Genomic DNA, 60,948 nt, shown 5'->3' with positions numbered 1-60,948 from the left:
ATCCACCAATCCCACACAGTGTAAAGTCAAGCTGCTTTGAGCGGCCATATTGGCTGCTGTGCCCTGGTTACAGTCTCACAGGAGATACCGCTGGAAAGCTACTCATTCTAATTCTTACTAGATACAACCATGGAGGATTCAAATATGACGCATGCATTTCAGCGTGTCACATTAACTATCGCGGGCCGCCAGAAACATTTCCGAGGGCCGCCATTGGCCCGCGGGCCGCACTTTCAGAACCCCTGCATTAGACATATCATTTTTGTTTTCATGTGATAATTGTCAATCAATTTGAATTGTGTTATGACTTGGGAGCTGCTCAGTTTCTAATACAATATTTCCCATTAACTCACAGACCTTCCCATTGTTCCCAATCAACACACTTGGTCTTAATTTGATGATTCAGTGAAGAATGAAGATTTCAATCTGTGTCCAAATGAAATCATTGATTATTTAAAATCACCAATTGATAAACAGAGAGAACAAAAACTGCTTTTTATTGTACTTTGACAAATCTTTCATAAACATGTTATCAAAATGACAAATTCTATGATTTGATTATTCAAACTGTCTTTTTAATTCACCAACAAATAATCTGACTAGCAAGTGTAATAATGATGCGTTTCATCTTTAAATCTGGACTCACACGTGCCTACTTACATTATACTGACTCAGTCACTGAGTGTCATGGTAATAAAGCCAATAATCCAGATGGAGTAAACAGGCTTTCTTCTAGTATTTCATTCATGACATGAAAACACTTACTTCAGAACATCCTGTGGCCGTGATGACTTCCACATTGGCGTGCTGTTTCTGAGAGGGGGAAGAAGAGGAGGAAGAAGAGGAGGAAGAGGAGGACGGATGTTTCTGTGAAGCACCGCTGCATCCAGCTCCAGCAGTTTCAATGTTTCCTTTGACGTTTTCACTTCATCTGGGGAGGATGGTGCCGAGGACAAATGATGTGTCCTTAAGTGGCTGTGAGACGGACTTCAGACACACGCAAGCACACACACATACACACACGTCAAATCCTCAGGATGAATCTCTTTCCTCTGCAGTTAGTGCTGTCGGTAACACAGGCCTCTCCAGTCCAGTGGTAACGTTGCCCGCTTGGTAACTTAACCCCACACAACATTTACCGTTGAAATGATAAACGGACTGTGCTTTTCCAGTCTTCACAACCACTGAAAGCCGTTTGACATATACAGGTCATTTATGCAGAAGCTGCCATATGATGCCATCAGCTCAGACTAACATTCACACACACTACACAGCACGCCTATCTGGAGCAGTTTTGGGTTAGGAATCTTTCCCAAGGACACATCGACATGTTGTCTGCAGGAGTCAGGGATCCAACGATAGGTGGAGACCGCTCAACCTCCTTAGCCGCTCCCGAAACACGCCAACACTCCAAGACTCTTGTCAACACAACATTTACAAATGCAATTAATTTGTATAGAGACTCATCAATGAACTTCTGTTATGCAGATACTAAGAGGACACTTTTTCTTCCGTCAAATCTACTGCCATCCCACTGAATAACTCAGCCTCAAAGGGTACCATTACAAAGATGATTCACTGAAACTTGCCAGAATGTTACATTAAATGTTTTGCTAAAATCTTATATGAACTATTTTTATTTTCAGAACTTTGATTTAACTTTATTTAAGATAATATTACAGGTCAAAGCAGCTCTTTCCCTGCGAAACCATGAGGATATTGACAGTTATTGCTTCCTTCTGTCTTTATATCTTGTATAATGTGGATGTTGCAGAGCGCTGTGGCCAGGTAAGTGAAGTTATAGTATAAAGACAAGAACAACATGTTTCTGTGGAAATATTTATTTGGCTGCAGCTAAAGCTGAAACGATGACTGTTCTTATGTAAGTGTGAAACAAAGTTAGCTTTTCAGACGAGGGGTGCAAATTGAAAGACAATGGTTTGAACTGGTGCTCCCAAAACAGAATCAAATCAAATCAATGTTTGTGCTCGTGAGCAATCACTGATGCAGATATTACTTTTGTTATTCATGTAGCTGCCATTAACCCTCTCACATCACCGTTTGTCTTCCAACAACTTATCCTTAAGCTAACCGATACCAGGAACATATTTAGTGCTTAACCAATTAGAAAACATGGATAAATGTATACTGTATACTGTAGTTGCATTAGAGTGGTTGAGTCTGTTGCCAGAAACCATGATATTCTGTAGTGATTTGGTCCTAACGCTGCTTGATGACCACCAGGTTCTTCAGCATGTCGAAGGAGTTCCCATCGGGCTCCACTGACACCACGCCCTGCTCCTTGTTGTGCACCTGCAGGAAGCCGTTGTGGTCCAGGCCGACCACCTCCGCCTCCACCCCGTCCTCGCTCCAGAGCCGCACCCGGGTCCCGCTGAAGGCGAGCACAGAGGGACAGTCAGTGCTCTGCTCAGGGTGTTTCATGAGGAAAACACATCTCTGCAACTCAAGTGCTATTCATTATCCTCTGAGAGTGAGAGTGAGATAAGGCTGGGACTCCCTCCATAGCTTTCTGCACACTTTCCACATTTGATCATAGCATGGAATGCATTGCAAGGATATCTCAACAGGCCAAATGTCTATGAAGGATTTCTTTGTCGGATTTGTTTGCATTTAAAGTAAAATACAATATACAATCTATGTGGTTCTTTTTGATTCATGCTGTAACTGTTTTAATACAATAAAGAATATTAGAAGAGCAATCATTTAGTTTTTAGTTTGAAATGAAATGTATGAATCAATTAAGATGAATGCATTTTCTATGCCAGATTAAATGACTACACCAAAGTCTAAGTGAGAAAGTGTGATGCATATCATTTCATTACAAATGGTTGGGGGTTATGGGGTTTATGCAGGATGTCCCATAGGAACCAGTCATGATTCTTCCTAACCATTGGTGGTGTGCAGTATTTTAACATAATCCTATATCGGCTCAGCTTGCTCAGAACCATGGCTGAGCTGGAAACAAAAGAATACATGGGGCTAGTCCACAACTTTCCCTGAACACGGCAGTAATGAAACGTTAAATCACAGTCTGCAGCACTCACCTATGCAGCCATCTCTTGTAGTAGGTGGGCAGGACGGCGTCGGGGCCCCCCTGTTGGAAGCTGCAGATGAGGGCCTCCAGGAAGCTGACGCTGCGGGCGATGATCTGAGCGCAGCAGAGCGGGGGCAGGCTGCAGCCCTGCTGGGTGTTGTGCTGCTGGATCAAGTCGTTGATGCACACTGTGGGGTTACTGTTGGTCACGTTGAACCCACAGCCTGCAGGGAACATCAGGTCAACACATATTATTATGGAATTCTGTACTCACAAGAGGCCTGTTGCCAAATACCATATTTTCACTAATGGTGACTATTTGTTCCAACTCTTGGTTGTATAGAAGAAGTAGGTTTCAGGTGATGGAACACTGAATGTGATACGGAGCTGGTGAGTTTGTTGAATCATTAGCAGGAAGGGTTGAAGCCTGTGACACAAGATTTTCATCGGCATAACTACACTGTAGCTATGTTCGTATGACTAAATAAAGAACCTTGAACCTTGATGTAGATAAGACAGCAGCAAAAAGAAGATTTGTGATGCAGCTTTTGTTAATTATGCCGCAAAGCTATGGAACAAAATACCTATAGACATGAGGGAGGCCTGCTCGATGAAGCTCATAACTCCTGCTCTCTGCTGCACTCCGATGCATTTCAACCTGTCACCTGATTTTGTGTTGTATTTGCACTATCTTCCTTTTAATGCACAATTTTATCGTCATACCTTTAATCTAAATGTATTTCTTACATGCTATTTTAAGTTTGTTTTTATGTTTTCTACTGCTAACTGTATTCTATGTTCTGTGAGTATGTTAAGCGATGTCTACTGTGAAGCACTTTGATCTGCAAATAAAGATTATTATAAGAGTGAAAAAGAGAAATGTCAGTTAAAGCCTGCTGACTCAGTCATTAGCTGTGATTAAGTGTTGTTACCTATGAGCAGATGAAACGTTGATCCTATTACTGTGGAAGTCACCAGAACCCCCCCGAGCTTCATCAGGTTACCGTAGTAGATGTCATTGGGCCACTTCACCCTCAGGTCTAAATCCTGATGAAGGATAAAACATATTCCAACACCATCAATCATCAACATAACACATTTTCCTGGAACACAAATGCACTGATCTTAAAAGTACTACCACTTACTTTTACTACTCTGTAATACAGTGCAATAGCTTTCTACAACAGACAACTTCTTTGATGTCTGAGATGTATTCAGATGTACAGTATTTGGTTCAAATCACAGAGATGTGCAGTCACATAATATGTTACTGTTGATGGAGCTGCGGTAGTGAAATGTGGATGTTATACCTGGTATCCAGGAAGTGAGCGAACAGCCTCCACCACCGCCAGAGCCACCAGATGCTGCAGGAAGGGGATCCTCTGCCCCAGCCTGGAGCTCAGCTCCACCTGCAGGGACAGGGTGAACATGGCGCACCCCGGGGGGCTGAGCCAGGCGTTCCCCCCCCGACCTGCAGCAGCAAACACAGGACAGAGACACTAAGGTACCAAACACCAACACACAATTCTGACAAATAACAGGAATGAATCCAAATGAAGTGAATCTGCTTCACCTTAAAACCATTGAGGTGAATGTTGTGTGAGCATGTTTTCAGCGTGCAGCAGCACTGACCTCTGCCCTGGATCTGTCGACCAGCTATCGCTATCAAACCCACGTCCTTTGGTAAGTGCAGAGTCAGACTGAAGGGAGACAAGAAGGAACAACACAGACACGTTCAAATCTTCTTCAAAATGACTTAAATGGACTCCTACTTTAGCCTTGCTTTTACTGTAGCTCTATTAACAACATTCAAATATTGACAGTTAATAACCTCCACCAAAGAGGTTATGTTTCTGGTTTGGCTTTGTTGGTTTATATTTTGTCAAATCAAATCAGAGGTATTATATTACCCCTGTTTGCATGGAACAAAGCAAACATCCATACATTGTTCACACAAATCTGTGTATTATATGCACAATGGACAACAAAGTTAACCTTTAAAGCAAGGGGTTTGGGAGTATGACATTGTTTACAATGGATTACTTCTTCTGTGGTGCACATCCGGCTGGTGGCGACTACCTAGGTCGCAACCAGGAAATGAGTATGTCATGGTTCACTGCTACACCAAAAAAAAGATTTGATCTGATGATATACGTGGTAACCATTGGGACCTCCCAGAGTATAGCTTTCGACAAAGAGAGATCCAGTTGATTTTTTTATGATTCCAGACCTTTCCTTTTTGCAGTTTCTCAATTTGGATTCTATATTTTAAAGGATTTATCAAGACTTAAACTACTACGACACCACTGACCCCTCCAATGGTTAATGGTAGCTTTCCTAATGCTGCAGTCTTTTACGTTGACCACCTTTTGTTTTAACAGCAATGCCTTTTGGCTAATAGTTTTGCTTCCGGATACAGTACACAGGAAGACATACACTTACCGGTAAAACACTAATCCTGTGTGACACTGTCCTCACTATCAGCTATGCCTCCACCCATGAGCTCGGTGCAGTGTACCTTCTGACACACTCACACACAGCTATATAAAATGTCCGGTTTCTCAAAATGGTATAAACATGTTGCTGGAATGGTTATTCTATTACTCCATTAGTTGATGAATAGGTTATTAGTAGCTTTATTTGATCATTTTTGAAAGGTGCAAAAAAGCTTGTTTGAGAATATTTACAATGTGCATGGAAGCATTTTAAAGACCAGTCTAAGCATTAAGACATCTGCAGATGAATAGATAATAAAATAAGAATAAGTTGCAGCCATAAAAGGTTTAGCACTTTTTTCAAACCACAGAAAGAAAGATTTAATATTTTTCCACCACCAACATTTGGAAACCACAAAGCTGTCTGAACTTGTCAGTTTCTTAATAACTATCACGTGAGTTACAGTTTAAAGTGACGTTTTATTGCCATGACCACCTTGCAATCTTATCAATCAGCATTCCATTAACGCTCATTGGAGAGTTGGGGGCAGTTAATACCAGAAACCGAAGAGAACATGTTTGCACATTCTCTCATCTCCAAATGCAATTAAAGCTGATCCAGTGACCCAGTGCAGCCGCCCTCTGTTGGCCACTGAACAAAGATGGTGGAGCCGCTAAAGCAAGCGAGCAGGGCCTTTCTGCTATTGTCATGCAAAGTGGTTCACTGGTGAATCAGCTTAAGCACACAGGGAGCCCCAACCCAGATAGAGCTTTGTAACGGACTTCTCTAAGAAGTGTTTATCAAAGGGATAGATGGATCGCTCAATCTAGACTCTGAGCTCGGGAATTCTGGTGTGACAGACTTGTTACTGCGGACTAAATTAGCCATGAGCCTTCGTAAGCCTTTGTCCAGATGATAAGTACTGCTGATTATGAAAAGCATGACAGGACAGATCTTATAACAACAGTCCGGTGCCTTGTGTACTTTTCTTGTTGAAGACATTGAAAGAGATGGGAGTCAAAAATAGGCTTCAGCCATCTGAACACAAATAAAGTAAATATCTACCAAAGTTGCAGCCTTTTTATTTCAAAGATGTTACTATCCTTTTTGCAGCTCAATAGGGAAACACTAAGTAACGCAAAGACACATTTTCATACTAAAGATCTTCAGCTCATGGAACCTATTAGCCCTACTATGGTAGAAAGCAGAGTTATTAGTGGTTCCAAGAGTCTCCAAAAGTCCAACAGGAGCCAGAGCCTTCAGCGATCAAGCTCTTCTGTGGAACCAACTTCTACTTTGTCTTCTGGAGGCAGATATCCTCTTCACAGTTAAGAGCAGGCTTAAGAGCAGCCCTAGCTTTTCTAGACTGTCCTGTAGAATAGACCTTCAACTTACATCTTCAATCCTTCACCTCTCTTCTCCTACTTCTTTCTGTTCGTACTAATGTCCCATAAATGCATGTGGCTAACTCAGAATTATCTGGGTCATTATCCTAGGGGTCTTTGAGTATCCCCTTGGGCCGTATTAAAGGTTACTTCTAGATCATGAGTGGTGGCTGTGCCTGTTGCCGTGGTCCGGCCTGACTACCATGTTATCATTGTTTTGGCATCACCTGGAAGATTGTTGACAACATCCTGGATCCTTCATTTTCATATACATTCACATAAGGATATTTGTCATTTGGATTGGTTGTAAATATGATGTATTTGTTTTGAAATACGACAGCTATGGTAACACTGTCCATCCCAGGAGAAGGATCCCTCCTCCGTTACTCTCCCAGAGATTTCTTCTAGTTATTCCCCCTTGATTGTGGGGTTTCTTTGGTGTGAGCAAGGGTCTCCAGACGGTGTGTATTACAGTATGGTGCAAAGCCTCCTGAGACAAATGTGTATTTTTTTTATAATAGGCTCTATAAAAAACATTTGATTGGTTGATTTCAAAGATAGCCTCTTTTGTATTGTATTAACTCAGCCTGCTGAAGCACACCGGAAAGGGATCTTTTAACAGCCAATGGGAACAGAAGGAATGACTAGAAGCACAATCTGTTTCTATGATCATGAGCACCTGACTATTGTTTCCAATCAGCCTTGATACATGTGAACCTATCCTTTAAGTTCACCTGTGGAGTGTTCTTTTGTAACAACACTGTTTGCAAATCCTTTAATCTATGCAAATTAGGGCTGTCAAGTTAACGCGTTAATAACGCAAAAAAAAATTAACGCCACTAATTATTTTAACGCGATTAACGCATGTGTATTTTTTGTCCTCGGCCGCCCCGTAGTTTCATAGCGCATCGAGTTTAAAATACCATCTACAAGCTGATGCTGACAGCCCCGCTCCTGCCGCCCGCTTGTGGCAGACCACACTTCCACGCTCACCGGCAGGCACCGACTGGCCATCTGGAGGACCGGGAGGGTGTGTGTATGTGTGGCCCGAGCGAGCGAGAGAGAGACCTTACGTGCATTGTTGTTGTTAGCATCTGGTGCTAGCTAGCTGCGCTAACGGATATGGAGCTGTTTAAATGAAAACAGAGGAGCGACATTTCGCCACAACTGCGCCGAGCACTTGACTTTATGCAGGAAGCCAGACAGTGGGACGTTGTACGAAAAGTCAGCACACTCAGAACGGATAGTGCGCAACATGATTGCAGAGTCCAGGCAGCTCCCGTTCGAGCATATGCCTTGAGTTGCACATAGCTCCATCCATCCATCCATCCACCCACCCACACACACACACACACACCCACACACACACACACACACACACACACAGGTTATTGTGTATAATATTCATGAGAATATTTATCATTGTTCAAATGATAATAAACATTAGCATAAAGCATATTTGTCCACTCATATGTTGATAAGAGTATTACAAACTTGAAAAATATTCCTCTAAGATACATTTAGAACAGATCAAAAATGTGCGATTAATTTGCGATTAATCGCGATTAACTATGGACAATCATGCGATTAATCGCGATTAAATATTTTAATCGACTGACAGCCCTAATGCAAATATGTCAGCCAGCCGTGCATTGCTGCTAGCAAAGGAAAACATATGGGGGGAAGTTAAAAAAAAAGCCCACAGCTTGAGGAATTTGTTAGCTTTACTGAAGCTGATTACAGTGGACGTTTTGTATAGCGCTTCTGCAGCCAAGTAACTGCCAACATGTGCTCACTAATGAAAGAAAAAAAGATTTTAAAAACAAAACCCCGGGTCTCTGCTGTCAAAAACACATCTTTAGTCTCAGATGGAGGAAGTCGTTGTGAGAAAAGCCTACTACATATGCAAGACAACAGGGGAAATGTATTTGAATGAATTATGTTGGGGTAGAAATCTTTTTATCATAATATCAAATATTTCAATATGATTTGATAAACACACACTATAGGCGAACTAGTAGTTTCCTGTGAGATCTTAATGTAGGGCAGATCAGCTGGAGCATGACCCTGCTGAGGGTGAGGCTGTTAGGAGGGGCTCAGTCCCTGCTGAGGGTGTAACGGGGGGATGCTGCTGTTTGGCAGGACCACCGAGAAACAGCCTGATCCGTGACTGACAGCTCTCTGCCATCAATCAACCCCTGTGGAGACCAAGACCAGGGGCCCAGCTGGCTCTCCGGAGCCCTCAAGCTTCAGAGAGGAGCTTTAAATAGGAATAGCTGGACCTAACAAGACCAGTGAGTCCACCTCTGAACGCCTCTTCTACTGGCTGACACAGAACGGAGCTGGGGCTACAAGTGAAAATGTACTCCATCCAATAGAATGGAAAAACCTAGATGTCATTTATTCCATGTATATGGAGGAGAAAAAAGGGACAACCCCAAAAGTATAACCCAAAATATAAATTGTAACAATGGTCTGCATTTATAAAGTGCTTTTCCAGTCTTTGCGACCCCTCAAAGTGCCTTCCGATTGGAGGACTATACTGCCTGAGAAGCTGCCCCATCCATCACTAATAAGTAAAGCAATAATCACACATCTTGTGTCTTAATACTGTAATGATAACACACTAATGGCAGGTTTATAATAAGGAAGGAGGAGTGTGGTTATGTCTTAATGTGTTCCTGTGTACTTTAGTGATCTCTATGTTGGCCAGCTCAAGGCTGCAACACTGGGAGATATCTGCTTTCCTCTAAAGAATTAAAATCCACTGAATGTAACAGAGAAGACCACAAGCTTTTAAAAAAAACTAAATGTATTATAAAAATATATATAATGTTTTATAAAAATATATATAAGAAAATAAATCAAAATAATGAAAAAAGTGAAATCACGATATTGCATATGTAGCGGGAATCATTAATAATAAACCTTTCAGATGATGTAGTGCTAGACTTATTGTACAATGGAGAGATCACTAGAGCAAGCAACTGTTGAAAATAGTCAATTAAAACAGCAAATAAGTGGGGTATACAAAAGATGGAAACACTCAATACATGATGGCTTGAAGGGAACGATTGCCCATTTGGTGACACCCCATCAGTAGGCGAGACACTGGTGGAACGTTTAAGCCGTTAGGACATTGTAGGTGGCTTTTAAAAAATGATGTGTGTTTGAATTCCTACAAAATCACTCCCAAAACACAAATGAGACTCAAAATCCAGAGGGAAAATGTAAGATATTTTCTTATCCAATTTAAAGACCGATAACAAGAAAGCCACAAATGTGGATTTATCGACTGTTGAAAATAGTCCCCAACAAATGCACCCTTTCCACTTTTTTGAGGAGCATGTGGTACAGTACCGGTTTAGAACATTGCTTTACCTTTAGAAATTAAACTATATTTATGTTTTTGTTCTTTTTTAAGATTTAAAAAGTGGACTATAACCTGAGTGCAAAAGAAAGAGCAGGACAGACTGCGAGGAAGACGAACACTTTGCTGGTCTTTTTATGTTAAACAACAGATGTATAAATGCAGTTGGAAAAAAAAACGATGTTAGCAAAGAAAGAAAGGGAATACATAAGCAACCATGGAACAGGGACCTGTTTGCACCCTATAGGAGAAGACGATCAAACGCCACACAGACAGAGAAATCGGGACCTCTGTGGTGTTACTCTCACTACTAAAATCTATTTAATCTCCTCAGATCACTCTGGGACCATTGTCATCTACTCATTCCAACAAGACCAGAACAAAGGCGTACAAAGTAGCATATTTGACGGATAGAGAGAGGAGGCATTGTCCCAAGAGGAAGAGCTTGGGCATCTAAATCCCCGCTCAGGACTCTTTGTTTTAGAGGGCAGCTAAGCCACAGGGGTCACAGTCCAAGGTACAGCAGGTCAGGAGGATAAACGCCCACCAGCAGAGTCATCTGAGAGAGGTGGAGGAGGACCTGAGATCACAAGCTACAGGCATGTCAGCGTCTTTCTCACACACACAAACAAGACTAATGACACCGACACAAAGAGAAAATAGGGGGCTCTGCAAATCATCTGTTAGGTGGGTCTTCTCCAACAAACCTAGTAAAGATATTTCCCAGCAGCACCTGTTTCTTCGAGAGGGATATTTACAGACAGATTCCAGTCCAGTAAAGGTTAAATCAAACAGATTCTACTACAACGTTTTCAGCAAATCTAACTAATTAAATGGTTGGATTTTATGTGGTGGGTTAAGATATAATTTTTCTGAAAGCCATTTATCTCCGGAACCATTCCCCCCCAAAAAACCTCTCACTTGGCAGATTAAAATATCTCAGATTAAAAGATTATTTCTGCCATCGATGCTCATTTTTGAAACAGGATTTGCCGTGCATAAGCGTGTTTGCATTGATCATTCAGCTGCATCAAAGGGATGATCAATAAGAGAGGACAAACTAATCTGTAAATGTGATTAATTGAGCTAATCCTGTTTACTGAGGGACAGCAGAAATTATCATTTCCAAATAGCACTATTGGAAGTGATCAATGAGAGAGGGCTGCTCCATTACCACAGGGCAGCTGAGGCACCGACGGATGACCTTGCTCTGCTGACGGCCTGTCTGGGCTCGGCCGGCCTGGTCAGGCAGAGGTTCTGGGCAGCAAAACACAATCATCCATTAGACTAAATATACAACTTAAAATGTTTTTGGCCAAAGCAAATCTTCCTTATGTCGTATTCCTGCAGCTTACATCCCAGCCTTTTATAGATGCCATAGTGGTTATAGCGACAGCAGGAAACAAACAAAGTCGCTGAGAGGCTGAGGCCGGGCCTGTTTGATATTGTGTGACACGCTACAAAAAAGTACTGGCTGAGATCAAAACTCTGTTGCAAAATAATGTGGTTTAATGAAAACTGGGATGATCAACTTATTCTCCTTGGACATGTACATCGTTATATTAATCAGAGCAATAATTTCAATTTGCGGTCAACGGCCCTGTGTCACCCTCTCTTCCACACACACCTCACGCAGGTGAACAGGATTATGATGAGTGCCGCCCATATCCATGTGACCCAAGCCAACCAATCAATTGTGCTCAAACAAATATCTTATATTAAAACAAAACGCAATACTAAACATGTTTCATGGCTCCTACACATCAGCCTCTAATTATTAGGATAGTATCGGATAGTATACATAATAATTACTAACATTATTCAAATGGGAGACATGTGACAATTATAGCTTGGTAATCAAGTCCATACAGTTGCAGTTCATGTATGTGTAGTTCTCCTTCTTCTTTTCTGTGTACGAGTCACAAGTCAGTTAGGCCAAAAGGTACCACCACCTAGGCTCAGTCAAAGATAATCCTTAGGGTCATTTAAGTCTGTCAGTCGAAAAGAGTCAATACTGTGGAAAAAATGTCACTGATGTCGGATGTTCTTCCGTCTCTTCCTGCCGTTTCTGCATCTTCTCCACGATATTCTCGCTTTGATCGCCCCACTCCTTTAACGAGGAGCGCAGCATGTCCTCGTCGTCTTTGATGTTGAGTCCTTCGGCCTTGTAGAGCACGTTGGTCCACTTCATCTTGTTCTCCATTTCTTTGTTTGCAGCGGGGGCCTTTCTGAGCAGCCGTTGAAGGAGAGGGCTTTTGTTGGGATTTGGGATGAGGCTTCTTCTCATCTTTAAAACTTTTCTTTTTACACTTCTTCTTCGACTCTTGCTGAGAAAACACTTTCTTCGCAAACTTCTTAAACTTGAGATCCTCTCTTGACATTCCAGCTTGTTCCTCCAATCTGCATTCAGGGAAGTCTGCACTGAACTGCTATTGCCAAGGTTCATCTAAATTCACAACTGAGATTCTGTTCACAGATACTTTGTCCAAATCCATTGCATTCCCACTCACTCCTTTAAGTGGTCCATTCACTGTCCAGCCTAGGATTGTCCTGCTTGCATAGGGTCCGTCATCCACACTGCGTATGACTTCCAATGGTTCCTAGGCCTTAGGAACATTGGTTCCTATCAACAGTCCAATCCCTGCATTTATTTCAGGCAAATTAACATTTTTCAGATGAGGCCATCTCTGTAGGTCCGCTTGTCTAGGAATGTTCCCACTGCTGGCAGGCATGCACTCTTGGGTGTAGCTTTGTGGCAGTTCAAATAAATTGTCATTTTTTAAGCCAGCCACCTCTAGTCCGAACACAATATGGCTATTTACGACCCTTTCTTGGCCCATGGTTCGTAAACAAATCTGCGCCTTCTTTCCAGTTAGGCCGAGCTCGTGCATCAAATCCTCTGTACAAAACACTGCTGTACTTCCTGGGTCCAAGAAAGCATAGGTGGTGACGATCTTGCTGCCCTTCGTTGACTTGCACTGGAACTATGGGAAGTTTACAATTGTCATCACCAGCCCCTGTAAGGCCACTTGAAACCAGTGCGCTGTCCACTGATAGCTCTGATGTATTCTTGGCTTGAGCAGGATTGTGTCTAGCTTCATTGGAAGGGATGTGAAGTATGGTTGGATGTTTGAAGCCACATTTTGAACAGGAAATTCGCTTATTGCAATTTCGGCTAATGTGCCCCACGCACAAACAGCCGAAACAGACACCTTTTTCCATCAAGAAGCCTATCTTCTCTTTGTGTGTTCCTTTTTCAAGCTGATGGCACGAGTCCAAGGTGTGACCTCCTCCGCAGCACAGACATGTCCTCCATCTTGTCAGAATGTGTTCCTTCCATTCAGTTTTCTGTCTGGGTTTCTTTTTCTACAAGGGCTCCAGTGGTGGCAAAGCTAGTTCCTACAAAATGTGAGCAAGGCTGTGATCTGTTTAAAGCAGTATTTGTTGTTATGAAGGGAGCATCTTGAATGTTTCCAAATACTGGGTCGGTTAAGATTTTAAACTTGTCTCTCAATGAAGTGTGTAATGTCAAAGAATGTTGCTCTGCGGCTGTTCCTCTCCTGCAGCTCACAGGCTAAAGTTCTCCACTTGTCTCTGAAATGGTAAGGTAACTTTCTTATTATGATCATCATATTCGCAGCCATGTCAATCTCATGCAAATACTGCACTTCTTCCATTGCGTTTGCACACGCTCGAAGGAAGAAGCTGTAGTCTTGCAGAGCCTTAACATCCTCGGTTCTTATAGGAGGCCATGAAAGAGCCTTTTGCAAATATGCAGATGCCACTTTCTGCTCATTTCCAAACTGCTCCTGATTAGAGCTTTAGCCTTGATGTATCCCCTCTCTGGATCCATGTGCTGGCAACTTCCAACAAGTCCTTTGGGATGACCCTGATTGTACTGCTCCAGAAAGTAGAGTTGGTCACTGTAGCTGTTTGTGTTTTTCTCAACACCATTCTCAAAAGCCTTCATAAATGTGTGATATTTTAACGGGTCGCTATCAAAAACTGGAATTTCTCTCTTTGGCAAGGATGAAAGGCATTGCTGTTGTATTAACAGTGTGGTTATTTCATTTTGTTTTCTCATAATGCCCAGTATGTTGTGTTGATCTTCACTTGCGTTCAAGCTATTTCCATAATTAATTTGTGTTTTCAAAGTGGATTTCTTAAGGGGTACTGGCTCTGAGGAATGGAACCCAGGTGAAATGTTCTCATTAGGCCGGGTTGTTGGCTCCAATAATCCCCTGATCCCATCTGCGCCGCGCTGCGACCTCCTCCTGCGTCATAACCCACCAGGCGCGTTTCAAAACGTTGCGGAAGCGGAGCGTCGTGTGTGCAGCCTCGCAGTTGTTGGATGAACGTTCCACTTCCTGCCTGCGCTGCGCCGCGTCAAAAATAGGATTCATCCTATATTTTAGAGATTCCTTGCAGTGAGGAGCTTCTGGGACGCTTCGAGCCGCGGCGCAGCGGGTCTGGTGGAATAGCACCCATTGACTAGAGTGGCCGCGATCGCTAAAAACGCCGCAACGCAGCGCAACGCAGCACAACGCAGCTCAACGCAGCGCAACGCAGCGCAGCGCAACGCAGCGCAACGCAACGCAACGCAGACGCTCCTGGTGGGATTAGGGGGTAAGTCATTGCTAGTCTCCCTTTGGTTCAGCAACATTTGTGGAGTCTTTATATTGTCCTTGGCAGTGTAGAGGTTTCTTTGTTCAATGTAAGAGTTCATTCCATCCGAATGCTTTGTTTTTGAACTTTTCCCACTTACAGTAGGATGCTCCCTGTTTGTAACACATCTAATTTAGCCATGTGTGCTGCAATATCCTCTTCCATCTGCAGTTGCTCCTTTCTCCTCCTTATTCGTTCCTCCTCCATCTGAAGTTCATGTTTGTCCTTTAATAGTTTTTTTCTTGCCAATAAAACTGCCAAGTCATCCTCTGTTTTAAGGCATGCAGACGAAGCAGTAGAAGTTGCAGACTTTTTCCCATAGTCCATTTCAACACTTTCCATGTCAACATTTATTTGACTAATTTTCTCCGTTTAATTATCCAAACTTCCTCCGTGTATTTGTTTGATTGTAAAACACCCTCACAGATCGGAAGGGAATTAATTATTTCAAAAGCATCACATTTCCACATCAACAGAGCAGCGCAACTTCAATGCGACAGAGCGGAGATGAACAGCGGAGATGTACAGCGGTGAATATACAAACTTCGTCCATTCCATCCATCCATCCATCCATCCATCTTCTCCCGCTTATCCGTGGTCGGGTCGCGGGGGTAGCAGTTCCAGCAGAGAGCCCCAAACTTTCTTTTCCCTGGCGACATCAACCAGCTCTGACTGGGGGATCCCAAGGCGCTCCCAGGCCAGCGAAGAGATATAATCCCTCCACCTGGTCCTAGGTCTACCCCTTGGTCTCTTCCCAGCTGGACGTGCCTGGAACACCTCCCTAGGGAGGCGCCCAGGTGGCATCCTAACTAGGTGCCCGAACCACCTCAACTGGCTCCTTTCGACGCGAAGGAGGAGCGGCTCAACTCCGAGTCCCTCCCTGATGACCGAACTTCTCACCTTATCCCTAAGGGAGACACCAGCCACCCTGCGGAGAAAACCCATCTCGGCCGCTTGTATCCGCGATCTCGTTCTTTCGGTCATGACCCATCCTTCATGACCATAGGTGAGGGTAGGAACGAAAATGGCCCGGTAGACAGAGAGCTTTGCCTTCTGGCTCAGCTCCCTTTTCGTCACAACGGTGCGGTAAAGCGACTGCAGTACCGCTCCCGCTGCTCCGATTCTCCGGCCCATCTCACGCTCCATTGTTCCCTCACTCGAGAACAAGACCCCGAGATACTTGAACTCCTTCACTTGGGGTAAGGACTCATTCCCTACTTGGAGTGGACAGTCCATCGGTTTCCTGCTGAGAACCATGGCCTCAGATTTGGAGGTGCTGATCCTCATCCCAGCCGCTTCACACTCGGTTGCGAACCGATCCAGTGAGTGCTGAAGGTCGCAGACCGATGAAGCCATTAGAACCACATCATCTGCAAAAAGCAGTGGTGCAATCCTTAGTCCACCGAACTGCAGACCCCCTCCCCCATGACTACGCCTCGAAATCCGATCCATGTATATTACAAACAGGATTGGTGACAAAGCGCAGCCCTGGCGGAGGCCAACCCTCACCGGAAATGGGTCCGACTTACTGCCGAGGACCCGGACACAGCTCTCGCTTTGGGAGTACAGAGATTGGATGGCCCTGAGTAGAGACCCCCCTCACCCCATACTCCCGCAGCACCTCCCACAGTAACTCCCTGGGAACTCGGTCATACGCCTTCTCCAAGTCTACAAAACACATGTAGACCGGATAAGCGTACTCCCAGGCCCCCTCCAGGATCCTTGCGAGAGTAAAAAGCTGATCCGTCGTTCCACGACCAGGACGGAATCCGCATTGTTCCTCCTCAATCTGAGGTTCGACAATCGGCCTGACCCTCCTTTCGAGTACCTTAGAGTAAACTTTCCCGGGGAGGCTGAGTAGTGTGATGCCTCTGTAATTGGCACACACCCTCTGATGCCCCTTTTTAAAAAGGGGAACCACCACCCCGGTCTGCCACTCCTTCGGTACTGTTTCCGACTTCCACGCAACGTTGATGAGGCGTGTCAACCTTGACAGTCCCTCAACACCCAGAGCCTTCAGCATTTCCGGGCGGATCTCATCCACCCCCGGGGCTTTGCCACTGTGGAGTTGTTTGACGACCTCAGTGATCTCCCCCCGGGAGATTGGTGTTGATCCCCCGTCATACTCCAGCTCTGCCTCTAACATAGAGGGCGGAGTTTTCGGGTTCAGGAGTTCCTCAAAGTGTTCCTTCCAACGCCCTAACACTCCATCAGTTGAGGTCAACAACGTCCCATCCTTACTGTACACAGCTTGGATGGTTCCCTGCTTCCCCCTCCTGAGGTGTCGGACAGTTTTCCAGAACAACTTTGGTGCCGCCCGAAAGTCCTTCTCCATGTCTTCTCCGAACTTCTCCCACACCCGCTGCTTTGCCTCGGCCACGGATGAGGCTGCTGCCCTTCGGGCCTGTCGGTACCTTGCAACTGCCTCGGGAGTCCCCCGGGATAACAAATCCCTGAAGGGCTCCTTCTTCAGTCGGACGGCTTCCCTGACCACCGGTGTCCACCAGGAGGTTCGAGGGTTACCGCCCCTTGAGGCACCTAGGACCTTGAGACCACAGCTCCCCGCCACGGCTTCAGCAATAGAGGCTTTGAACACCGACCACTCTGGGAGGTCACCGACCCTCAGTGACTTCCCCCCGGGAGATTGGTGTTGATCCCCCGTCATACTCCAGCTCTGCCTCTAACATAGAGGGCGGAGTTGTCGGGTTCAGGAGTTCCTCAAAGTGTTCCTTCCAACGCCCTAACACTCCATCAGTTGAGGTCAACAACATCCCATCCTTACTGTACACAGCTTGGATGGTTCCCTGCTTCCCCCTCCTGAGGTGTCGGACAGTTTTCCAGAACAACTTTGGTGCCGCCCGAAAGTCCTTCTCCATGTCTTCTCCGAACTTCTCCCACACCTGCTGCTTTGCCTCGGCCACGGATGAGGCTGCTGCCCTTCGGGCCTGTCGGTACCTTGCAACTGCCTCGGGAGTCCCCCGGGATAACCTCCAAGTGTCTCCATCATTGCCCACATGTGCGTTGAAGTCTCCCAGCAAGATTAAAGAGTCCCCTTCAGGAGCCCCATACAGGACTCTTTCCAGGGTCTCCAAGAAGGCCGTATACTCTGAACTGCTGTTGGGTGCATAAGCACACACAACAGTCAGAGTTTTCCCCCCCATAACTCGCAGGCGTAGGGAGGCGACCCTCTCGTCCACTGGGGTAAACTCCAACTTCGTCCATTCCATGGAGCTTAATGTGCACATTCAGTGGTAAGGCTTACCTGTGATCCGCGTTGAAGGCGGCTTCCAAAACTGCAGTCTTTATTAACAGCCAGTGCTTACCTCGCTCCGTGTTCTGGCTGTTGCCTTCTCTGCAACAAACCCCGAACACGTCCCAGCTGTTGCCTTCACTGCAACATTCTTCAGCGTGACACAGTCCAAAAAACAAACAAGGAACCAACACCGTCCCTTTTGAACCCATGGCCCCTCCCACAGGCTCACCGTCAACAGGTGACACAATCAACTCAAAACCACATTTCAACATAAAAATCAGACCCAAACATAAACAGGTTAACTACCTCTTAACACAATCATTCCCCATAATTAACAAAAGTAAAAAATAATAAGAAATGGCATGGTTCATTTGACGGAAGAGAGCAGGAAATGTTTGGTGTGTGTGTGGTGTGTGTGTGTGTGTGTGTGTGTGTGTGTGTGTGTGTGTGTGTGTGTCGGCTGTCAGTGGCGGAGTCAGTCACTCTGTGACCCGCTCCGTCACAGTTGACAAGTATAGCGACAGCAGGAAACAAACAAAGTCGCTGAGAGGCTGAAGCCGGGCCTGTTTGATATTGTGTGACACGCTACAAAAAAGTACTGGCTGAGATCAAAAACTCTGTTGCAAAATAATGTGGTTTAATGAAAACTGGAATGATCAACTTATTCTCCTTGGACATGTACATCGTTATATTAATCGAAGCAATCATTTCAACTTGCGGTCAACAAAAAAGTACAACGGCCCTGTGTCACCCTCTCTTCCACACACACCTCACGCAGGTGAACAGGATTATAATTACATATCCATGTGACCCAAGCCAACCAATCAATTGTGCTCAAACAAATATCTTATATTAAAACAAAAGGCAATACTAAACATGTTTCATGGCTCCTACAGTGGTGATGGGCAGAAGCATGCTATTCTCTGTGCTGATGGTATCTACATACTGTGTGTGTGTATTCTGACTGCTGATGTCGCTAATGAGGCAGGCTTAACCTCTGCTAACAAAGGAAGTACCAAATCTAGAGGTACATTTCATCATATTTTGAGAAAAACTACAGAAGAAGAGGTCAACGTTAATGTGGGATCTGGTGAAGCTCAGGATAGGAAAGGGAAATATATGAGAACATGAATGAATGATTATGTTTTAAACCCCACAGAAGACGGTATTATAGGTGTGTATAACAGCACATGCACCTACTGACCAACAGTAACACATAACAGGGGCTACAGGGGGCTTCAAAATCATAAAAGTGGAGGTGTTAGTAGGTAGAGATTTTGTTTTTTGCTGTTTGTTCCTACAAAAATAATTTCATTGATTTATTCTACTTTTTCAGGCATTATAACACCTGTATATCCCTCTTTTAACACCATCACTCTGTAACTGTAGAGGTCAGGTGAGATAACATTCTTTTAGCGTTTATTATTTTAATATTTACAAAAGACAACACAATGTAGTTATAAAACAATTTAAGTCAGTGTAAATTCACAAAAATAAGTGATTTCATCTAGGTTTAGATTCTCTAAGTAGAAATTGAAATACGTTTTTGAAGAGGGTTTGTATTTGTAGAGTAGATGGTAGTTTCCATCATACTAATGCAGTCTCTGGATTGAAACACATTGAAGTGCTTTCTGGCAGGTTGCTGTGGTCTTGTGGAGCTGAAATGTAAACCTGCAGCTCTGGACCCTGTACGAGACTTCATGACCTTTCCCTATCACAGCTCCAGAGTATAACATACCTTCCACAGGACATAAAACTTCAAGTCAAACACTGCACCATATGTTCCCCAGAATAAGAAATGGGGACGTTTAGGCATCTGCTTACAATCTTTTATAATTGCAGGTGGAGCATGCAAGGTCAATTGGGCCAATTTGATTTTTATGGTCAAACCTATTGCCATAGTTATGAGGAATCCATTTTCCCTGCACCAAACCCCCATGCATGTTCTGTGGTTTGTCTTTTTCACAGGAAACAGGACACTAATTCCATACAGTGTCAGTTTGGATATTGGATTGCCTGTCAAAACAAACGGAGCCTGCCAGGACTTTTGCCCTACAACTGGAACAGCTTTCAGTAGAAGAAAGGTGTATTTATATTCCGTACGGAGGTGTTACACTGCAGTGACTGTATGCTGTTTACGTGACTCTAAGACACAGCAAATGTGACATTATGACAGTGTTAAATGCGGGTAAAATGCCAAAAACATCTTCCGAATGTGCAGACAGCATGGAAAACAGAATCTGTTCGAGAAGAAGGAAAAATAATCAGAATCACATTTACATCCATCGGGCTTCTCTTCCTTTATCCATCAGGGAAAAATAAAAGGGGGAAAAAGAATACAAAAGTAAAAGTGGGCCCTTGGGTTTTCATGTCTGAGCCTGAAGCTCTTACAAGAAAAAGTCAACAAGTAGGAAGTGTGTTGCTCCAGGCGCAGGGATCAAGTTCAGCAGAGCAGGAAAAGAATCATTATGCTCTCTGAGCAGCCAAGTGGTGTTAGAAAACCCCTAAAGTCTCTTATCCTGGCTTTTCACAAATAAACACTTCCACACTTAACCAAACACCAACAGCTTGCCCACAATCACACACACTCTCACAAATAGGGATGAAAGTAATAACTCATAAATCAATTCTTGGATTAGCAGAAAATCACTCACTAACATTTATGATGATCGATTAATTGTTTAGGTCAAAATGGCAAATATTCTTTTGATCCAGTGGGTATTTATCATCATTGTTAAGTGAGTATATTTACTCGGACTGGTGGTTGGAAAACATACTATAAACTTCTTTAAGACACAATTATTGGACTCTAAGAAGTTGTGTGGTAATGTAATTTTTCTGGGAATCTATAAAATATGTAAATATGAGAGTAAGAGCGGTCTGACTGAAAACACAATTTTAATCTCTACCACATAATATGCATTTTAGTAAAACATAAATGTATCATATTCTCTATTAATAAGAAAAGCAATAAGAACTGCCCTGTTGTTATTTCTTACATTTGGAATAAACAACAATTTGTACTGTATGTGTGTTTTATGTAGCCTACTTAAAGACTGGTCACTATGAAAAATGGTTATATTAACAAGAAGGGCTGACGTTAACCATAATTCCGATGCCAAGTTTGGTTATCATTATTTTCGTTTTGCTTGCCTTGCTTAGAGAATCTTTTTTTTATTGAATTGAAGAAGCCAAAAATGTAACGTTTTGAATGTTGCCAAAAATAAAAGCAGATCACTTTACCTACCCGAATCTAAGCAATCATTTGATCATGACTTTCATTATTCAACACTTTTTGATATGTGTTGTGTTGCAACTAAAGCATTTCATTTAGTACTAAAAAGTCATGTGGTTTGATACCTTGGCTGACTGATGTCATTTGAGAAAAATTAGGAAAATAAGTTCAAACCTTTTGTGTAACAAAAGGCCTTCTCAGTACTGCATAAATGTTATGTTACCAATATTAGTATAACAGGAAACAGAAAGAAACATGAATTAGACACACATTTAGTGGGCTTAAAGATTTTGTTCAACAGACTGTGTCCCTTTTTACGCTTCAGTTTCTTAAAAGATAAAAAACAAAAGAAGTGATAATAGATCAGCTTGAATGGTGTTTGTAGGTGATATTTCGGGCTGTTGGACAGAGCGAAGCTAGCGTTTCTCCGTTTTTATGCTAAGCTAGCTGTTAGCTGTAGCCTTGTCTCAAATGGAGAGGTTATATCAATCTTTGCATGTAACTACACTGATAACAAACAAGAGCACTGGCCAGAAAGGCAAACTATTCTCTAAAAAACATATGAAACATTTGACACTACACTGAAACACCCTCACTATAATGGATACCCTGCACTAGCTGTTTTCTGGTAACAGGGACATGTGCATCTTAAGGGCTGCTGAGTGTGAAACTGCTCACTAAAAGCATTGAGATTTCAGCTGGGTGTGACCTTGTGAGAACACTGTCCTGTGTCTCAGGACTGGCTATTATTAGCCGCTCCCTGCCAAACAAAGCCTTAATACCCTGGACAAACACTCCGCCTGCCAGCCATTGAGCCTCAGCTTCAAGCCTCAGCACTCAAGTGACTGAATCTGAGTTTCATCAGCTCCTCCATCTCAGCCAGCACTGACCTGCAGGCACTTCGCTTCAAACCAATTCCCTCTCTGCCTATTAGCCCTCGCAATCCTTTATTTATACCCCAGATAGAAGAAAAGCCACAGTCATTGTCATTTCAAAGGACTCTAATAACAGACTCCTCTGAATTCATCATCTGTTTGACTATTTTCTTATTTGATTAACAATTTAATCCTTTTTTTAAATGAGATGCTATTCATTTTAAGCCAAGTGCCTCACCTGTGTAACCACTGACACCTTCATTGAACCGTATTTTGCATTGTTCACAATTTTCTTTTAAGTTATCTATTTGATTCCAACATACATTTCTAGCGGAAAATGGTGTATGTGATGAGTTGTTTTGTGTATTTAGTATTACTTTCATCCTCTGAAATTATCTTTATATTTGAAATTGCAAACTGCAGATTAATTCATCCTCTTAATACTCGTGATGACAGGCAACAAGGCCACCTTTTTAGACACAACCCGAATTTTCCATTCCAACAGTGAAAATCTGTTACAACATGAATGAGAGAAATCCCATGTCGAGTCCGTGATGCTGCTGCTTAGATACACACGTTTTTTCAATTTTGAAGTCAATTCAATTTGATCAAAAGGCTGTACATCTGGCCCTTTCTGAACAGCCATGTTCAATTTAAAATTGTTTTAACAACATTGTTATCACCATTAGTGGTATATAGGAACACTACCATTACCACAGAAAATACAAAGACAAATGAGAAACATAGCGATGGCATCTCAATCTGACATAAAGATGATTATTCACGCATTGAAGTCCTTCTGTTCAAATTCTTCACCACCCTTAACAAAACATCTCTGTCAAGTGGTTAAACAATTCTACTCATCTTTCTGTTTTTGGGCCGGTCATAAAAAGGGTCTAATGCGACACCAATCTTCATTTAATTTCAATGTCTCTCTATCCAATTCAGAATTCATTTTATTGTTTTTGTGATAACATACAGAGCTCTGAATGGTCAGACACCTGCCTAAATGTGAGCTCACTGCAGCCCTGTGTCAGCAGCAGGTCGTCTGATCAGGGTTTGTTTGTTGTTCCTGGCCTCAGGCATAAATGTCAAAGGAAAGCTTTGGCTCCTAAACTTTGGAACCCTTTCCTTTTTCAATGAAGATCTTTGACACCTTGGACACTTTTAAAAAAGCAGCTCAGACCCCTTCAGACTTTCATTATTCGTTTACATTTCATGGTGTTTTTACTCTAGTCCAAGCTTTTGTTTTGTGTCTGTTGCATATTTTCTGTTTAATTGTGCACCTTTTGACACTCTTCTGTAGAAAGTAGCTCTACTAAAATACAACTTAACATTTAACACTGACTAAAATGTAATCAAAATCAGGTGAGAAAAATGTACACTTTAAGGTATACACCAGCAAATTAAAATGATAAATCAAAAAAGTTGGGGGACTTGCAAGAGACCAAGAAGAAAATAATTGTCAAAATAATAATACTAGATCAGGCAATGAAGTGTGTGTGCAAGTGATTCTTATTCAGCGTGCTTGAATATATTCAGGTGAATTTCAGACTGCCAAATGCTGTAAAAGCAAAGAATCAGTCGTCACCAAACAAAAAGTAAATGTTAATTCCCAATAGCATTCCTATAATACTGTTAGAAAGTGTAAATTATACCAGAAAGATGGATTGTCTCCAACATATTCAGTATCAAACTGAATACTAACTTAGAAATGCTTGAAGAAATAAAACAGACATTCCTTAATAATAACATTAATCAAGGCCGCTCCAGAGGGACATCTGGAAACTCAAACATTAGCAGTGAAATCAAACTGTGGCAACAGGTTTGGGGTTGTAGGGCCTGCTCATTCACCCAGCATTAGTTTTTGTATAACCTTAATGACAACACTGTCTGTTCCAATCAGCTCAGTGCTGCTCCACAATCCATTTTTCAAACTTTATGACAGTTTTAATTGCTCCCACCTGCTGCCAGATCGACCCGCTCAACAGCCACTTTTACTCACATGTGGGTGCAGACAAAGAAGTCTATTAGGTCCAAGTTGCCTTTGCTGCAGTGAGGTCACTTAGGCATTAAATTAGTTCCAGCCTGCCTAACCTCCCAGCACTCACACGCACACGCACGCTGACTATGGCTGCTAGCAATTCAATAGCACCATCTCGACCCCAGCATCCACCTGTAGGATGTGAGACTACCTACACCGAGAAGGAAGTTTGTTTTGTCGCCTTAATGTCAAACATTTGTTATAAAATGAAATAAAACATCATGCTATTTGAAAATGAGGCTGAAAAGGAATACAAATAGAGAAAACATGGTCCTAGAATGGAGCCCTGTGGCACCCCACACATGGATAATGCTAAAGGAAGTAACGCTATCAACAGACACAGCAAATGTTCTGTTTAAACATTATGAAGATAACCACTCGAGAGCTGACCCTGAGATACCAACTAATTGTTTCAATCTTTCAATAATAATAATATTATGATCTACTATGTCACAAGCAACCCACTAAGGTAAAGCAGAACCAGCATCCGCCACTCACCTGCATCAGTGTTAACCAGGATCTAATTTGTAACTTGATTTTATGTCTTCAGGGTAATTTACTGAAATTATGAAACAAACTATTTCTATTCAAAAAGTAGTGGATGGTTTTAAACATGAGAAGCTTTTGACAACAGTAACTCAGCTGTGAAGATACACAGAGCAACCTGACCCATGCACATAGACTAAGAGAGAAATAATAATGCACTAGTCTAAAATGCACATGCCAGCCGCTGGCCCAGAGTGTCATGTGTAAAACAAGATGTTATATCTCTAAGCTTTAGTCTTATTCTTTTATATTGCTTTTTTGTATACCTAACCTTGCTGTGTAGCTTCTGTTAAGAGGAACTGTTTTACATTGATGCATTGTTGGTAGATCCAAGCCACCCCTGTCGGCAGTCACACATTAATTCATCAAATCACATTATGTGGAGTTAGATGCTAAGTTAGATCTCTTCAAGGTCATTTTCCTATCAAAGAAGATTTCTGGGTTTTAAAAAAACAAAACACAAAGCAGATAATGTGTAGACGTGGAGATAATATTAAAATAAAGGTAATTATGGAAGTGCAATTTACAAACTCTTAAAAACTGAAGGCATACGTTTTTTATGTTTTTTAAGTAATTGTGTGAAGTTATAAAACAAAAATATGTTCCTGGCATAAATAGTAAACTTCAATCTTCCAGACAAAATGGTTACAGTATGGGGTCTTTTGGGAAAGAGGAGGCTAATGTTAAGGTCAAGGCATTGATTATTATGATAGCCAGTCCTAGTGACAACCAATGATATGATGTAAATACAGCTTACATTTACACACATCTGGGTCACAATAAACCTGTAACTGTGACCCTTTGAAAACCTTTGGCGTCCTGACCACACAACAGTGGGTGATATGCACTTTTTGCTTTAATGTGCTCAAAGTCCATTAAGCATCTGAGAGCACATTATACCATCAAATATCATCTGAACTTTGGGGTCTCTGATTATAGGTAATACCGATTGCAAGTAGGCAGAAATAGCTGCAGGGTCTTGTGCTTTAAGGCGAAGTATAAAATTACAGCTGGGTAGCCTGTGCAAATGTTGTATGTCTTTAGGTCAGTAAGCTTCAATTTTGCGTGTGAGAAAATGCTGCTGCCAGCCTTAGAGTAAGTTTCAAACATTAAACAGGCTCAAAGGAACATGTGTTACCCTTGTAGCAGGTCCATGGTGGACGTGGCGACCTCGGCGTACAGCAGGGTGTGTCCCAGCACGCTGCTCTTCAGGTTCTTACTGTAGGTCTCCATACTGAACTGAGGCCAGCTCTGGGCCTCTGAAGAGTTGGTGACCAGGGCCAGAGAGCCATCAGGCAGCGAAGGAGCATCCTGGAGCTCAGAGCAGGACACCATCTTTAGGGAGGCGTTGGATGATTTAAGGAGACCCTTCTGGTCTGCACGTGTCTGCAGCCAATTCACAAAGCTGGCCTTGGCCTCCTGTAGGAAGAGACAAAAATAAAATCAGGTATTTCTTTTATTAAAAAAAATTGAAGCTATTTCTTTACAAAGCCAGATCCAAACTTGACATTTCTGTTATGTAAATAGATATACCCACTGACAGCTTCTCAGATTTGTTGAGCTATTGTTGGTTAGGTCCCTGTAATAAAGTTTGTGGATAACACAAGTTCAAGAGATTTTCAAGTTTTGTTCTACGGCATAAAATCCGTCAGTAAATACCCCACTGCTGAATGTCCGAGCGTCTATGTGTTTTAAACGGAGGTGGCTAACAAGTGACTAATGAGACTACTAAATGTCATTATGCCAAACATTAGCCGCAGTTAGTTAGCTTAGCGGTGGTGATGCGCAGCCATGTGACAGTGATGTGGTCTTTGTATACCCTAGTTAGCTTTTTACTTATGGATATTGCATAAAAGTGGTGTTAATATTTGTAGATCATTCTGCTAAACAAAACATGTAAGTATCATCAACTTGTGCCACAGATATAATTTTTAGCAACATTTTAAAATCTTTTCACCCTCTGTCTCAAACCAGAACCCAGTCTGCTCTGATTGGTTAGCTGGCCGGCTCTGTTGTGATTGGTCAACCGCTTAGAGATGTCCCGCCCCTTAGGCTATGATGTACAATGTGTTGGAGCGCATGCCAACTGAAGCGGGAGTGTTACATAGTGATGTCACTAAAAATATAACGGTGAATATATATAAAAATATTAGGGCTGTCAAGTTAACGCATTAATAACGTGTTAACGCAAAAAGAATAACGCCACTAATTATTTTTAACGTGCGATTAACGCATGTGTATTTGTCCTCGGCCTGCCCCGTAGTTTCAGAGCCCAAAGGCTTGACGTTGTTGTTGTTGTTAGTTGGATGGTGGGAGATTCTAGCGAGAGATATGGATACAAAAAATGGTGTTTTAAACAGCAAGCCAAGCACACAGCTGATGCTGACAGTCCCGCTCCTGCCGCTCGCTTGCGGCAGACCACGCTTGAAAGTTTGCCGGGGAGACGCCTGGACAACAACAGCGATAGCTAAATGGGTGGCTACAGCTTAACATTGTGGAGGACGTGTCGACTGCACATCACAGCGCATTATTTTGACCCACAGTAAACAAAATGCTGGATGGAAATATTATTTTTGGATTTCGCCTCCACAGCCAGTAGCATTATTGTAAATGCATGCTACCACTTAAATATGATTGTTACCGCCATTACTCGGCCAAATAATCATGTTGTAAAACCGCAGACATATATTGTATTTGTAATGTGCACCATTTCACTCCAAGCTTTTAGAGACTTTTCTGATTGAGATTGCAAGATATGAGTTTGAATTTATTTGATGGAAGTTCTGTTTGAAATAAATGTGCAGGATGAGTTACAGAGCGTGTGGCTAATCAATGACATGGTGTAATTAGGCAGCAGGCCCAGTGTGTTCCAGTCACTTCACATTTATCAGGTTTCTCTCCTGTGTCCTTACACACACTACACATGTTGTCTTAATGTTTACTATCTTCTTTCTATGGTGAATATATTATATTGTTATGGACTACCTTCACTCTCTTATTAGACTTGACTCTACTGGTATGAACTCCCATGCATGTGAGGTAATAATGAAAAGCATTGTGAAATAGTGTAACATAAACACAAGTTGATTGAGTTAATTTAACATTAACATTAACGTGAAGTCATCCTCCCAACAGGATATGGTTTGCACAGAGTATGATAGTTTAGATGAGCCATGGACTCTCATCAAACCCTGTCACATGATTGGCTAAGCATCCCTGTCAAACATCTTGACATGGATTGTTTGACTTAACTTACTATATGTGTGACAGCAGAAGCAGCAAACCCGTGGACATAAACTCTACTAATGTAAAGTGTTCTAAATTCATGTTGGAGTAGAAGTGTCCTTGGGCAAGATACTGAACCTCAAACTGCTCCCCTCAGTGTATGAGTGTGTGAGTGTGTGTGTGTGTGTGTGTGTGTGTGTGTGTGTGTGTGTGTGTGTGTGTGTGTGTGTGTGTGTGTGTGTGTGTGTGTGTGTGTGTGTGTGTGTGTGTGTGTGTGTGTGTGTGTGTGTGTGTGTGTGTGTGTGTGTGTGTGTAGTAGTTTTGTCAGGGCGCGTGCCATGTCAGCACTACTTCGGAAGCACAAAGAGCTATCAGGTGGACTCTGAGTACAGACAACTAGTCTGCAGAGAATCAAGATGATAATTGGTCTTGTTTATTTAAAAGACTAAAACGTCTTAAGAGTAAAGAGAGTTTTCTTTGACTAAAAAATACAAAAATCTCTAGATTAACTCTTTACTAAATAAAAGGGATCAGGTAAATAAGATAGAACTAACAAGGACATTTGACGGAGGAGTCTTCCCTTTCTTCTAAAATTAAATTAATATATTACGACTTGGTTTTCCTGACAGAGCAGTAGGTTATTCTCGGAGCACCCCTCTGCAAGGTTGCCTACCGATATAAATTCTTATCCTAAATTAAAGTCACTTTAGGAAATCTCATCATTTTGGTTAATTTCATTCTAGTAAAAATTAAAATGTAAGTAACACATGGAGACAAGAAATATTGTTGGATTAAATTCATTTCATATAAAACCAATGTCTCAAGTCTCACATCTGAGACACTAATTCACAAAGCCAGGTGAATAGAACCACACAAGGTACCATGATCTAAAGACAAAGGTTTTCACACACCTGCAGTTAGACTGAAAGTCAAAGTGTAACTCAATGGAGACCTGAATAAATTGAACGCAACTAAAAATACAATATTCCATTAAATATTCTTGCTCTTTGCTTTGTAAGGCAGCTGTTCTCACCCTGTGGGATGACCGTCTAGTGCAGGGGTGTCCAAACTACGGCCCGGGGGCCAAATGCGGCCCGCGGACCATTTTGAATCGGCCCTCAGCAAATTAAAAAAGTATAATGGCATATGGCCCACAAATGAAACTTGTGCTTGTCTTATATTGTACTCCGTAAATATAAATGTAAAAATATATTACACAGTAGCAATAGTATTCATGTGTTAATAAGACCACTTTTCAAACAAATTCAGTCAATTCAAGTTTCTAACATATCTTAGTTGATAAGAAAAAAGCCCAATTACTTATTTACACAACAAGTTTGAAATATACCCTCCTATTTCTCCTTATTATAATCAATCTGAGGGATAAGCTGCCAACACTCACAAGCATCATTGACCTACATTTGACTGATTTTGCTAAGTTATAACTGAACTTATGAGGCAATAAACCTCACCTCTAGTGAGTGGCCCATCCCTTCGTATATTTTTCTGTATGTGGCACTCGGTGAAAAAAGTTTGGACCTAGTGGGATGCAGAGGAACTTCCAAATTGTATGATTAAAATCTGAATTAATACAAACAAAATTGGTATTCATACAAAAACTAGTTATTATTATTATATCTAAAGTTGCTTAATAATGGACCAAAATAAAACATGTAAAAAAATCAACCCTCCACCAATTCATTAATATCGAAGGAATTCTATAACTTTTTTTTTTATCACGCCTAAGATTCTGAGTAAATACAAAAAGGTCATCTTCAAAGCTGGAGAGAATGTAGAGCATCGGATACAGAACACACACAAGAGCCACAAAATTATAACGTTTTGGAAATTCAAAAATACCTTGTTCAGGAATCAAACCGAATACGGAAAAGACAGCTCGCTTAATAAAAGGAACTGTTCTAACATATGAACTAATGAGAATGTTACTCCCAACTGCATAGTGCTTTTTATTTTTATTATTCATATTTATTTGTATGAATAGTGGTATTGTATTTTTTTTTTTCTGCAAGTACCCTAACATCTGCAAGGCTGCACATCACCACCGCTAAGCTAAAGATTTAGCAAACGTTAAGTACTCTCAAATAGCAACCCTTTTATCAACCGCTGTTTTTGATGACACGTATAAGCTCCGGAAACTCTCCAGTGGGGTATTTACTGAGGTGTTTTAAGTAGTAGAACAGAACATGAAAATCTTTACAGCTTGTGTTAACAGATTTAAATGTAGGACTCATTTCGGCACCACTCTCGGTGCTCTTTGCTTGGGTGGGGGTAGGGGTTGGACGCTTTAAAGAATGGTGGCGATTTTCATTGGTCCAATTACATTAATGACAGCCTGATACCCACTGCAGGGCCTAATGGTAGACCCACACATTACATAAACACTGGGTTTCAATAGGAAAGCTCCAACACATTTGACTGCCTGTAGATAACAGTGACTAAAAGAAAATAACAGTCCATCAACTCCAACAAGCTTTGACACACATTAAGCCTCTGCACAAACTTGTGAATCCTATAATAGTAAAACAAAAAAATAAATGGGGGTCTTTGGCAAATCCATTTCAGTCCTGATTCTATTTAACTGGAGAAGCCACTTCATTTCCAGACAGAGGGAAACGGGGATTTACCAGCTCATGGCTGAGAACAGGAACACCCACTGAGCAGAGATGGAAGTCAGCCGCGCGGATCACCAGCACACTGAACACATTAGTGTGTGTTTGAGACGGCTTTCATCACCTGCAGAGAGTCCTGCTACTAGCAGAGTGTCAGCCCTACAGCTGCTGCATGGTCCTGTGGGTGTGAGACCAGCCACACACTGCTGCAAAATACACAACTGACCCACGTCTCTCTTTTAAATGACAGAGGTGACATGTATGCATATTATGTTAAAGGTTCCATTTGAATTATACATGGTTATTGTATAGGATCTCATTCTTATCATCTGCCTGTTATACATATTATTATGAGCAATTCATAATTAATATATATTTATTACAAATAAACCACTGTAAAGATTGTAATATACAAGTTCAATATTGTAGTGTGCTCATTTTTACTCCAACTTATTATGGTAATAAAAATATATATATTTTATTTTATTTATCTTTTATTGGACATTTTACTTTGTCTTCTAGGGTTTATATAAATATCATTATTTTATTTTATCTAATTGCACATTTTTACTTTAACTGTATGTATATAGTTTCGTTCTACATTTTAAAATATTTATTTTAAAATGGAGCAACTGTCAAACCTAATTTCCTCCAGAATAAAAAAGTATTTTAAATCCGATGGTGATATATGTAGAAAGCTTAAATGATCCCATAATATTGCCCGTGAATGTAAGCATATGGGACACAGTCTGTCTGTGTGTGGAATCTAGTATATATATATATATATATAGTGTTATATTGTTATATTATATTCTGTGGATTATTTGAAAATGTTTTGAAAAAGTGATTCTCTTTTTTAGGTGCATTATTTCTTAGAGCCCAATTTAACATTCACATTCTTATCCACCTAACCTTTCAAACCCCACAGATATTAATTTGACAAATATATATATATTCAAACAAATCAAAACAGAAAATATTATAGAGATTAGATTTCAGGTCTTCAGATACGTTCATTTCAAAGTCGAGGTGAGAATATTACTTATTTTTCACACATGGATAGGAAGGAATCTGTCAAATCCGACTTATTCTGGTAACCTGCTGAGAACAAGTAGTAATTCCGGAGAACATCACTCCTGGAAACCTCCGGCTCTATCCGTGCTTTAGCGACTCTAGACTACAATATTGAGGGACAAATCAAGCCGCCAACTTTAGGTCTAGTAAAAGCGTTGTGCCGTGTAACTCACTCGGAGCAGAGACATGTTGAGGACACGGCTACCAGCTCCCCTCACAACAATCTGGAAACAATTCTGCAGGCCCAAATTACCATAAGCCTGCTTCTTGTTGGGACACGGCCGGGAAGTGGCTGGGGCAGCGGGGTCAAAGGTCACACAGCAATCCAAATATACAACAATGAAGAAAAAAGAAACTACAATACTACTTCTACCAAAACTAACGTTATACTATTTTGTTTTCTTAGGTTTTCTAAGGAGGAATGGGATCCCTCACTTCACTGATGCCAGCGGGGCCATGTGACCAGAGATGCTGGATTCTTGTTATAGCGACACCTGGAGCTCCAACTCCCCCTAGTGGTCATTCTGCAGTACATTCATCCTTAAAAAACAACCTTTATCAGAATCAGAAGACCTTTAATCGTCCCGCAGAGGGGACATTTAGACAGAACCATTCCTGATAAACTCTCAATCTTATGATCGTATCTAAATGAAACAGTATATGACACCAATTCAATTCAAATGACTTTTTTGTATCATTAGGAAATATCTGTTGAGCTATTTATTAATGAGATGAGAGGCACTTTCTTTCAATGTACATACAGGTATGGAAGTGTGAACAAAACCTGAAGTTATCCTGATCTCAGACCAGCCCCCGCAGAGTTCTTCTGGTCCCACCTGCCAACCTGCATCTCGGATAGGCTTTTTCCATCAAAATAGACCACCATTTAAAACAAAAATATCTGCCAAGTAGTCTCTGCCAAATCAGCTGTGTTAGAAAAGCTTGGCTAAATCAAAGGTCTCTTGTGTCTTTTATATTTACAGACACAGGAGATATCTCCATAGACATTGTCTTAAGATAAAGTGAACGTGTAAAGTGAAATGTTTTCCGGTGCTCGTTGGGTCGTTCCCTGTGACAGCTGATCAAAGCCCGATCCACGGCCCTCTGGTTTGTGTTGGCCCTCTGAGCGCGGCCCTGATGTTAGCCTGCTGCATATATGCTCATATATTTGCATACATTTAGAAAGCAAAAGTGTTTCCACGTGTGAAGCATGCAGGGCAACGGTGCTGCCGCTCATACAATTAACTTTAATAAAAACAATCTGGTTCTCACTGTGTCCGTGTGTGTGTGTCCGTGTGTGTCCGTGTGTGTGTGTCCGTGTGTGTGTGTCCGTGTGTGTCCGTGTGTGTGTGTCCGTGTGTGTCCGTGTGTGTCCGTGTGTGTGTGTCCGTGTGTGTGTGTGTGTGTGTGTGTGTGTGTGTGTGTGTGTGTGTGTGTGTGTGTGTGTGTGTGTGTGTGTGTGTGTGTGTGTGTGTGTGTGTGTGTGTGTGTGTGTGTGTGTGTTACTTACTACTCAGAATGTGTGTGTATATAAATAAATGGTTAGATGAAGGATGAATAGATATTTGTTCTCAGAGACGGCAGATAATGTGAGCAAGAAGGTAAAGATAACAACACATTTTATGAATTGTATACATTCTTTTGAAAAATAATATACTCTGAATGAATCAGAAAAGCTCTTATCCATGCACTCCCACTCATGCCTGTATCCTGATATGAAAATGATCCAGGAGAGACACAGACAAATGGATTACATTAATGATGCCAAGAATTATTTATTAATAATTTAAATCAAAGTTAAGGAATATTTTACGTAAAGGCTACCCAAATGTATGTTAATCACCAATTCAAATATTGACCTTTGTTTCGTATTTAAATGTATTTCTAGAATAAAAAAAAGACTTTGTGATCTTTTTTTAAGAGTATAAGTGTGTAGTTATTGCACCATAAGGTTTGAGGTATTTTAACAAAAACAATATCATTGGATAACTAATGGTAGAGCTTCTTTTTTTATAAGCCATGATTTCTACCGTTCTGCTTCAACTAACTTAGTTTTCTTGTACCTTTGTATATTTGATATATTAGTATGTATATTGTATATTAGTTGGAATAAATCAAAGAAAGAAGGGTCATCCTCGCTGGTGTCACTTTGACCTCATGTTAACCCAGCGCCCTATAAAGCACAGACAGACGATCACGGTGGGTCTCACCTGAGAGGTGGCCAGCAGGTGGACTGGGCTTGGGGTGGGGGTCTGGCTGAGCTCACAGCTGAGGCCCAGAGAGGTGAGGATCTCTGTCAGGACTTCATAACGCAGAGCATTGCTGACCTTCAGCTCATCAAAACCTTCAGGTGGTACATTCTGGGAGTCAGGAGCAATTTCCAGATGTGCCTGCAGACAGGAAGTAAAAAATGATGCTATGGACAATGCAAGCATACATTTGATCTCTATGCACTTGCAGTTTAGAAATGTCCTCACAATCTGTTTCAAAGTCAGAGCTAACAGCACTCCAAAAAAGTGTTACCCTTACAGCTTAATTCAACATTTTCCCATTTCAAATGAAATACTGGACTGTTGCTCTGAGCAGCTTATGAAGAAGTCAGACCCACATAAATATTCACCAACTGCTAACATTTAGTATGAGTATCACTAAAGTAAGACTTAACTGCAGGCGCAGATCAGATGCATTCTGCCCCTAACACATTTATCATCAGGTGCACTGAAACAGTTCTTACATGCTGCAACCATTCCTCCTGTTTAAACTGGTCATTACGAGGTCCCTTCTTAATGTGATGCTAAGGTTAGTGATGCCGGAAACATCTAAATGACAATATGGACTAGTGCAATATCCACATCGCAGTAATTACAATATTTGGTCAAAATATGTGAAAATATCTAAATGAAGACTTGAGGTGCTGCAGAGAACTCCTGTCCTACAAACAGTTTTCCTTCTACTTAGTCAAAATAAAAAATGTGCTACACATCTTTAAATGTATTTTTCAAGGATTAGATGAATAATGTTTCAAAAATGATCAGTCAAAGTCAGTCAAAATAATCACAATTAGTTATCTTTTCGAAATTGTGCAGCCTTACATTCCACAGTTCTCATTTTGTGCAAATGTATTGCCAGTGTTTAACTGAAGCAAACTATGAGGCTTCAGCTGAGTTAGAAAGATTAAGTGTGTACCTTCCAGACTCTGGAGCACGTCAAACTCAAGGCCCGGGGGCCAAATCCGGCCCTTGGTGGATTTAATTTCTGCCCGCAGGATCATTTTGAATTACTATTAGATCTGGCCCGCCGGTATATTGCACGCACACCTTCACTCCATCCTGAGGGTCTCCTCAGCTCAGAGCCTGAGCCCAAACATTGATGACCTTGCACCCGAGATGAGATGCCAAGTATCTGAACTAGCATCACAGAGCAGCACACTGAGTTTAATGGATGTTTCCTTCTGCACTTTCTTTCTTTGTTGTTTTCTTTGTTGTTTTTATAGGCAATCATTTAAGCTTTGTTAGTTCCAGGTTTAATATGTGCAATAGGTTCATTTCAATAAGTTTCGCAATAAACATTGAACCAGTCCGGCCCTCGACTAGTACCCATCTTTTTCATTTTGGCCCACTGTGTATTTGAGTTTGACACCCCTGCTGTAGAGTCTTTAAAAGTGTGTTTAAAATGTGTAACATCCCTGAACTGCAGCTACGCAAGGAAGAGGAGATTAGTAAGTACATTTCACTCATGTGGGCACCTGACTATCGTTTTCTGAAACAGGCTTGTGAACGCAGCCTTGCCTGAGCTGAAGGTGACCTTCTGTAACCTGACAGGAACCTGGATGTGTCCTCGGAGGGACTGGAGATTTTGACAAAGACAGTTCTGCAAAACTTTTATCACACACTGTGGCCCAATTCCAAACTGACCCCTACACTCTAGATCAGGGATGGGCAACTTTGGTGGTGGGGGCCACATCATTTATGTACTGGCCACCACTAACTAGGGATGCCAGAAACTGACCATGATCAAATTCGAAAATCAGACAGCCCTGGCGAATATTAATCGATTATTACACTTGTAGCCAGTCTCTGCATTCCCCTTATTCCACAATAAGGGGAATGTCAACACAGACACCTGTCAGCCCGCACTCTGCTGTTCCTCAGCGCCGCTCCCCCTCCCTCCCGCTGAAATTATGAATGAAAAGCATAGTAATCATAGATAACACGGCAGGGTCTGTGAACCAGGGGCGGACTGGCCATCGGGACGGTCGGGACGAATCCCGATGGGCCGGTACTGAAGTGGGCCGGTCGGACGATGTGGGCCAGTCGGATAAGTCACTACCCCGCCCCCCCGACAATTTAGTAGCAGTGTTTACTGGCGGCACCGAGGTGGGCCGGTCGAAGAAGTCACTATCACAAATGTTTTATTACGTTGTTTATAAATTAATCTGAGGGCCGCAAAAAGAGGAGGTGGGGGCCGCCATTTGCCCATCCCTGCTCTAGAGGCTGTAGTCCCACTCACAGCTGAATGAGGCCCTTCTTTCAGGTGGAGGGTGTGAATACAGTGGCACGTTTTGGGACAAACTCCCCTCTTTTCAGCAGAAACAGGAACTTGTCATAACCAGGGTTATGAAATATAGAAATGTGGTTCTAATGTTCTTCCACTTCCCTATACTGTGTGTGAATGGGCTGGTACACTTTAGAAACATTGCATACATGTTCAAAGGGGCAACTAACAGATAAGGAAACCGTAACATAAACATTTAAAAACATACTCATCCCTGTTGACTACTACAATCATCACTTTCAATATTGTCCTATGTCTTTACCAGGCTTTGGTAATACCGGAATACATGTAATGAGATACGTAATTAGGGTATAAGAAAAGCTGTATATGTAAAACATATCACAGTGACATAAAAAAGATATAGGCAAATTACTGGTACCTATTATAGAAATGATTATTAATAAGAAGATTACAGTGTTATTTGAGTTAAGAGCAATATATTACGAAGCTGTTGGTGATCTAAACCTAAATACTGTTGAAAGATCATATAGTGTTTGTTGTAAAGGATCAGATGTTATCTCTTCTCTTAGAGCTGTACTGTTCTGTAGGCTAGGTATCTATACGCCCACTGCCTGAATCTGCTTTCTGCTTTTCACCTTCTTTGGTTCATTTGTTCTGTTTTTCATTCAGTAGGGGAACCGATATGTTCATAAAATAGTGTGTGTGAGCTTAACTTATCCCATTTAATCACAAGTTTAAAATACTAGTATTACAACTTGTAATACTTGTATTTTGTAAGGGAGGTGTACTTGTAATAAACACATTCATGAAACTTGTGAGGGAAATAAGAGGTGTTTTACTTTTTTATAACATCTCACCTTAGTTTTTAGGATTTCTGAATTATTAGATTCATTTAGATTTATTTTTACACTTAACTTGGTAATGGGACCCATTTGCATAATGTTCCTCTTTTTCTTTTCACACTAAGGTTTCCAACAACGTCAGCCCTATATATATTTTTACAACTCATTAGTATATTAACGCAATACATTTTAAAAGTACCCCTCCCCTGGTCCTTACCTGACAGAGGACAGCTTCTCCACCATCTCCTCCGTGGGTTACCCTGACAACAACCATATCCCTCTGATGGGGGCTGTCTCCTTTCAGCTCCCCCCACAGCTCCACCTCACCCCCTCCCTGAGTGTCCCTGATGTAGACCTTCTCGCTGGCCAGCACGCTGAGCTGCAGCTCCGTGCTGTCCTCCCGGGTGAAGCTCAGCCTGCTCACCTGCCCCCGCCGCCTCTCCCGGGCCTCCAGACACAGGCCTGCAGGGCACAGGGTGGAGGCCAGACCCAACACCCTGCCCCCCTGGCTCAGGTAGGTGAGAAAACGGGTCTGAAGCTGGGGGGTGAGAGTTTCCTCCTCGGCCAGAACCAGGAGCCTGGTATTCTCCAGCCAGGGGTCGCTCAGAGCCTGCTGCGGTTGGAGGGGATATATTATGTTGTTTTCCATGTCTATACACTCTGATATCAGCTGGCGCACGGCTTCATAGCGCTTTTGGCAACCCCCCGTGTACAGCAGGAGATTTGGAGGTTTGCTTTTAGAGTCACTCAGCCCAGAAAATCTTCCATCGGGCTCCACATCATCCAAAGTCTCATCTCCACTCCCGAGCCCGCCTGAGTCATCATCAGGAAGGTCTGGAATGTTCTCAGCTGAGGCGTATTTGACAGAGAGGATGGTGCTGTTCTCCAGCTCCAAACACTCGTGGCAGCTGGACAGATGGAGGTGGTGTTTGTGGCCCTCCATGTGGAGATAATTCCCCAGGGAGCGGTCCTCCTGGTCACAGACGACTCCCAGGTCCTTGCTCCCTCTGAGCGGCTCCGACCCTCGGCGCTCCTCCAGCCTCCTCTTCACCTCCGGGGTGAGGAGCAGGCTGCCTTTAGGGCACTGGAGGAGCTGGTGGTCTGACGGGGGACGACGCTCAGCAGCACCCCCTCCAGTGTGGGTGAAAGTCTCAGTCTTTGGACACTGCTTCTCCAACAGTTCACTGAGAGTGGATTCTTGGAGCAGGACAGCTGTGGGAAGGTTACAGATATGTCAGTGAAATGTGGTGACTCGTATGGTGACTTTACACAACCTTTACATGCTACAAATAATAAATAATTAGGTATACATATTGTACTCACACTCTACCTCAATGCATTACAATCTGAAACTACTTTGCATAATATTGAATGTATCTTTTAGTAATAGTAGGTTAGTCCATTATAGTGTGTTCTGACTTAAACTGTATATTTTTATATTGTGTCATTACTGTACATTATATTATATTTTCTGTTTCTTTAATCATGTGTACGCCTTGTTTACAAAACAAGTTCCCAACTGAGGATCAATAAAGTACATCTAATATAATATTTAAATAGATGTTTTGGGCCAAATAGGTGCTCTACCCTAACAAGAGTAAGTAACTGCAATATATAATTTGACCACATTTTCTAGCTTCTACCACAATCAATTCGACATGTTACACTTCATTTATTTAATAAACACTGCTGCTGCTACTTTTCTAACCAAATGAGTACTTTGTAAATTGTAATAACTGTTCATTTCACATTTGAAATATTATGGGCATTCCCTTTATTCCATTTTCTTTTTGGTCTCTATCCTTACTTTTGCTATGACAATGTAAATGTCCCCTCTGTGGGACGAATAAAGGAATTCTGATGAAGGTAAATGTGAAATGGAACTGAGTTTACATACGGATTATCTTGGAAGGCTTAAGCCCATTGTCCAGCTGAAGGCGGTCTTCAATGAAAGCCACTCCCAGACGACTGAAGTTATCCACGCTGGCCTGGGCCACCGCTCTGAAGGGCTGCCCAGGGCTGCAGGCCAGAGGGCGGCAGTAGTCAGACCACTTCAGCACCTACACACACACACACACACACACACACACACACACACACACACACACACACATTCGTTTTGAGCTTAAACTCATATTGATTGTTTCATTGGAATGGAATCATCTAAGTAGTATAATCATAAAGCAGCATCAAGGCGTAAACACAAATGTATACACAGATTAAAGCAGCAGGCAGCCACCTAAAGGCTTGGACGGTTAAGCCTTTGTTAATGCAAAGCAAACACAAACAACACAGGGCAAGAACAACATTCAAGCAGTGTGTGGACGAGCAGTAAAAGCGGACAGATGAGGAGAAAGAGAGAAGGAAAGAAAGAGAAAGAATTGAGGCGATATGGGGTGCATTACAAAGAGAAAAGCCTTGCAGGAAAGTGCAACAAAATGCTGCAAAATGTGTATGCTCACAAGCAAATGACAGGGTCTATGGTTCATACAACATTTTAAAACAAAACTGACATGCTAGAAGAACCACTCTCATCATGTCATAACAACACAGCTACCCCTCACTAGTTCAGTTGGTGGTCTAAAACCTAATAAATGACATCATGCGCTGTCGAAAACAAAAAAAGATATTCCACTTGCATAAAAAGGGAGGAGAAAGATCACTGTCCTGAGTGAAGGTATGGATCATGTCTTGGACTAGATTCCGAGGCTTAATTATTATCCTAGTCCTGAACTGCCTTCTCTTTTAAATTACATATTTGTCAGGTTTGACTGTAGATGCAAATATGGAGGCCATGTTCATATGTGGAGCTGCGGCAAGCGGTACCGCAACATCAGGGCAAAGACCAATAGGCTCAGGGACAGTTTTATCCCACAGGCCATAGGACTGCTCAACTCCAGAGCTTGCACTATTTTGTAAAAGTATCTGTTTCATGTCTTTTATGTATTTGTATTGCATTGTTGAGGAACCTGTGACCCAGGTTTTTCATGACATTGTTTATGACATTAAACCTTTGAAGTCTTGAAGTCTTGAAATGTAAATGACTATGTTGGCTAACACAGTCACTGATAATGCTAAGCATATCATTTTGCGTTACTGTTGATTCTGAAATACTGTAAGAATGTTGGACGTTTTTAGCTACTGGAAGACACAACAAGCACTCGCAATAAATCTATCCCAGCGTTAGAGTCTGCAAGCATCAGCAGCTTCTGATTTTTTACATACGCAGTTCAACTATAGAAAGAACAAAACATTTATATAACAAATAAAATGAAACATTTACAATAATAAAATTGGGTGTTGCGTTAATCAGGGCAAAATATCTCTGCTTAAAGCCAGCTTTTCTGAATTTATGATTGTTTTGGGGAAATGACATGTTAAGCAAGGTGTGGTGCCTACTTTCTGATTGGATGTGTGAGGAGAATGGTAGCCCACTCTGTGTCCTGTCGCCTCTATGATGAATGAAATATTCTCTATGCGTGGACCACAAACCAGAGAGGAGCCCAACAGCACGGTCCATTTGCTGAGGTCATCACATGCCTGCGGACAATACAGACAGCACAGAAGAGAACAAAGAACAATACAAGGCTGTTACACATCCGTTAGTAGTTAGTGACACAAGTCATCAAAGTCATCAAGCAAGTTGTGAAGAAACTATAAGGCAGTTAGAGTGACACCATGACAAACAAGCTGCAACGTTTTCAATAAGAAGACACAGGCTCAAAATCTTAATAGTGTTTCAAGTGACTGAAGTCTCACACAAGTAGGTCAAGTCTCACACAAAAATGAAGGCCTCCCGACTCAACTGAACAAATTGATTCAGCTCCACTGTCACAAAGACAGATACAGGAAATCATTCCTAACAGCAATAACTACAACACCTCGCCTCAATTTCATTTAAATGTATTTTAAAAAACTGCAACTTGCACACTTGGATAATGTTTAATAGCCTTTGTTTAAATATTTTTGTTGTAAAGTAGGGCCTAGTGAAGGTGTATTTGCAGTCTATTTTAGTGAAATGCATCTTTCATTATCTTTCTAATAATTTCCAAAAGTGGGATCAATAAATATATAATCTAATCAAATCAAACCTGACTGAGATTGGAGCATAAACCTCTAATGTCAATCTTTGATTATAGGACTATAGGTATACAAATATGTTTGTTTTTACCAATCAAACACTGCTGATTTGGTTTTAGTTTGTAAGTGAATCAATCCTCTTAGTTTAAGATAAGATTCACTTTATTGATCCCAATTTGAGAAATGTTTTCGTCACAGACAGCAGCATGTAAACAAGGAATTGCACATAATGTGAAAATGAACAAGAGTAGAACAATTAAATAAACATTAACATAAAATAGAATATTACAATTAAATAATATTACTATATATTGACACTAATATATATATATATATATATTATATATATATCTATTATATATATCTGTAGACCATCTGTCAAAATACACACTACGGGTATGAAGGGCCAATTTACAGCTACACTTGAGTGTATTAGGGGGATTTTTTTATGCCAATAGGTTTATGTAAAAGTCAAGTTTTTTATTCCAGGACTTTTATGAATATCATAACATTTATTTTGTATTTTACTGAATACAAATATCTGAGTGCTTCCTGCTTCTGGTGCTAAATGAGAAATGTAAACAGACTGTGGGTCTGTGGCAGGCCCAGGATCAGTCACCACACACTGTTTACATCAGGTCATTCAGCGCTAGCTCCAGTATCCAACCTGAGGCTCCGTGACATAGACGGCCCTGTCCCCCAGCTGGAGGAAGACGTTGTCCTCGGGAGGAGGCGGGCTGGGTGCTTCGGTCGGAGAAGCTGCTGAGGCCGGGCTGGAGCACAGTCTGAAGCCGAAGCTGAAGCTGCTGCTGTTCAGTCTGCACAGGCTGTTGCGGATGAGCACCGAGTAGCACTTGTTAAAGCGCACCCACAGATAGACGTAGCACAGCGTTATTAACATTTTATCCAGTGTTCACGAAAGGGGCCATGGTGGCCGTACTTCTCGCCATGGAACTTGACCTTGTTCACAGCAGAGTAGACCAAACACTACTGTAGAACCCGGCTGTCAAGCTAACTGCTAATGTATTCGTCCTGTTTAAAGGCGGGTAGCAACAACAAGCGTTAAGGCTCGTTACCGCCCCCTATACTGGAGTGTGGGAAGTTCTGACGAAAAGATTTAGGCTATCTGCCTTCCTTTTTGGAAGGCAGATAGCCTAAATCTTCTTTTTACCTTTTTGGACCACAAGTACATTTTGTCAAAAACTGTACTACTTGAGTACAATTTTGAGGTACTAGGTAGTTTTCTATGTAATGCTATTTTGTAATTCTACTTCACTACAATCCAGAGGTAAATATCGTACTTTTCCATACACTACATTTATTAAGTAGCCTATCTTTGGGTATTTTGCAGATTTGGATTAATGATGTGAAATATAATAAACACTTAATTAAGACTTTAGTTACACCTGGAGTAAATTCACAAGCTGCACCTTTAGCAGCTTTGATAACATTTGAATTCATCAATAAGTTTAGTTTTTACATGAAACATTTATTAAACGAAAAATCAAACTGACAAAACGTACACGGACCCAACTGTCATCTATTAACTGACGCACATTCATAACGGGCACACAGGTAGGAGATGGTGTAATTGATATGCACTATATCATGTTACATATAAATATGACCAACACCATAGACTGCACACTCACATATTTGCTCTGTATTAACCGCAACCCACACTGTACACATGATCCACGACTGAACACTATCTATCCACATCATAGACTGATCCACACTTGCAGTGGAGGTGCCTGTCGCTGTATATCAGGTGTTATGCCGTAGGTCAGGGATGGGCAACTTTGATGGTGGTGGGGGCCACATCATTGATGTACTGGCCACCAGGGGGCCGCAGATTCACTTGGAACACACACACACACAAATTCCATGTGTTGTATGTAATTATTAGCAAATATACTAAGTCTGACATCTTCATTGACAATTTACAATCAAAGGGAACATCCCCCAAAAATGGGAACATCCTCTAATAAGCTCACTAAACAAATATCAGTTCACAGACATTTTATTTCATTTTTACAAGTGGCATGTTTGTATTGAACAGTGGAATAAAACTATTGGAAAGCACGGAAAATGTGTGTGTATTGAGATTAACCATTAGATGACATACACATGAAGTCATGAACACTAACCCAGACATTAGTTGTCTAACTTGAACCTAAGACACTTGTAGCCAGTCTCTGCATTCCCCTTATTCCACAATAAGGGGAACGTCAACACAGACACCTGTCAGCCCGCACTCTGCTGTTCCTCAGCGCCGCTCCCCCTCCCTCCCGCTGAAATTATGAATGAAAAGCATAGTAATCATAGATAACACGGCAGGGTCCGTGCAGTTTGTTTTCATCTGATTTCAAATAAACAAAGTCTTGGTTTTAAGAATATTAAACTTGTTTCGCCAAATTGAGATGATAAAAACAACTTTTAAGCTTGTTAAGCTTGTTAAGCTTTAAGCACAATTACAAGAGGCAATTTAACGTCACAGCAGGCATAACAACAGCCGGTGTTTCTTGTGAGGGTTTCCCCGGGAAACAAACACAATACACACAAATGCGTCACAGATTATTTTTTGCGGTATTTGAAATCATCTACGCAGCTCGCGACGTAACTAGGAGTCTAGTGGACAGTATCAGTACTACAAGTGAACAAAAAAAATATTTAAATTTTTATTTTATTTTTTTAATTACGTTGTTTATAAATTAATCTGAGGGCCGCAAAAAGAGGAGGTGGGGGCCGCATGCGGCCCGCGGTCCACCATTTGCCCATCCCTGCGCGTAGGTTGAAGCCTTGCCGTGGATTGAAGCCCTGTTCGCGGGGACGCGCAAAGGTGACGTCATCGCCTGTATTGAGCTTTCGCCGTTTTCTATGCTTTTTTCACCCTTTTGAGTGATATATCAGATTAAACAGCAAACGGCTGAATAAATAATGTCCATACAATTGCGAGGAGGCTCGTTTTAAGGACACGTTTTTCAGATCTGTCACAATCTTCGTATTGGAATAAACTTACGTTTTTGAGTGTATACTCTGATATATTCCTCCTTCCTACAGAACAGACAATGACAGGATAATATGTGATTTGTCAGTATAGTCCTATTTCTTAAAACCTTCTCTGTTGTTTAAGTGTCTGATAACCACGAATAGTAAGCAATGATATAACAGTAATGATATCACATATATGATCATGTCAGACACTGTGTTATTTTCAATTAAGCCTAAAAGATAATGTGTTCAAACTGGCTTCACTCACTTGAATTGCTCCTTTGAATATCATTTTTATATATTCCTACTCAACACATGTTTGTATTGTAAGGCCACTATTTTTTTTAATTGTATTTTAAAGTGACATTGAATGCTTTGAAAGGTGCCCTAAAATAAAGTGTATTATTGATCTTATATCTGTGCCTCTATTACATTACATTTCATTTTCTATCACACTATTAATGTTCCTTATTTTAGACTAGGTTAATCCTGGTGTCAATAGGGAAGATCTGCACTGTTCTCTAACATGTTCAGAGCAGGTATTTTTCCTGCTGGATTTGGAACCCCCCCTATATCTTTCTCCAGGATAGTCACAGACTCACCAAAATCACACTGGTGCTTGCTGTCCCCTTCTAGTTTATGCTCACCAAAGCATTTTACTCTGGGCCTAGCAGGAACAAAACTAAAGAGGGGCTTCCAAATCCGGCAGCACCAACACCTGATCTGCCGGATTTTGAAGCCCCTCTTTAGTTTTTCACCTGCAAGGCCCAGAGTAAAATGCTTTTGTGAGCACAAACTAGAGGGGGACAGCAAGCACCAGTGTGATTTTGGTGACATTGTGACTATCCTGGCCAAAATTACAGGGGGCGCTTCAAAATCCGGCAGCTCTAACAACTGCACTGCCGGATATGGAACCTCCTCTTTAGTTTTTCACCTGCAGGGCCCAGAGTAAAATGCTTTTGTGAGCACAAACTAGAGGGGAACAGCAAGCACCAGTGTGATTTTGGTGAGTCTGTGACTATCCTGGAGAAAGATATAGGGGGGGTTCCAAATCCGGCAGCACCAACACCTGATCTGCCGGATTTTCAAGCCCCTCTTTAGTTTTTCACCTGCTGGGCCCAGAGTGAAATGCTTTGGTGAGCATAAACTAGAGGGGAACAGGCAACACCAGTGTGATTTTGGTGACATTGTGACTATCCTGGCCAAAATTACAGGGGGCGCTTCAAAATCCGGCAGCTCTAGCAACTGCACTGCCGGATATGGAAGCCCCTCTTTAGTTTTTGACTTGCTGGGCCCAGAGTGAAATGCTTTTGTGAGCACAAACTAGAGGGGAACAGCAAGCACCAGTGTGATTTTGGTGAAGTTGTGACTGTCCTGGACAAAGTTGTAGGGGGGGGGGAGAAATACCTGCTCTGCTGAACATGTTATAGAGAACAGTGCAGATCTAAAATAAGGAACATTAATAGTGTGATATAGGCACAGATATAAGATCAATAATACACAATAATATATTTTAGGGCACCTTTCAAAGCATTCAATGTCACCTTAAAATACAATTAAAAATAAAATATGAGTGGCATTACAATACAAACATGTGTTTAGTAGGAAACCACAGAGAGAAATTACATTCAAAGGAGCAATTAAAGCGAGTGAAGCCAGTTTGAACACATTATCTTTTAGGCTTGAAAATAACACAGTGTCTGACATATGTTATATCATTACTGTCATATAATTGCTTACTATTCGTGGTTATCAGACACTTAAACAACAGAGAAGGTTTTAAGAAATATGACTATACTGACAAATGAGTAATGACATATTATCCTATCATTGTCTGTTCTGTAGGAAGGAGGAACATAGCAGAGTGGGACTGCACTCAAAAACGGAAGTTTGTTCCAATACGAAGATTGTGACTATCTGAAAAGTGTCCTTAAAACGAGCCTCCTCGCAATTGTATGCACATTATTTATTCAGCCGTTTGCTGTTTAATCTGATGGGAAATATATCATTCAAAAGAGAGAGAAAAGCTTATTAAACTAGAGTCGACGAACGCTCAATACAGGCGATGACGTCACGTTTGCGCGTCCCCGCGAACAGGGCTTCAATCTACGGCAAGGCTTCAAACTACGGCACAACACCGGCATTGAGTAGCCGAAAGGCGGGAGAGAAGAGAGCAATCAGCAGGGAGGTACCAGACTACTAGCTAAACACAACTGTTAGCGCTGTGTAAGTGTTACTTTTTACTACTCAATATTGCTTATGAAGCTCTTGGTAAATAATACCTTTTGAGCATGGGTTAAAGGTATTGTGAATTCGTTTTTCCCCCAGAAACTGTACGTAAAAAAAGTTAGCTAGCCTCTATTAGCAGTTTTGCTAACTTTTTGATTATTTGTTACATTCAACACTTCTATAACCTGAGGCCGAGGCTATATACAGGACGGTCCTGTACACAACGCCAAATGGCTATATACAGGACCGTCCTGTACACAGCTCTCTGAAATGGCTATATACAGGACCGTCCTGTATACAAGCTCCGAAATGGCTATATACAGGACCGTCCTGTATATAGCCATTTCAGAGACCTTATATACAGGACCGTCCTGTATATAGCCATTTCAGAGACCTTATATACAGGACCGTCCTGTATATAGCCATTTCAGAGACCTTATATACAGGACGGTCCTGTATATAGCCATTTCAGAGACCTTATATACAGGACCGTCCTGTATATAGCCACTCCCATAACCTGATGGACTCTGTGGTTGTCTTTGAGTTTATACTTTACCGCCAATACTCAAATGTTGGCAAAATCCTGATTTTTAAAATTAAATTAAATTTGAGTAGAACCCTGAGTTAAGGCAAAGTCGCTTATGTGTTGGGGAATGTATAACGTTATACTAAACATTAATGTTCCGATAATCCTTGTGTTATTTAATATTATATTTTATAAAAGGACTATTATTACTGATTAATTAGCTGGCTAAGGTTAAGTTAATCCGCACAACACTGATATATTGCATAACAAGTAGCCTAAGTTTAGCTCATGTACTAAGAGGTATTTCTCTCTGATATATAGTAGAGTTGGATACAACCAGTGTTGGGGAAGTTACTTTTAAAAAGTAGTGTTTGTTCGTTACTCGTTACTTCTTTAAAAAACTAATCCCTTACTTTACTTAGTTACCCTCCGAGGAAAGTAACTTTTATGTTGCTCGACTTTGGGCAGAACCCCATCTCTGTTCCTAAATGTGTAGGCTTACATAAAGTTCTACTATGGAGGACATAACAGATATTTCTTTTGTGCTCTTTATTATAAAAAAAATGCCACAGAGCATTGGGCTATAGGCGTCAACACCACCACTAAACAATAATATCAAACAATATCAATATAAAATCATAATCATTAAGGGTTACAGGCTAGCCCCAAAATAGGTGCAAAGCTAGTGCAAATCATATCAATAGGCTACTAAATAGGCTTGGACTCGAAATATCATCATTTCCCCGGGGATCTTGAGCTACTAGCTTCCTGCTAGCATGTTTTCCTTTCAAATGCTTGGTGAGGTTGGCAGTTGAGTTAACGGCAGTGGACACAAGTTTCTGGCCAGGGCACAACGTACACCTTACACTCACATTTTTCCCCTTAGTTTCAACAAGTTCGAAGTAATGGGAATACCTCCATCCCTCGAATGTTAGCGTTGGCTGCGCCTGCTTCTCGCTTGCCATCACTGCTCTTCAGTCTTCATGCCACCACCAGCGGCCAGCCTCTATCACGTACAGTGTGGAATGAGAGCTCGTGCCTAATGCGTAATGTTAGAAATTAAAATCAATGTTTTATGGCATAATGTACCTTAAACATACCGTCAGTTTAAATGCTATTTTATTCTGGAAAAAACCGGAAGTTCTCAATACCAAGCTTTTATTCTGAAAATCCTTCATGACGACATCCGGGACTACCGTCCATTAGTATCATTAAAGTGGCTATTGACGCCGTTAACATGTATTACATATAAAGTTATGAAAGAGATAAGGAGGAGAAAAGGCACGTGGAAGTAAGCAATGAATGTAAAATGTCGAAATCCTCTGTTTAACGCGATATCGGACACGAACGAGGGGGGAAGTCCCTTACGTCACTACAGCTCACAGAGAGGAGGAGCGAACAGCCAGCAAGCGGGAAAGACGAAGGCTTGTGGTCTCTCTTCGGCACGGCCAGCACCTGGGAGAGGAGAGGAAGCTGCAGCCTTTCTCTCCTGACTGAACAATATCCTGTTTGTAACATTACCGCGCCATATTTTTAATTAAAGTACAATTTGAACCTTCTCAGAGACTCCATTTAGTCTCCTTGTTAAGCTTCTCTCCTCGACGAAAAACGATCACGGTTTACAGTAAGCACACAGCTGAGTAGGCAGTGTCACTGTCACTCGTCCTTGGGAAAAGTAACGTTGCGGCGAATTGAAGAAGAAACTACGTTACCAAATTTCCGTAGTAGTGCGTTACACTACTTTTTACCCGGCAAAAGTAGTTACGTTACTGTAACGCGTTACACCCAACACTGGATACAACATTAAATTATAATAGGACATACTCAAGTTAATATCAAGTACCTCAACATTTACTTAAGTACAGTAACTTTCCGTAGGACATATGAAAATATATGTGTTCCAACTGTAATGATCTTCCATACTGTAGTTCAGGTGTTCTGGGTGAAGCGGATGAGACAGGATGACTGCGCTGCCGTTCCCCTGTCCTGTTCATGTGGGGGTTGTTACCACTGGACGTGCACACGCTCGACTGCACAAATACACTTTGGAGAGAAATCTGACCAAGTTGGAGAAATTGCTGAATGAGGGTATGTAACTTTGCTTTGTAATGATACCCCCCTGGTTTGCCATCATGAAGATAGACAAATTCTTTACTCTCTAGTACAGTGTTTCTCAAACTTTTTCATACCAAGGACCACTTAACCAATAAAAAAACACTCGCGGACCACCTAATTCCACAAATATCCAAAAACACATCGTTTTTTACAAATCGCCTGAAAATGGTACAAACAAGTGGCAACATGTGTGATGAAGGTGTTTATCTGGGCTATATCATGCAATCGAAAGTGAAACTTAAGCTCGCTCCATTGCGGAGATATTCCCGCGAGAGTGCGGAAAACTTAAATTTATTTATTTATTTCAAATGTGAAATTGTACCAATATACTCACGGACCACTAGGGGGCACTCACGGACCACCAGTGGTCCGCGGACCACACTTTGAGAAGCACTGCTCTAGTACATTACACTTCGACCCCAGAGCTTTCAATACAGGAATACTTACACTTGACAATGCAGACCTAAAACAAAAACCTGGTCTTATCGTTTTTTTACATTACATTACATGTCACTTGTTAGACGCTTTTATCCAAAGCGACTAACATACTCAATACTGTGGGCAATCCCCACAGGAGCAATTTGGGGTGAAGTGTCTCAGGGACACAACGACATGCTGACTGCAGTGGGGTTTGAACCTGTGACCTCCTGATCCGAATACCAACTCACAACCCACTGCACCACAGGCCTACCCTATACAATGTTTTATGTGTACCAGGTGTTGATGTGGACTGTGTGAATCATCTGGGTCAGACGGTACTCTTCTGTGCTGCTCTGTCAGGCCAAGTGAAGGTGACGGAGCTGCTTCTGCATTACGGAGCTGACCCCAACCAGTGAGTGTGCGCCTGGCCCCAATTCTAAGAAACCATATTCATTCTGATTAGGATTGCTTCTAAAGTCATCATGAGGGAATGGTTTTGTTTTAAAAGCAACGTTGAGTTGTAGTCAAAATAGTCAAGAGATGTCGCCTATGGTCACATGACTTGGACTCGATCATTAATCAGATTACTTAAGACTCGACTAGGCCTGCAATTTCGACTTGTTGTTCATTTGGATTTAAGTTTGTATAACGTGTAATGACTACATTTCTCCTTAATCCCAAATTCAACAAAGTAGGTCATAAAAAATTGCAGAATAATAACTATTATATTCCTGAAAATAGATATATTCTGAATCAGCTCAGTATCACATTCAAATATTGAAACATTTCAGCGTGTAGACTAGGGCTGCAACAAATGACTAATTTGATAATCGATTAATCTATCGATTAATGAAACGATTAATCGATTATTCGGATCGTTAAGGTTTTAACTGTACCACTACTTATATCGATACTGCTTATCGATCCGGTCCTTTTAACGATAGTATTAACGGTTCTTTTGACAAGAAATAAGGTAAACTAACTAAACAAATTGTGAACAAAACTAACATTGCTTTTTATTTAAATTAAATGCATAATATTTCACATCAAAAGAAACAACAATGTTTTAACAAATCATATTAAATAATGTGATGACAGACTGTAAACAGAATAGCTGAAACTTTAACAAAATAAATAACTCTGTTTCCTCTAATCATTAACCCATGTTTGTATAACTGAGTTAACTCTGTGTATTGCTGCTAGCATACATAACACCTGACGTGGAAACGTTACTCGTGGATGGGGCTACAGAGCTGCTAGAAAGACGGTCGAACCCGGTACATTCCTCCGTCTGAATGTGGAGCACTTTTGATAAATGTTTAGACAAATTGCTCGTGTTACCGCCCTTACATGCTAAACTCTTATAGCACTTTTGGTAACGAGCATTGTCCACATCGAGACGGGTAAAGTTTAACCACACCTCGGAGCGCGTTCTCTCCGCCATCTCCTCCGTGTGTGTGTGTGTTGCTGCATGTAGCAGCTGCGTGTGTGTGTAAACTGCCCCGCCCCCTCGCAAGCATGCGGGGGAGAGATCTCTCGTCTGAATTGGGAAGATCGAAAATACATTATAGACGCATTTTGTAGTCATATTGCATATTAGAAACGGAGTTGGCGACACTAAGACTGCGATATAATGTTTATGTAGCAATAATACATATGACATGTTTTAAATGTCTCCTGTACCGATAAAAAAGAGCGATAACGTTGGAGCTTAACGGGGTGTAGAACACATGTGATGACGTCACCAACGAATCGACGACTGAATGAGTTACCAACTAATTTGGTAATCGATTAAGTCGATTAGTTGTTGCACCCCTAGTGTAGACTCCTAATTTTTTTTTGCTGGTTTAAATGACTAACTTCTTGGACAGCACATTATATCAGCTGGAGCTGTGGATGTTAATGCCATACTTAGTTGTTAAAAGGCCTGCATTTTTTTCTTTGCTGTCTCGTCCATGTTGTCTCTGTAAACCATTGTCCATACTCGGCCAAAGACCATTCCTAAGCCTCTCGTTGTAACATCACTCTAATATCCTGAGTAGATGCAATGTTTTTGTAACGATTAAGCATTATCGTACCTTAACCCTAGTCCCAAGAATACAATTATTTTAACTGTTTAAACAAAACAAAAAAAGTAGAAAGTTAAAATTCAAAATGTCATTTTGCTGGAAATGTATCAATTGTGTTTACATTTTATTTATTGACATCATATTTGGTGAAAGGCACATATTGTGACAAAGTCTAGGACTTGGCTTGAGATTTGTTGGTCTTTAATTGACCGATGACTTTCTAAGCAAGACTTGAGTTGAACTCGTGACCTGAAAAACAGTGACTTTGTCACCCCCTGCTGTTTGTATTCACTGTTTCACAACACAAAGATGGATATAAATACAATCAACTTTCTTGCAGTCGCTGTGAGGACTGGAGCACCCCAGTCCATGCAGGCGTTGTTTCCGGTAACTCTTTAGTGGTGAGTGGCCTGCTGGATGCAGGAGGAGATACCAGACTCCATGATAGAGAAGGCAGGACACCCTTTGACTGGCTGAGGTCTGTGAAGCCAGAAGTCAGAGCTAAGGTAAGCTGCTGAGTGGAAACAGTATCATTTTGCTTGTTGTGTTTTTGCAGTGATTTAGCATTGTAGTTCTGTTAGGGAAAGAGAGAGATATAGAGAGTAGCCGTGGGTCAATGTGTAACGACGTCCTCTTCATCAACCAGAACATGCTTCCTCTCACACTTTGTATGAATAAGCTTCACTGGTCAGTCTGACAACTGTAGAGTGAGGAGGATGATACGCTCACGTAGATGAAAGCAAAACTCACCAGCAGCAACATTCAGGGTCAGCTCGGCCCAGCTACTCGAGGAAATTAGCTTAACATCATCAGTGTTTTTCTTGAAGCATAAAGTGCGGCCCCACGAAAACGTTGAAGCGCTCAGAAAAAGACGCTGGGTGCAGCACTTTGTCCTCAAGGTGGTTGCACCCTCATCAGAAACAATTTCAAAAGAACGCTTGCACTCAGAAAAGGCATCTGTGGATACAGGCCCTAATTAAACTCAGGCCTTTATCGGGCACACCCCTGACTGAAAAGGGCTCTAGTACAGTATGCATCAATGGACTGCTCAGTATCCTATCAAATTGGAATCTGTGTTTTTCTAAGGCAGGGGTTCCCAACCTTTATTGTGCCAAGGACCGGCAGACACATAAAAAATCGCGGACCGGTTGTCAATTTTAACTGATTTTAATATTTACTCACCAGCAGGTAGCAACAGAGACTAATTGTATGTAACAGCCTGAACAAATACTAGAACAGGGTGTCCGCGGGGTCTTAAAAAGTTTAAACGGCATTTTCCAAGGTATTAAGAAGGTCCACAGCAACGACAACATGAAACACCCTTTAATTTACTGCAACGACATGTCGGGAAGCCCCATCAAGGCGGCCCCATAGCGCGCGGCCCCATAGCGCGCCGTAAAATTCTGCTTTTTATTTTAAGTTTCGTTGCCTTGCTCCGCTTGGGGGGGGGAAGAGTGTTAGCCGATAGCCAATCTGTGCCTCCCCTGACTGCAAGTCGCTGACACACACCGCTGCAGACTCTCTGCACGCAGGAGCAGCGGAGTTCGGCCGATGCTGCTCCTCCAAGGAAGAGACACACGGTCACTAAGCCGAACTATATCCGGTCACAGTGATCTGCTATTTAAAAGTAAAGTCAACACATATCGACCCTCGAGAAAAGTGTTAACATATATATCGTTTTTTGTTTTATCTCTTGGGAACAATGCCTAAATCAAATACTTTCTAATGGTTTCTTTTTCTAATAAACCTTGCATTGGGTTAGTCACACAATTCATTCTCTTGTGCTTTGTTCTATCTGAATTATGATAAGGAGTTATCACAAGCTGTTTTGTTGTGCTATCTTACAATCCATACTGTTGTAAGAGTCGGTGAGGGCTGATAATTTATTCCGGGAAATGACTCAGACCTACTAATTGACCTAACCGAAGTTATTGAGTCTATGTAAGTTTACTGGTTGGCTCAGATCCACCAACGTCAGCAAGATCTCACCTCTTAACTCCTGGAGAACCAGGTTCAATTAACTGCTGTTTCAATTCAGACAACTCTCTTAAATCTGTTTAAGCGATCCCGAAGGATTTTGATATCAGTATATGAGGTGTGGCCCTACCTAACGGAGCGTCCACTAGGGCTGCACGATTAACCGAAAAAAGATCGTGATCTCGATTCAGACACCTATGCGATCTCATTTCTAAATTACGGCGATCCTATGACGTCATGCAGATTTTTTTATTTTTTTATTTTAATTATTTTGCTTCTGAATAATACCAACTTGCAATGTCAATCATACTTAAACGATGTAAAGCAAATATACTCTATACATTTAACATTAAAGTACCATGATCGCATGCAAATGGTAGTGTTCTGTCTGTCTCTCCTCCTCTCATGCAGTGTTAACGCTGCAGCCACTAGGGTTGCCAGTTTTTGCGGAAGGAATAAGCAACCAGGTCTATGAAAACAAGCGCAAAAGAACATGACTTTAAACCTATATATGTTGGGTCGGCTATTTGAAAATAATAATCTACAATCTCAAAACCGCAACAACCATTATTACTTAATACTTACTACCAAGCAACTTTACAGAAAGATTATCCCAATGTGGCTTATAATGAGTATACCTGGCAACACTCACTGACTGCAACACGTGAGGGCAGGAGCCGGCAGTATGTTTACAGAAGTTTTAGCAATTTAGCACTGATTACAACAAAAACAGAAATGAGTGACACAGAAATTAGTTACGAGGAGCAGGTCGAGGACAATGACACCGATGAAAATCCCGGTGGCGACTCTGGCGAGAGGAAAGTTGTGCTTGTGCCGAAAAAAGGACCACATTCATCCAGCGTGTGGAACTTTTTTGGATTTGATCCTGATGATGACTTACAAAAAGTCGTCCACTGTAAGCATTGTTCTCGCATCGTCGCAACGACGTCAGGTAACACCACAAACCTATTAAATCACCTAAAACGTCACCATAAAATACAGTATACTTTAGCAAAGAAGGACAACCCGAAACAAATATCAAACCCGCAGACAACGACGCAAACATCCATAAGCCAAACGTTATTCAGCGGAACACCATATGCACACAGCTCACGAAGGCACAAAGAGATAACGAAAGCCATCACCTTTTACTTGGCTAAGGATATGGCATCAATAAATACAGTTCAAAATGAAGGGTTCAAGAACTTGATGAAGACGCTGGATAAGCGGTACTCAGTGCCTTCCCGCAACTACTTTTCACGTACTGCATTGCCTGCCATGTACTACAAGACTCGAACCACAGTCGAGACAGAACTGAAAGATGTCCAGCACTTTGCGACAACAACTGACCTGTGGTCCAGTCGTACCATGGAACCATATATGAGCCTGACGGTGCATTTCATCACCAGTGATTTCACAATGAAAAGTCGGTGCCTACAGACAGCTTTCTTCCCCGTGGACCACACGGGCGACGAAATTGCAGTGGGACTAATGGAAAGTCTCCAGTCCTGGAGCTTGGATCCGAAAAGGATGGTGTGCATCACTACAGATAGTGGATCAAACATCATAAAAGCATCCGACATAAACAACTGGACAAGGCTCCAGTGTTTTGGCCACAGGCTACATCTGGCTATAGGTGAGCTGAGTACAATCCATCCCACAGTAAAGTCCTCTGTTCATTTAAGTCTGAGAGTGTAGAGTTAAATTAACTGTCAATATTGTACTGAACATGTTTATGTATTTAAAAAAATAAATCTTATTTCATTTAACTAATTACCACCATTTTAAAATTGTAATGTATAGTCTAAATATTATAGTACCCCCCGCCATTTGGGTATATATTTATACTCAGGCTTAAATGAATAGGCCATTTTTTTATTCCATCTTTCCAGACCCCATACATTTTTCCTTTAGAGATTTCCAAAAATATTTATATAAATTATTTTAAGCCTAGAATCAAGCCATCCAGGATACTGGTGATTCATGACCATAACATGTTTGATTTTGTGGAAAAAAAGAAGTTAAAACCGCAAAACAAAGGGTATTTATTAAATGTAGAATATCATATAATTAAATATTCATTCATTTTTCATAGAATCAAATGTGTTATGGTCATGATTCACCAGTATCCTGGATGGCTTGATTCTAGCCTTAAATTATTTGATATAAATATTTTAGGAAATCTCTATGGGAAAAATTAATGGGGTCTGGAATGATGGAACCAGAACATGGCTGCCACTGCTATGCCCTATAGTGAGGATTTTAGTGTGCATTACATTTTAGCTATGCCTTAATGAATTACTGTTATATGTATATATATATTTTTTTTACCATTTTAAACCATTATTTTTTTGTCATGTTTTTACAGCAAAGTTGAACATTGTTTCTCTCTCTCTAGAGAATTCAATGAAAGATGAACGAATCAGCCGTGCTATGGGGGTCTGCAAAAAGATAGTGAGCTGCTTCAGCCACAGCTGGAAGCGGAAGAGAGAGCTTGCACAAGCACAAAAGGACCTCAATCTACCTGACCACAAGCTCAAAACGGATTGCCAAACAAGATGGGGATCCCGTCTAGCTATGGTCAACAGGGTCCTTGAACAACAAGAGGCCATTACACGAGTTCTCGCCCGGAACACTGACCGGAACAAGTTCGCTAGAGGTAACATTCTGACATGGCAAGACATACAGGTTCTTGAGGTGATTGACAAGACACTAACACCACTGGCAGAATTCACAGATGCGCTCTCAGGGGAGCAATATGTGTCTGTCTCCTCTGTGAAGCCAGTCCTCCACCTCTTCGAATCACTGATGGCAGTGAAGGAAGACGACCCTGCACTCGCTCGCTCGATTAAAACAACCATCCTGCAGTACCTTCAGGAGAAGTACAGTGATCCAAAGACACAGGCGCTGCTCGACATAGCTACAAGTCTGGATCCAAGGTTCAAACTGGACTATGTCAGCGAGGACAACAAAACCACTGTCAAGACCAGACTGAAGGATGAGATGACTAGCATCGTTACTATGGTAACTGTTTATATTAATTGGGAACATTTATTTAGTTTATCAACCTTAGTATTTAACTGCTGATATATTACTTAAGTTATCAAGTGTAGAATATTAAGGTTAACCTTTTTATTAAATTCTATTTTCCCTTTTCAAGGAGAGTCTCAGCCTCACTCCCACCACAGCTTCCTCCAGTGCCACGCCCCCCCCTGGTGGGAAGAAGAGAAAGACCTTAGGCAGCTTTTTTTAAAGTAGCAAAGGGGAACGAGGCAGCTGCACCTGAAGTCGAGCAAGTTGTCGACATGGAACTAGGCGCATATCTACTCTCAAGAAATATCGACAGCGAAGATGACCCCTTAAGTGGTGGAATGACAACAAGGGACAATACCCAAGATTGTCCATGCTTGCCAGGAAATACTTATGTATTACTGCGACCAGTAGCCCTTCAGAAAGGGCTTTCAGTACAGGGGGGAACATTGTAACTTGCCTGCGTTCCTCCCTGAAACCTCAGAATGTCGACATGTTGGTGTTCTTAGCCAAGAATCTTAGTGCAGTAGATGGACTGTGCTAGTAGCTAGGCAGCTAGGCTTTATTTACATCTATTCTAAAGCTGTAACTTTATGTTCTGTTCCGTTTTTATATTCAGTAGTTGACTGCAGTATTTAAGTTAATCCTTTTGTTAAGTTATGTTTTTGTTACGAGAGAGACAAATTATATTAGATTAGATAAGAATCTTTAATGACCACACAGCAGGCTGGTGGAATTCGTGTTGAAATGTTGTCTGTTTACATTTTTTTGTGCAATAAATATTTTCATTGAAACGATGAGAATCGTGTGAGAATCGTGATCTCAATTCTTATGGAGGAAAATCGTGATTCACATTTGAGCAAGAATCGTGCAGCCCTAGCGTCAACACTACAGCTTCAAAAAAGCTTGGAGCTGGGCGTGTCTGAAGCTTGGGGATTTTATTCAAGCAACGCGACCAACAACCAATCACATGAATCTCCCGCCCCCGACATACAAAGCAAAAACCCCCGGGGATTTATGGGAGCAATATATATATAAACTCCCCAAACAGGCGAAAACCTACCAGTTTCACCCACTGTCTCTGCCACCTCCCTCCATGCCTGGTTCCTCCGGTTTGTATCCCGGTAGGTGAAGAGGGTCTGGTCATACAAACCGGGTGATTTGCTACGGCGATAATTAGTTTCTCCTCCATATTTTTTTTAAATATAGAAATGAACGGCAGGATATCTCTCCCAGCTTAGACGCGGTTTGATTGGCTACGGTTTGAGCTGTCAGATTTTCCGAAACGGGATTTGATTGGCTGGCGCTGGCTACTCCGGCGTCAGAAGTTGAACATTGTTCAACTTCTGACGCTGGAGACGGACCGCTATGCTACCCACAATTCAGTTCGGCGAAAAAGCGAGGCAACGTGACGTCACCCCATTCAAAGTGAATGGGCAGATAGAAGCTGTCGACGCTGTCGACGCTGTAGTGTGGACGGGCCGTAAGTGTGAGTGGCAGGGTGCAATCTTACCTTTGAAGCAGGAGAGGAGAGCGCAGATGTCTTTTAAGTTGTCCCAATCCAAAAGGTGGGATCAGTTTATTTGAAGAAAACTAGGTCCAAACGTATACAGGGTTTTTACCTTCTCTCTTTACAACATTATAATCATACTAATCATGCTGTGATCATGTTCTAATATGAAACTTTAATTCACACATTCAAACTAAGCCTATATCAGCAAAACTAGGGGCTGAATCTAATCAGCCCTAACTATAAGCTTTATCAAAAAGGAAGGTCTTAAGCGCACTCTTAAAAACGGATAGGGTGTTTGCCGCCCGAACACAAACTGGAAGCTGATTCCACAAATGTGGAGCTTGATAAGAAAAGGTTCTGGTTCCCATTGTACTTTTAGAGACTCTAGGAACAACCAACAACCCTGCATTCTTGGAACGCAATGCCCTAGTAGGACAGTAGGGTATAATGAGTTCTTTAAGGTAAGATGGCGCCTGCCCATTAAGGGCTTTGTAGGCGAGAAGAAGAATTTAAAATTATATCCTGTGTTCTATAGGGAGCCAGTGTAAGGCAGCCAGAACAGGAGTAATGTGGTCCCTTTTCCTAACTCTGGTTAGTACACGAGCTGCAGCATTTTGAATCAGCTGAAGCGACTTGACTGACTTCTTGGTACACCCTGATAATAAGGAGTTACAATAATCCAGCCTTGAAGTAACAAATGCATGGACTAGTTTCTTTCATTCCACTCCTTTCACAAAGAAATTCACTCAGCCTTCAACAAAGAAATTCGAGAGATATTTACCAAGTTTGAGAGAACCTTATCGAGAGCTATTAACCCAGCTCTGAGGGACAGAGCTTACCGGGAGAGAGTATACCAGGGGAACCCCCCCCCTCTCTCTCGCTCTCTCCCAAAAGAAAGTTCCTCCCCATCCGCCAGTGTCTTTATGCTCGAAAACAGGATAGAAAAAACTGAGACACCTCCTCCACACCCATATTTGTGGAAACTGGGCATGGCCTCTGATGTACAGGACTGGACATGACCAGACATATTCTATTGGCTATGGCATAAGACACACCTTCCCATGTTTGTGTAAAAAGGACATGACCCCTGCAGGACTTTCAAAATATTATTCTCGGCTATGACATAACCACCTTTTTGGGGCCTCTTAGTTTTTTCTCCTTAAGTCAGGAGCCCCCCTCCCTGTGTACTGCTGTGAGAGGGGAGGGAAGAAACTGCCTTCTCCCTTATCAGTGACACCCATAAATCATTAGGCCTCACACTCAATTTAACAAACCACTTGTGTTTTGTTTATACTGTAAATATAGAAAAACCTAAAATATAAAGCATTTTTATTGTGGGTTATACAAGAATATAATTGATTATATTTGATTATAACTAGGGATGCACGATATTGGTTTTTTGAAACCGATACCGATAACTTCCTGCTTCTCAAGACCGATACCGATACCGATAATAATATAATATATATATATATTAAATGTACCTGTAGTTTTTGCACACCTGGTGGTAAAAAAAAAGACTAGTAGTGAGCAAATGACATGAGCATTACTACTATGAACAAAACAAAGCCAAGAACAGTTTTGACTCTTCAAAGTGACCATATTTATTTTCCCAAATAAAGTTCTTGCCTTTTTCAAAAGCCTCGTCAATAGGAAAAAGCCCCGGTGCCTTTGCAGCTGGCTTTTGGATTCGCCGCTAGTTTAGCAGCGCAGGCGTCTTCGTACGCTTTTAACACACCATCGTAGCGATGGCGATGTTTCAGGTGACTAATCAGGTTTGAAGTATTATACCTCGTTGCCTTTTTCCCTCCTCGTGGAACTTCTGCATTGCATTTGTTAATACAAATAGCAAAGCGAACTATCTAACTCTGAAACTTTGAAATAGTCCCATACTACCAACGACATGTTTGTTTACTGGTCCTGGCTTCACGGCCGCACACCATTTACGTCACAGCCAGGCATGAGTTAGGGAGCGCTGGATTTGTGAAAAACTCCCCTCTTTCCTAAACCACTAATACCACAGTACTGGCAAAACGGGGAGGAGCCGAGTGAAAAACAAGCGCCACTCATCCCAATCCACCCACACCGCAGTATTTTTTCTTTTTTTTTACCCAAAAAATATATTGTATATTATCGGGGCTATTAATACTTGTATCGAGTTTATCAGGATGACGTCATAATTCCTAATATCGGACCGATAATTATCGTGCACCACTAATTATAACTAACTTTCGTTTTAATTATTCAACCTGATATGGAGATCTCAACACCCTCTTTTCAAAACGCAAAGTTATCAAAACAGCAACAGATAAAATTGTAAACATACATACATATTCAAAAACCATCAAGAAGCATTTTCATTATGGGTTTATACAAGAATATGATTGATCATATTTGATTATAATTAACTTTCGTTTTTAGTATTCACTTGATATGGAGATCTCAACACTGTATATAGTAAATGTGAGGTAAAGTGTGACTGGTTAGAACTCGAAGTGGCGATGAGGTCTTAAAATGTATGGAAAGGGTCTTAAAAAATGTCTTAAAAGGTATTAAATGTGACTTTAGGATTCCTGCATATACCCTGTAGAACAATATGCATCCAAAACATATTAACAACGTTTAAAAAAAAAAAAGAACCAGTGTTTTTTCGGAAAAACGGAAACCAAAAAAACGACGTTATTCAGTTTTTAAACCAAAACGGGAAAACAGATAAATCAACGTTTTGGTTTGTATGATTTACGGATAATCCAGTGAATGCTGGGAAAACGAAGGAGATGTCCGGTTGCCAGGGTGTGTGTGTGTGTGTGTATGTGTGTGTGTGTGTGTGTGTGTGTGTTGTGTG

General features: G+C 41.6%; 2 protein-coding genes across 3 annotated transcripts in view; one reads left to right on the top strand and one right to left on the bottom strand.

Moving 5' to 3' along the window:
• Positions 1 to 1,825: 1,825 nt before the first annotated feature.
• Positions 1,826 to 42,276, bottom strand: hlcs (holocarboxylase synthetase (biotin-(proprionyl-CoA-carboxylase (ATP-hydrolysing)) ligase)). Of its 2 annotated transcripts, XM_034226750.1 has the most exons (11): positions 41,898 to 42,276; positions 40,550 to 40,690; positions 39,048 to 39,210; positions 37,368 to 38,362; positions 34,004 to 34,183; positions 26,003 to 26,283; positions 4,688 to 4,755; positions 4,366 to 4,526; positions 3,988 to 4,102; positions 3,066 to 3,279; positions 1,826 to 2,392 (listed from the first exon to the last, which is right to left on the bottom strand). In XM_034226750.1, exons 1-11 carry the CDS (start codon positions 42,129 to 42,131, stop codon positions 2,221 to 2,223), a joined length of 2,724 nt encoding a protein of 907 aa, XP_034082641.1. In that variant the 5' UTR covers positions 42,132 to 42,276; the 3' UTR covers positions 1,826 to 2,220. The 2 variants fall into 2 exon arrangements, with proteins under 2 accessions (XP_034082641.1, XP_034082642.1); XM_034226751.1 differs by lacking the exon at positions 40,550 to 40,690.
• A 4,121-nt stretch (positions 42,277 to 46,397) lies between these two features.
• The window catches only part of LOC117552914 (inactive serine/threonine-protein kinase TEX14-like), a 25,231-nt gene continuing 10,680 nt past the window's right edge, over positions 46,398 to 60,948 (top strand). Inside the window, exons 1-7 of the mRNA XM_034226596.1 lie at positions 46,398 to 46,450; positions 48,913 to 49,067; positions 49,812 to 49,926; positions 51,924 to 52,089; positions 55,001 to 55,196; positions 55,959 to 56,584; positions 56,721 to 56,799. Of these exons, the coding sequence (XP_034082487.1) occupies positions 48,941 to 49,067; positions 49,812 to 49,926; positions 51,924 to 52,089; positions 55,001 to 55,196; positions 55,959 to 56,584; positions 56,721 to 56,799 (1,309 nt within the window). The 5' untranslated portion in view covers positions 46,398 to 46,450; positions 48,913 to 48,940. The remainder of the gene's footprint in view (positions 46,451 to 48,912; positions 49,068 to 49,811; positions 49,927 to 51,923; positions 52,090 to 55,000; positions 55,197 to 55,958; positions 56,585 to 56,720; positions 56,800 to 60,948) is intronic.

Source organism: Gymnodraco acuticeps, unplaced genomic scaffold (assembly GCF_902827175.1).
Source record: "Gymnodraco acuticeps unplaced genomic scaffold, fGymAcu1.1, whole genome shotgun sequence".
Classification (NCBI taxonomy): domain Eukaryota; kingdom Metazoa; phylum Chordata; class Actinopteri; order Perciformes; family Bathydraconidae; genus Gymnodraco; species Gymnodraco acuticeps.
Note: the sequence above shows the minus strand (reverse complement) of the source record. Positions and strands in the feature narration are given on the sequence as shown.

Coding starts and splice junctions, on each gene's coding strand:
- hlcs (XM_034226750.1), bottom strand. CDS start 42,131: ATGTTAATAACGCTGTGCTACGTCTATCTGTGGGTGCGCTTTAACAAG. Junction 38,363..39,047: donor TAAGCCTTCCAAGATAATCC/GTATGTAAACTC, acceptor ACCTTCCCACAG/CTGTCCTGCTCCAAGAATCC. Junction 4,103..4,365: donor GCTCACTTCCTGGATACCAG/GTATAACATCCA, acceptor ATCCTTCATCAG/GATTTAGACCTGAGGGTGAA.